A 72,089-nucleotide genomic window follows, 5' to 3' on the forward strand; every position below is an offset into this window, starting at 1 on the left:
ATGTGGTTGCTGGGAATTGAACTCAGGACCTTTGGTAGAGCAGGCAGTGCTCTTAACCTCTGAGCCATCTCTCCAGCCCCAAGCCTGACCACTTGAATTCCAGCCAGGGACCCACATGGCAGAGGGAGAGAACTGACTTCTGCAAGTTCTCTATGACCTCCACGTGCATGCTGTCATGTGCACATACCCACACCATGCACATGCATACTGTCATGTGCACATACCCACACCATACACATACATACTCAACTTTTTATTCTACCATTACAGAATATCCAGTATTCTGATTTTTAAATGTATAATGAAAAAATAGCCAAAAGAATTCATACTATATTAATAAAAACATTTGCCCTTATGAAATGGGAGGAGAGGATTCAAGTACTCACTTTGTCTATTTTGATATTTGTTAGGCATTTTCAGAAGACATTTTGAATGTAGTTTTTTTGTTTGTTTTTGTTTTTTTGTTTTTCGAGACAGGGTTTCTCTGTGGCTTTGGAGCCTATCCTGGAACTAGCTAACAATAAAAAGGAGGTTAACTGAACAGCTTGAACTGGCATTAAATCAGTTAATGCAGTTGGATAAGGCAGTTTGTGCTATCTAGTCCAGTGCTTGAGAAGCTGAGGCTGGGGGATCAGCATAAGTTTAAGGCCAACCTAGGGTACATAGTGAGTACCAGCCTGGGCTACAGAGTAAATGCATGTCTGGAAACAATCACTGATAACGTCTTTAAAAGGATCACTGATTTTGTCTTCAGGTATTCTATCTGTGCCCTGTGCTTCAGGACTGCAATTCCAGAAATAAAAACAAGAAGACAGGATCCTATAAATGTGGGCCTTGAAGTTCTTCTGGTGGGATGCTCTCTGGATGAACAGAAGCAAAGCAAACAGAAGAGAGATAGCACTGCTTTTGATCTTGGTGATGATAAAGGACGGTTGTGATAGTGAAGAATGAGATGAATGTGGTGATGGTGACAACGGGGCTCAGCTCATATTCTTGTGGGAAATCACATCACATGAGATGGATACTGCCTTCTCCATTTCACAGTGAAAGAAGGCAAGACACGTAACCAGCTGCAATGCCTATGAAGCACAACAGTATTATGGCAAAATATCCATAAAGGCACAAGAGTGGCTCTCACATTGGTGGTAGCTAACAGCACTCAACAGCAGCAAAATCACACCACATGTTAGAAACCTAGCCCAGCTTCCTGAAACTAATGAGGTCATGGATCATAGACGAGAATCTGTTGCTACCACTTTGTTAGACCAGCATAACTCCCAATTACATTTTAAATAGTATTCTTAAACTTGCAGGTAAGGGTAGCTACCACTCCTCATCAAAGAAGCTTCTATTAGCCAGACAGTGGTGGCTCACGCCTATAATCCCCACACTCAAAAGGCAGAGGTAGGTGGATCTCTAAGTTCGAGGCCCGTCTGGTCTAGAGAGGGAATTCCAGGATGGTCAGAGCTACACAGAGAAACCCTGTCTCAAAAAAAAAAAAACAAAAGAGGAGGAGGAAGCTTCTCTTTGCAGCAAATAGAGCCCACGGTGGAAAACACAGCTGGACACAATGTAGAGATCAGTGGATCCACCCAGCCCCAGTGGAAACCCATACAGCACAGCTCCTGCATCTACAGCTCGGGGAACATCACAGAAGAGGAAACAAAAAGATGGTAAGAACCAGCATGTCAGGAAGTCTGCTCTGAAACAGTCTCCCCTAGAAATGGCTGCATAAACAAGACCAGACAATGCCAGTTTCAACAGACATGCTAACACAGAACTGGGGATATCTCATGGGTCCCATCCCTAGAAAAAGAACTTCTGAGAGAAGGAGAATTAGCTTCTTCCCGGGATGAGCCTCTTTACTGGGTAGCCAACACAAAGTAGTCAGCCCTGAAGCCATATACCCACAAGCAATAAAAACAGACTCAGCAACTTGTATTTAATATATTTGTGCGTATATATGTGCATATATATATATATATACACATGTGCGAGTGTCTAACAATAATAAAAAAAGAGGCTATCAATTTAAGAGTGGGAGGTGTGGAAGGAGCTTGAGGGAAGGGACTTGCGAGGGGCTAGAGGATAAAAAGGGAAGGGGGAAGTGACATAATTCAATTTTAGTTAAAACTATTTTGTAAAAAGGGAGGTAGAAAACTGAGATGACATCATTCCAAGTCCACATGGCTCTGGTCTCAAGCCCGGGCATAAGGACGATATCCGGGAGCCTCTTTCCTGAAGGCTCTTCCTAAGATTCACAGGAGCCCTGAAATTACCTCCTCAGCTACGGAAAGGAAGTGACCAGGCAGAACAGAACAGTCTGGGCCAAGGATGGCTTCCAGTAGAAGGAAAGGACTTCAGAGGCCTGTGCCCAGTGATGGCTCATAGACAACCACGAGCCGAGAGAAGTCCTCAGCAGCCAGGTAAAATGTGCCCAGCGCTCCAGTAGTCACGGGAATGTCATCAGGGACGGAGGGAAGAGGGCAGGCTCTTCTCCAGGCAGGCCTAAGGTTACTAGGACTGTAATAGATTTGTGACCAAGAGTGCTCAGAGTGAAAATCCCCACAGTGTGCTCCACGCAAGGAGTGGAAATCAGTGGGGAGACCAAAAGGTAACGTTAGCAAAAAACTTTTAAGGTTGTTTGGGTCCAGTTTCAGATTCTGCTCCTTTTGGTTCCCTTTAACCCGCGCCCCAGACTTCACACTGGGAGCAGTCCCAGGCCTGCTCCTGGCTTCTTCCATTTGTTTACATTTCCCAGTAAATAAACTATCAGCCTCTCAAGGGATTCTGTCGCTTTAAGCTACCTGTCCCAGCACCAGGTTTGGTGGACCTAGGAAATACTGAACGGGTGGCACTTTCCTGCAGAAATCTCTGTGCTAGGCCTTGTACCCACAGCAGCGGTTCTGTAAACTCATGCCCACCCCTGTCAAAGAAACTCGCTCTCCCCTCTAAGAGACCACTTTTCCTAAAGAAAGTAACATTTTACACTTTGTAGGCATTCTGTTAGGACATTTGTTGTGTATGATGTTTTGCAGATACAAATATTGTGTAGTTCTGCTGTTGGGATCAAATTGTGTGCGTCACTTATAGCTAAATCCACAAAGTATTTTCCCTCAAGGGTTGAACTTGCAGCAACCATTGTGGGTAAATACGGACTGGGGTTGGGCGCTGTAAGACAGAGGACAAAGGCAAGCGATCATTTGATTAGCAGATGAAATATGAGGGCACTGACTATTGGGTGGACAGTGTCAGCCTCCTGGCCTCTGGCAAGGTCACACCAAGGATCCAGCCTTCTGAAGCCACCTCCTCAAACCAAAATCCTTAATTTCTCCTGACCTGCAAAGTCTCTGGTACTTTGTTCATGCCACGCCCACAAAGACTTTGCAGGAAGGGCAGTGGTGGTTCACGCCTTTAATTCCAGCACTCGGAGGCAGGTGGATCTCCGTGAGTTCAAGGCCAGCCTGGACTACAAGAGCTAGTTCCAGGATAGGCTCCAAAGCTACAGAGAAACCCTGTCTTGAAAACAAAACAAAACAAAACAAAAGACTTTGCAGGAACCTGAAGAGAGAGACCCCTGTGAACTGAAGAAATAAGAGTTAGGCCCAGATGGGTGTAGAGGTTCACAGGGATTACTTCTGAGCCCAGGAAGAGGCTAAAAGGATCTCACTCACTGGATATATAAAAAAAATAAGGCTTGTGTCTTCAGGCTTCCCCTGCATTTGAGGATCACTAGGGAAGGTGACAAGCAGAGAAGAAAACAAATATTGCAATCCCTTTTTTGTCATTTGACCCTCAAGCCAACAGCAGCGTATTTGGATTAATCCACCCATATTTCTTCATTCATCCATATAAATCTTCTGAACACCCCCTACAAAGTACTCAAATGTTGAAGATGTAAAAATAGTACAAAACAATTAGGGTAGTCACCAATCTGATTACAGAGGAAGGTCAGGTCAGGTATCTCTCCGTTATTGCTAGGAATCTTTGGGTTCCTGGGTGTTTTCCTGGCACCAGGTTTCTCCCTGACCTCATAATGGCCCCCTGTATCAAGATATCTCTTTTATTATTCTCGCCTTTGTTCCACCCCCAACTTGACCATCCTGATTCCTCGTGTTCTCATCCCCAGTCCCCTTTCCTCCACTCCCCAACCTCAGGTTACCCAGGACATCTCACCTGTCTTCTCTTCCCAGGGAGATCCATGCATCCCTCTTAGGATCCTTCCTGTTACCTTGCTTCTCTGGAGCTGTGAACTGTAGTCTGCTTATCTTTTGCTTTACATCTAATATCCACTTAGGAGTGAGTACACACTGTGTTTGTCTTTCTGGGTCTGATTGCCTCACTCAGGATAGTTTTTTTCTAGTTCCATCTATTTGTCCGCAAATTTCATGTCACACCCCCCCCATTGAGTAAAACTCAATTGTGTAGATATACCACATTTTCTTTATCCATTCTTCAGTTGAGGGGCATCTAGGTTGTTTCCAAGTTCTGGCTATTATGAATAATGCTTCTATGAACATAGTTGATCAAGCGTTCTTGTGGTATGATTTAGCATCCTTTGATGCCCAAGAGTAGTATCTCTGGGTCTTGAGGTAGATTGATGCCCAATTTTCTGAGAAAACTGCCATACTGCTTTCCAAAGTGACTGTACAAGTTTGCATTCGCAAGCCTTTAATTCCAGCACTTGCGAGGCGGAGACAGGCAGCTCTTTCAGAATTCGAGGTCAGCCTGGTCTAAAAGAGCTAGTTCCGGGACAGGCTCCAAAGCTACAGAGAAACCCTGTCTCAAAAAAAAAAAAAAAAAAAAGTAAGTTTGCATTCCCACCAGCAGTGGAGGAGTGTTCCTCTTACTCCACATCCTCTCCAACATAGGCTGTCATTAGCATTTTTGATCTTAGCCATTCTCACAGGTGTAAGATGGTATCTCAGAGTTCTTTTGATTTGCATTTCCCTGATAGCTAAGGATGTTGAACAACTCTTTAAGTGTATCTCAGTCATTCGAGATTCTTCTGTTGAGAATTCTTTGTTTAAATCTGTAGCCCATTTTTAAATGGGATTATTTGGTATTTTGGTGTCTAGTTTCTTGAGTTCGTTATATATTTTGGAGATCAGTCCGTTGTCAGATGTGGGGTGGGTGCAGATCTTTTCCCATGCTGTAGGCTGCTGTATTGTCTTATGGACTGTGTCCTTTGCATCAGTGCCTGTGTTGCTGGTGCCTTCATCCAAGAACTGATGGAAGCAGATTCAGAGATCCACAGTCAAGCACTGGGCCAAGCTCTGGGAGTCTAGTTGAAGAGAGGGAGGAGGGGTTATAAGGCCAAGGGGAGTCAAGATCATCACAGAGAAACCCACAGAAACAGCTACCTGAGCTTATAGGAGCTCTCAGACTCTGGATCAACAGCTAGGGAGTAGACATGGGGCCAGCATAGTCCCTCTGCATGTGTGTGACAGTTGTGTAGCTTGGTCTTCTGTAGGGCCCCTAGCCCTGGGACCAGGACCGTTCCCTGGCACATGAGCTGCCTCTTTGAAACCTATTCCCTAAGGTGGGATGCCTTGCCCAGCCTTGATGCAAGGGGGAGGAGCCTGGTCCTGCCTCAACTTGATATATATCATGCTTTGTTGACTCCCATGGGAGGCCTTACTCATTCTGAATGGAGACAGAGAAGTGAATGGGGTGGCGGGGGGGGGGGGGGGGGGGGGGGGGGGGGGGGGGGGGCGGGGGGGGGGGGGGGGGGGGNAAAAAATAGAAGAAAACAACGGAAGTCACTGACCTCAAGCACAAAAAGGTGGCCTCTTTCAGTGTAAAGCACAGAGTACTCTGGACGTCAAGGATATCCCGCTAACGCAGATGTGAAGAATTAGGAAAGACCTAGGGGTCAAAGTTAGGACTGATTGAAAATGAGACCCCAAGTTAGAAATTTAGTTCTCTGGGAAGATCTGCCCTAATGGAGAAGTCTGGGGTAAAAGTGACACAGTAGCTTAAGACCACAAGTTCACATGCTCCAGAGCTTCCTTCCTGCTAGCCAAATGGTTGCTCTAGCTCCAACCATCGCGTCTTCATTCCAGACATTAGGATGAAGGAAGCGTCAACACAGAAATAGGAAGAGTAGAGGTCAGCACGCCAGGTGCCCCCTTGCATGGTTTGTTTTGTTTTATGATTATGATTGTTCTGTTGGCACATGTGTGGATGTACTTCGTGTGTCCATAGTCCTGGAACTGGAGTTATGGTGGTTGTGAACCACCATGGAGGTGCTGGGACTCGAATCTAGGGCCTTTGCAAGAACAAGTGCTTTTAACTGCTGAGCCATTTCTCTAGCCCCAGAAGCCCTCCTTTTAAAAAGAATGTTCTCAAAAATCAGCTACACTCCTACATGGCATTTCACTAATCAGAACTTAACCCATAGAGTCCTGCCTATCTTTAAGGAAATCTGGAAACTCTATCTGTATGAATCGGTTCTCTCCCTTCATCACGTGGGTCCTGGAAATTGGATTCAGATCATCAGCCTTGGCAGCAAGCACGTTTACTAACTGAGCCATCTTGCTGGGTCCATTGGAAGTATACTTATTCTTCTAAACAACCGATGCCCATTTAACTTGAACTACAGGCTACCAAAGGAGGTCTATTACTACAGAAGCGGGCGGGAATTACAGATGAGGAAATTAAGAGACTTCCATATCTTCCCAGAGTTAGTGAAATCTTAGAAAACTCTGGAGACTGCATAGAAGTTGTTGCTCTTATCGCAGAAAGAGATACCAGAGGCCTTAAGATGCAGAAGACCAAAGCACATTTCTTTTTTTTTTTTTTTTTTTTTTTTTGTGAATGGCTGTTTTGCCTGCATGAGTGTCTGTGAAATAGTTTGTGTTCCTGGTGCCCAAGGAGCCAGAAAAGAGTGTCAGATACCCGGGAACTGGAGTCACAGACGACTGTGAGCTGTTGTGTGGGTTCTGGGAATCGAATCTGAGTCTTCAATAAGAGCAGTCGGCATTTTTAACCACTGAGCCATCTCTCCAGTTTGCCATAGCACATTCTAGAACTTCTTAGAATGAAAGTGGAGGGAGAGCGTTGGCTGCTTTTTTCATTGCTGTGGCAAAACACCTGACAGAAGCAGCTTCCATGAGGAGAGATTTATCTGGTAATAAATTCGGCGGGTACCACCCGTCGTGGCCCAGAAAGACTGGCAGACGGAATGGCTGGAACAGGGCGGTCTGTGGCTTTGGGAGCTGTTGCTGCATGGTTTGTTCATACCTTGGCAAATCAGAAAGCAGACAGTAGGACCCAAAGGAGGACTGAGCCGTAATCCTCAAGGCCCACTCTCAGTGGCCTATATCGTTATCCAGGCTTCATGTCCTCCACCTCCCCAAAACTGTACCACAAGCTGGGGACCAGAAACACATGAGCCTGCTGGGGACATTTCCCAGTCAAACTCTAACAAAGTGAGCTTTGAGGAGGTAAGAGAGGTAAGCTGGAGGCCAGGCTTCGTTACCCACAGAGACTTTCAAGAGCAATGGGAAACAGCCACTGCCATCTGATAACTCCTCAGAAGAGAACCTGTTCAGGGTCCCAGAGCTCCCGAAGCCAACCAGAGCCCAGACTCCTACCTCTTCTGCCTGTCCTAAAAGAGCTGGCAGCCCAGCTGGGAAAAAGCGATCAAGTATGAGCTATGCAAGCAGCCCAAGCTGGTGTAACATCCTGAGCGGTACTGACATTTTTCAGGTCCTTCCTTGCTCAAAGTGGGGCTGTCATGTGGGAGTGAGAAGTTCTGAGAAACTGAGGGAAACAGCTTTGGGGATTCAGAAAGCAACGGCTCTCTTTCTTCTCCGTTCTTCTCGTTCTTACACCAAGTCAAAGTGCTTTAAAGGGTGCCTGAAACTCAGAGGAAAACTGCACGCTGGATGTCTTCCTTCCCTGAGCCCAGCACTCAGGGGGCGGTGTCAGTACCTGGAGCTGAAACTGGTGTCCCCGGGAGAAGTGGGGCTGATATTCTCTACTTCTCGTCCAGCATGCAGCTTCTCCCCGCAACTCCTCAGGCAGTGGGGGCGGCAGGAGACCTTAGCAGGCAGACAAGTCTCAGGAAGCTATTCTGGGTAAGAGAACAGTCTGTGAAGGGGCGTGGAAGCATCAGGAACTTTAGAAGCTTAGAGAAGGTAAGTCCTCCAGTGTGAACGGAGGCTGGGATGGCAGCCGTCCGAGAAATGAGGCTAGAGGGATGTATTGGCTCCAGGTTAAGGAATGCCTCGTTTGTCACCGCGAGGAATATACAATGAGCTTGTCATGCTCTTCCAAAGAGGGCCGTGTTATATAACAGTGAAGAGAACCACGGTTGGAAATAGAAATGGGACACGATTCGCCGGAAGCTGGAGGAGCTAGAACTTAATTTGCAAACCTGGGCGCATCGCTAAGCTTCATATCTGCTGAGGCAGATGATGGCAAGGCGCTCTTTGCACCCGGCTTGCAGACCTGCCGGCTCCTGGGTCTTGCTTTCTCAGCTCCAGCACTGGCTGTGTGCTGCTCACCCTGAACCTCCGCTGGCTTCTGTCCCCAGACTTTCCCACTTCCTCTGTCCCATTCTCCAGTTCATGCGCAGTAAAGGAACACAACCTTGCCTCAAATTTATCAGTGCATTGTCCCGACACCCGACTCAATTGTGATTGTCCTTTCCTAACAAGGAGAATAACCTATTTTACAAATGTCCCACGGCCACATCAATGGAATTTTCAGTACTTCCTCAGAATGGAACTGGGTATGGGCGATTTGCACCAGATGTCTAAGCCCCTGCAGTTTGAACAAGCACCTCTGGCTACAAGAATCTGCAGGGCTGGCTTTGGGATCAGAGCCCTAGGCGGTCCTCCTACGTCTACTCTGACCAGATTCCCCTCTGCTCAGGGCCCAAGTTGATTGATTGCCCCATTTAACACCACTGCCCCAATCTTTAGAGAGGAAGGCGGTGTGTTTGCTCTTCTTCTGAGAAAGGGGCCCAATTCATTCTTGTCCAAGCAGGATAATAAATAACCTGTCCCTTTTGGCAGGGAGTTTATTAGAGACTGACAGGACATTTAACAATAACCGGGGGCCTGTGATTTATTAGGTAGGGAGATTTGTGGTGTCTCTAAAGCCGGGGATGTGGAATTTAATTGATAAAGAGGCTGTCACCCTCTATGAAGTGTGCCCAATTGAATATGCATTGGAAGGGATTCTCTCTGGGGCTGTCAGGAAGCCTTTCTACTGATCGCAGTCGCCTCCTAGGCATGGTGAGGTCTGCTGGAAATCGGAGTGAGAGATAAGTGGCTGGGAGGGGACCCTGGAGAGGGCCCAGAGGCTGGTGCACCCGTTGGTTGCTGGGCCTCTGGAAGAGTATGACACAGATGAGCAAAGGAAAAGGGATTTCACGATCCTAGGTGAAGACTCCGCTCAAGAGCCCTTTGCTTTTCTTCTGTGAGCTGCTCAAGAGAGCGAGAGGCCCTTAGCACCTACAGCCTAGAAAGAGGGAGAAATGAAAGGGTTACAAGTCATGAAAGATTCATTGTGGAATTCTAAACTTTCTGGACCAGAAACAGCTTTCTCCCCTTCTTTGCCTGGCCCTCCAGCCACTACCACCAGCACCAGCACACACACACACCACCCCCCACACACACACCCACACACCAGCATGACCACTACCACCATCACCAGCACACACACCCCCACACACCAGCATGACCACTCCCACCACGCCACTTACTTCACACTCCTGGGAGCCCTAGCAGCAGCTCCTGCTGTCACTCCTACAGAGCCACGGAAACCAGGAGGGATGGAGCCTCACCTTGCTCCTGCCATTGTCTTCCACCCTCAGAGGTCCCAGAATCCAGGCTGAGAGCCTGGACACCAATGCTTGCGCTGGGGTAAGGTGGGGTAGAGCACCCAGCCACCTACCCACCCTTCCACCTCCGCCTGCCCGCTGTCAGGGAGACGTTTCCATCAGAGAAGGCAGAGCTCTGTCCTTAGGCCGCCCTGAGCCTTTGCAAGGCAGCACCACTCACTCACGGTTTGCTCTCTCCCCACCCTCTGGGTTTCTGCTCAGCCTTAAACAAGGCCATGTAAGGCGCGGAGAGGGACTTTCTGCGGCCAGAGCCTGTTTGCCTCCTCTGATCCTCCCGCATCTATTCTTAGGTCCCAGGAGATTGGTCTGCCCCCTTGCTCCCTCCAGGGAAAGGGGGAAGGGGGGGGAGGCAATAGCCAGAAAGGAAATAATTGTCACTGTCTAATCTGAGCCTCGGTGGTGACACTGAGGGACCTCTGAGTGGGATAGATACAGCAACTGACTTGATCAAATCAATCCTCTCCTGCAACCTTGTTAAATTAAACTGACAGCTCCGAGAAGAGGAGGGAGGCGGCAGGATCATCGCCTCTGCTAGGGTGGGGAGGGCACTGGTAAGAGGATCAGACAGAGGCAGAGCATCAGCCGGTCCTTTCCCTTATTTGCTGACTATAGGGAGGTGATGGGATTTGTGGCTGTGCCCTGCTGAAGGATCTGTCTGAGCCCAGGATGTGGAAACTGATGCAGAGGCAGACTGCTGCCTCCCAGGAAGCCTGGCAAATTCCCCTGGCACTGAGGCCTCGCGCACATTTAGAACACATCTTGTGACATTTCTAAGGGCCTTCGTGTACTTTCCCTCCGTGACAGGCAAGCAGTAATAGGAGGGCTAGCTTCACGCTGCTGCTAAAGAAACTGAGGCAGTAAAGACTAGGGAGCTGACCTACAGTCAACCCAGGAACCCAGACTTCTTGCTTCCTAGTCCTGGCACACACCGTGGCCTCTAGCTTTGCACCATATGGCAGGATTTCCTAGGATTTAGTCCCTAGAGATTGGCCTTTTCTTCCACCCACTAGAATGTAAGCTGCGCAGCCTGCATACCGGGCCATCAGGAAAATGCCAATTCCCAAACGGCCTTGCGCAGACTACCTGTAAAACACATGGCTAGTTTCCAAAGATCAGGAGGCCATTCCAACATGCTCCTGTCCCTTGCCCACACGCCCAAGCCCTTCTGCATCATTTCCACTCACTCTAATTGTAATTAAGGGCAGGAGGCAAGGTGGGAAGATATTGTTAGCAGCCCCAGCAAACAGCGAGAGTAGGCGGACAACACGGATACCCTGCTGGCTTCCTCACCTGTCACCCAGTTCCTCACCTGCCAAAGCTCATTTTCCACTCGCCAGGAGGTGTGAGCTCCTTGGGTGTCTGAGCCACGCATACGCTCTCACGCATGCACAGGGACAGAGCACCACTGTGAGCAGAGCCATTCCTCACCCGCATGCCCTGGTTCTCACGTCAGGTACACACCAATGATGCTGTTGACACATGGCCCCTCTCAATCTCTTCTTCAGTAGGGAGCACAGGGGACGGGGATTCTGCCAAAGACGGAGAACACCAATCACTGGGCACAGCTGGGATCTTCTCACACCTTGTCTCCCAAGCACGCTCATTACACACCCCAGGCTGCAGGCTAGTTAACGAGCAGCCTGCAGGCAGAGCGGAGGTGGAGGATGTGCTTAGAGAAGAGGTCCTAGGTTGTTTTCTGTTGCTGTGATTAAAAAAAAAATCACAACCAAAAGCACCTCAGGAGGAAAGAATGTATTTATTTGACTCTCAGTTTGCATCCCTTCATAGAAGGAAGTCAGGGCAGAAACGCAAGGCAGGAACCTAGAGGCAGGAATGGAAGCAGAGGCCACAGAGGAACACGGCTTACTGGCTTGCTCTTCATGGCTTGCTCAGCCTTCTTGCTTATACAGCCCAGGACCACCTGCCCTGGGGTGCCATGGTCCACAGTGGCCTAGGCCTTCCCACATCAGCCATTAATCGAGTAAATGCCTCACAGATTTACCTGCAGGCCAGTCTCATGAGGACATTTTCTCAACTGAAGTTTCCTTCTTCCCAGATGACTTAAGCTTGTACAAGTCAAGTTAACAAAACAAACAAAAAACTAACCACCACAGAAGACAACAACTGGAAACATCATCAAGGGGAGTGCGTGCCATGGCAGGCCTACATTGACCTCATTCCCCACGTCACCACTCATGCCCTGGAAAAGGCTAACGGTACACAGACAGGGGATACTCGACAAATACCACTGGCCTTTTAAACTCCGCCTTAGTGTTATGATTGGCTACACTCAACCCCAGCAACTCCAGTATAGCTGAAAACATTGACTAGGGCACTTCTAAGGAAAGGATTTGGATTCCTTTAGAACAGTGGTTCTCAACCTTCTAATGCTGTGACCCTTTAATACAGGGCCTCTTATTGTGGTGACTCCCAATCATAAAAGTATTTTCATTGGTACTTCATAACTGTAAGTTTGCTACTGTTATGAATTGTAATATAAATATCTGATATGCGACCCCCCAAGGGGTCTTGACCCACAGGTTGTGAGTAGCTACTCTAGAGGGGAGACGGAAGGGAAGGAGGTCTTGTCTGGGGGGGGGTCAGTGGTTGCAGTCCATTGGGCATGATTCCTATGCTAATTCTTGGTAACCTCGGGCAGGTCACTAACACTCTATACCTTGCTTTCCTGGCTTGTAAAATAATAATACACTTAGGCAGGAAATTCAGACTGTTAAGAGTGTTTAAACCCGCATCAGTCACAGAGGACAAGCCTGAGACCCAAAGATGTTATCTTATTGGTTCAAGGCCACACAATGAGCAGACTGGCTGAGAGGGTAGATTCTGGAGTGAAGGTGGGTGGATCTAGCATCCCCTGAGGCAGGTGTCACTGTCTCACGTTTTCCCTCTCTCCTCTGAAGAAAGGAGAACTGAAGATCCACATCCCTAGTTTCAAAAAAATAAATAAATATGGGCCTGATACGAGGGAGGCTCCGTGCATGCCATGTCAGGACTCTTTCCATTGGCAGACTAGAGATTCAAGTTTTGGTTATCATCTTTTCCAGCCTTCCCATGGAGTCACAAGCCTTGATTTTCCTACAAGGTCCTCTGTGGCTCCAAAATTCTATGTTGTACATCGGAAATCTCAAATGCAAGTTGTTTTCAAAACTCTCCACGCAGAGACCCAAAAGACCATTTGGGGGAATTCATTACTCGCCCTCCATCGCCTCCTTCGTTTTCTACGGATGATGATTCACGGGGGAATGATCACAGCAAAGGAAGCCTGCCCGATGCTGGGGAGGAGGAGGCCGTCAAACTCCCCAGCGTTCAACTCCTGTGTCTGCTCAGTTCCAGTGCTTTGGTGTGCACAGCCATTTGTAAAGTGTGACGCTATTTCTTGGCTGCCTGCCTTTCCTATCTGGGAACCCGAGTCTCTTGGTACAGACCATGGCTGATGGTCGTCACTGGAGACTCAGAAGAGAGTTCTGCCTGTCAGCTGTCATCCTTGGCTCTGCTTCCTTTCAGGGTGTCCTGGTTGAAATCTCTACTCTGCTCCAAGTTGACAAGTGATTAGCGCTTGCTCAGTTCCTTGGCCCCTACAAAATACCAGAAGAGTCTGAGGAGCCAGCCTGGTAGAGGCCAAACCTGAGAACTGACCTCATTTTCTGCTTACCTCACAGCCTCAGGAGGAGCAGATAACCTCCCTTAATCACTTGCTAACAAGTCTCTCCCTGACAGGCTGGCAACCCCTGGTGCTTGCTTACAGCTGGTGGAAGGGGCCAAGTAGTAGGTAGGAAAATAGCTTTTACCCTGAGTTCCAGGACCTGGTAAGATTACAGAGAAGCCAGTGTTGTGCCTCTAGAGAGGTAGACATTGTAGAATGTCCTCAGGAGGGTCCAGAAAGCAAGCCGCTAGCCTTCTTGGTACAATAGACATCTACCAGCATTGGTTTGCACAAATACCATAAGTATTTCCCTTAACCAACATGCCTCATTTTCTCTAACATTCTTTAGGTTTTCTTTGTAGTTGGGATTCTGACAACAAAAAAGTTGACAAAATAGAAATATTTATTCCCTAAGGAGTGAAGAAACCATAGCTTAGGTGCTGTAAGCACCAAGCCTGCAGCTACCAGTAATTCCAGATCATGACAATCAGCCCGCAGATTAAACATGTGTTATTTACACTAACTTATTTTTTACATTCCCAATGAGCTAAGCATGGCTGTAATCTCAACAGTTTAGAGGCAGAGGCAGGAGGATTGTTGCCTGGGCTATGTAAGGAATCCTACCAGGGCAACAAAACAAGATTCTCTCTCAAATAATGATAACAACAACAACAACAACAACAATAAATCTCACTGAATTGTTGAGGTAAGAGAGCTGGGAAGCCATGTATACATGCTTATTCAAAATGCTACCTTTTCTTCCTCCAACACCTCCCTTCCATTCCTCTCCCATCAGAATTAGCACCTGCATGACTGATCACCCGATCTTAAAGTCAAGTAGCCGTGAGGAATCTAAAGTATGGATATGGTGATGTCTATCAGTATCAGGGGATCAGCCATGAAAGTTCCATGGACAAGGATCTACCAGGACTATCTCCTTGAGTGGGTCTCACCATTTTAGTGAAGTGCTACCTTAGGGCACACCCCTTATTTCCTCTGTGTAGCTGTAGAAGCAGGGTACGACGTTCTGTTTCCTCCTTAGGGCCTGTCACTGGAGAGAACGGATTACTGTCCTCTGCTTTCTGACTGGTATGCAGTGTGACTAGCTGCCCATGCTCCCACCCTCATGCCTTTCTACGTTCAAAATATGAAGATAAACGAACTCAGTCTTTCATTACACAAGTAAATAATGGCAAACAAGGAGAACAGCATTCAACTTACAGAGCTCTAGGACTGGAGAGATGGCTCAGCAGTTAAGAGTGATGGCTGTTCTTCATGTCAAACTTCTGAGCCCCTGTAACCTTAGCTTTGGGAGATCTGAAGACTCTAAATTCCTCAAGCACATACTCACACACAGACACACTCAAATAATAAACACAATAAACCAAATCTTTAAAGTTTTCTCATGGAGCTTTATGTCCAGTGCCTTTGAGTCTTCTACCAAGTCATAAAGCCCCTTTTATTCAAACTCAGAGTGACGTTTTATTCTAGATCCAAGAGGCTTCCCCACTGTAGAAGCTGCTTTACTCCCTTTGACCTTCCTGGCAACAAGAGGCCAGCCCTTCATCTCCAGTCAACAGAGGAAGATGCTATGCTAGCCAGGAGTTAACCTCTTCCAAGAAGAGTGAAGTCTCTGTCTAGCCTACCCCTCCCCAGTGTGTTCAAACAGACCCCGGGTAGTCGTTCTGGAGTGGTATCTGAACACATTCCAACAACACATGTTTATCTCTAAGGTCAGCCTTTCCTGTTGATGCTCCAGAGGCCTATAAGTGGGGGGTAGGGGACTAATGGTCTCTGCAGCCACAGGAGGTGAGGAATGAGGGCAACAGGAACACAGCTCCACCCTTTGGGAGGACGCTATTATGCTGAAGTTTCTAGAACATGTGTGGCCATGTATCTCCCAGCTCCTCTGTCGCGGGTGGAAACGAGAAGTTGGGAACCACCTCCTCCATAGCTAAGCCAGGACTTGACGGGTGGGAACCTTTCAGGTGGGGCCACAGGCTCTGAAGCCAGGAGGATGGCAGGATTTCCATTGTTTAGTACCGGATGAGCTCTGTTGGGGCACAGCTGGCTCTACCTCTCCCTTGAAGCTCTTCTATAGGTGCCAGGACCTTCAGGCTCTGGCAGTGAGAGCAAGAGGGCTACCCTCCCTCACTAATCTGAGAGCAAATCCCAAGTGACTGACACTTTTGGACCCAGTTCCAGGAGGTGCACCCCACCTTCAGGAAATCGACAGACCACTTATCCCCACTAGCAAATGCTCACATGCTTCCTGAGAATTCCATTTCAGCTCTAGATGTCTTTAAGAAGGATGCCGACAGCCGGTCTCAAAACCACCGATCCCTTTATATTTAAGAGAGCTACATTTTCTCTCTAGACTGAGTTTCAGGAGGTGGGAGGGTGTAGGCTGAACCATCTGATTCCTTCAGCAAAACTGAATCATGTCCCCCAGCCCCCGTCCTCAGGCCAGGGATATTTACCCATGTTTATATAACCATGGCAACAGGCTCTATTCTCTATCTCTCAGACCCTTAAAAAGGGAAGAAATAGAAAATCAGTTCATTTCCCTGCTATGGCTTCCTGCTCTGCCCCCAAGAAGAGCTAGTTTCTCAGAAACAAGGGAAGAAGAAGAGACGGAGAGAAAAAGAGAGAAGAGGAGAGAGGGGGCACGTCCATACTCTTGAATAACACGAACCTCAGTCTTGCAACGGCCCAACATCATGGAAGGGCTTCAGAGTTTGATTGTACTTGTGTTCCAAAGTCCCCAGGAGCCATGGAGCAACACACGCATCTCTGATTCATCTGGAAGTCCTCGTGTGGTATCTGTACAGAGTATGGTCATCAGTTATCTTCCTGCCATCTCCATCTGCAGAGTGGATGGAGTGTGTGCAGACCTTGCTAACATCGTCTGCACAATGGGTAATCACTCTTATGTATTGGCTACTTCACAGGTGGCCATAGAAGGGAGTTTTGTGGAGCTGGAGAGGTGACTCAGGGATTAAGAGTGTTTGCTGCTCTTCTAGAGATCCAAGGTTCTATTTCTAGCCCCGAGAGAGGGTGGATCACAGTCACCTGTAAACACCAACTTCAGGGTGGGGGATCTGTGCCTTCTGTTGATCTCTGGGGACACCGACACACATGCGGGACCCACATAAATAAAAACAAATCTTTAAAAAGGAAGAGAACTTCCCACAGGGCAGAGAACCCTGATTGCTCTTTGGGCTGACGAGGGAGGGGGACTTGATTGGGGGAGGGGGAGGGAAAGGGGAGGCGGCGGTGGGGAAGAGACAGAAATCTTTAATAAATAAATAAATAAATAAATTGAAAAAATAAAAAGGAAGAGAAGTTTGTAAGGAGTGTGGCATGTTAGACTCACGGAGGTTTAAATGATAAGCAGAAGAAATGGGTACCCAGTAAAAGAAAAGCAAGTGTTGTCAATACTGTAGCCCCAAGAGGACTAGGTCCTTGTCAAGAGACCAGACGGCTTCTCCTGGCATTTCAAGCACAGCCAGTATCCTAAATTCTGAGGGAGGTTCATGCCCAGGTTTCAGGGCTGGAGAAAACCACAGATCTGCAAATGTTTACGGAGCTCCTTACAACAGGCTGCTGTTCTGCAGGCTGGAGGTCTAAGCTGGAAAAAAAAAAAAAAAAAAAAAAAAAAAAGAGGCCATTGGAGTGGGGAACCCGCCTTCACTCCCAGGATGGTCGCGGTGGAGGAGAAAATGCACACCAGAACGTTCCTTTCTGACCCACGGGGGCAGACTCATGGACCCATCAAGACAGAGATGGGAATTCCATTTTAGGTTCCCCTGGCACGGGAAACTCTTGAACAGATTTTCAGCACCATTCTGTCTAATCTTCTGAGTGATCCATCACTCTGAAGATGAGTTCGAAGGGAGGCCGGGAGTGCTGCCACAGTCACTGGGTTCTGCACCTACCCCTCAACCTTCCGCAGATGTGACCTTGACTGACCCCTAAGGAACGCCAGCAGTGTCTGCCTTCTCCCTTGGCACCTTCCCTTGCGTCCTATTGGTTCTGTCCCATGCAGACCACCAAAAATCTTGCCAGGAGCAAACTTTCCCCTATTAATTATCTTGTAACAGCGCATAGCTAATTGCCCTAATTACTCTGGGCCTCTGCAACACCACTGTTGGCTTTTGCTCACCAAGAGCAACTCAAGTTGGGCAAGTGGCCCGGAGGCCTGCTTAGGGAGTCCCGAGTTGGGCTAGCCCGCAGAAGCATCTCGTCTGCTGTGCCCCAACTCCACCGCTTGGGTTCAGTAGGAGTTGGTGCATCTTGGGGGAGATTCCTGTCGACTACAATCTGAACATTTTTAAGTCCTCCCCTCCTCTAGTTCAAGAAGGTCAGCAGGTTCAAGCAGGCCCCATCACCACATATTTTTTATCTTTCCATTAACACTCACTTTCTGAAATGACGACCCTTGCATGTATTTGTTTCGTACTTTCTTCTCTCCCCACGATAAAAGTTCTGGAAGGCTGAGACTTTGTCTCTCTTATTCAGTATCTCCAGGTCTACCACTTTGCGGTGGGCACAGCAGACCCCCACATGAGCTGACACCTAGAGAAAGTCCCTTCCTTCCAACGGCGAAGAAAGTGGGGAGGGGATGGAGTGGCAAGGCGCTTCCACGGCTTTCTTGAGAAAGAAAAGGCTTCTGAGGGACTTCAGAGGGGCAGCAAAGGGGAACTGTTTCTTCTAGAAACCGAGTTCAATTAAGATTAAACACTGGGACCCTTCTCCCCGAACCAGATACAGAGTTCTCACCCCTAAAACTCCTTTCTTCCTTTCTAATAGATTAAGACTTCACTGGGGGGCGTTGACAGTCTGAGGTTCCACCTCCTGACAGAGCCCAGAACCCAACCTCCTTGGGTCCCCAGTAGTTGCTGCTGGCCACGGTAAGGCCGGCGACAGACCTACTCAGGTCGCCCAGCCCGCGCCCCTCAGGCAGCTCTTCTCATTGGTCGAAGACACCTCTTCTGATTTCTCATTGGCTGCTGCACTTTTCCTCCACCCCCAACCCGGACCGCGAGCGGCTGCGGCTGGGGACGTCGCTCTAAGTCCCCACGCTGGAGCGGAGGCTTCGCTCTGCGCGGCCAGAGACGAGGAGCGCACTGAGAACTCTACTTTCTCGTGAGCCCGAGCCCAGCAAATGGGCGAATGAGGAAGGGGAGCAGGGACATGGATTGCTATCTGCGTCGCCTCAAACAGGAGCTGGTAAGAACCGAGCAGGAGCTGGGGGACAGGGAGGGCTACTCCACCCAGACCTAGGTACCTGGCCTCGGCCCCAAGCTCCATGCACCAGAGAGGCGCGGAGAGGAGAGGAGAGGAGAGGAGATGCCAACTGGTAGGTAGACGCTATAAGGCCGTCGCTCAGAGGCAAGAAACTTTGGCAAAGATTTCTGATGAGATATGAACAAGTAACAGGGAGTGAGGGCAGCTAGCCAGGCTGAAATATGACAGAACAACCGAAGAAGAAAAGAGGGGCACACCCAGAGAGGACAGGCACACATATGGAGTAAGGCTCAAATGCCCAGAGTTGCAGGAGCGACAGGCATGCAGCGGGCCCTGGTGCTCGGGTGCTGGACTCTTGCAGCGCGCGGACAGATCCCTGTCCTGGGCAGGAGGTCAGGCTGGACTGCTCGCTCGCTCGTGGGGAGCTGGCACCGCCCGGGGCCCCCAGCTCTCCTGGGCTTGGCAGAGCTGGCGCGGCTGCGGGGGCAGGCTTGGCCGGCTGTCTGCCCGGGCTTGTCTGCCAGCAGGGAGGGGGGTGGCAGCTGTAATGACGGGGGAGGAGGGGCGCTGCCTGGCAGATCGCGAGCGGGAGTTGTGGAAGCCCGGCCAGATGTCAGGTCTGGGCTTGGGGAGTGTGCGGGGCCCCGGGGTGCTGAGAGTGAGTATGCTACCCAGGGGAGGGGGAGTGAATCACCAAAGAGGGAGAAAAATGACTGCTAAGGCTGTGTTGGGGAGGTCAGGTTGAGTATGATTTCATGCACGCGCGCCTTCTCTCACGCTCCCACCCTCACCTTTAGTGTTCCTTTACCACCGGGATTCAGGCATCGTATCTCATCTCCGGACTTCCCTTCTAGACTCTCTTTGCTCCCTCCTCTCACTCCAGCTCTCCAGGTCTCTTTCATTTTGTCTCTCACAGCTGTGGGCTCCCCTGTCTCGTTTTGCTACCCTCTTCTTCCTTCGTTTCAGAGCCAGGTCAGTAGTTATCCAACAGCAGACCTGAATCCAGAGAGCTCAGGCCTCTTAGGATCCTAGAAGATGCTTCCCATTTGTGTCTGTAGAGGCCCCACTCTGCTTGCCTGGCAGTGTGTTAGGGGCAGGCTTTGGTGGTAGAAGGGTGGAGGAAAGGGGCTGAAGTAGCAGGTGTTCCTATTGATGCTCCCTGACCAAGATGCCCTGGCACTAGTCAGTCCTGTCTGTCCCAGTCCATGAGTCTGTCTTCTCAGGTTGCTGTTGACTCCCTTAGTTCTCCCTCCAGAACCCTTTCTGTGATGACCCTCAGATGAGAAAGTCACTGCCTCCCCGGAAATATTTCTTTGGCGAGAGCCAAAGTGTCCAGTGATGCTCTTCGGAACCTGTACCGTGTACCTTATCCTTTTTCACATGCTGGTCACGCTAGTTCAGGATGGTGGCCCTGGCCCATAAATATCCTGTGTTCATGCTCCCACTTCATGTGGCCAGTACCAGAAAGAAAGACCAAGATCATTACAGACAATGGCTGAGGATCAAAGCCCGTGCTGAGAAAAGAATCTAATAGGATCCTCTTTGTGCCAGGAACCTGGGACCACGCCACCTACATGAGCATCTATAGAGAGGGTTTGTGGGTGTTCCTGGCATGGGAATGAATTTTCTAAATCTTCACTGATTTGCATTTTTTTTTACATCACTCTAGGTGGGAGGTGGTGAGGGGAGGAAGACAGTCTGTGGATGTCAAAAGAATTTAAAAAAGAAAGGAAGGAAGGAAGGAAGAAAGAGGAAGGAAGGAAGAAATCTGCATTGAGCTGAGCTCCCAGATTTTGATCTGCAAACCCTCCACCAAGGCCTTGAGCCCCTGTGCCTGGGAGAAGGAAAGAGAAAGGCTAAAGTCACCCTGCTCCCCATCGGTTTTCATTTGGCCTTTTGTCTGAGCATCTCCAGCCTTTGACTGTCTTGGAGAGGAAGCCAACTGCCTGGCCCTGGGCCCAGAATGACACTCAGATGGGGGAGTTCTTCATCCCCATGGTACTCTGCTCCCTCCTTAGTGCCAGCTTACCGAAGAAGAGTCCTAGCTTTTGAAGTCTCATTCCCTCCCAGACAGCTCCGTCAGGGTTTAAGTAGCAAGTCAGAATCTCTGTGCCAGGGTACTGAGCAATTGGAGCAAAGAGGAAAGCAAAGTGCTAGCCTGGGCCCACCCTGAGCTGTCTTCCCCCAGGGACTGTAGGGATTGAATTCCATGGCTGTGGGGATATGGAACTTTGGGCTCCTTTAAACCCTAGGGCTGTATTGGAGTAAGCATCACCTACAGGCAGTTTATATTGTGAGTGGGGGCTTTTGCCCTGTGGCTGTTTCACTCCAGGTGGGATCCCCTGTCCTATCCAAAAGGATTGTATATTTCCAGGTTCTGGCCCAGGAATGCCTCAAGTAATTCAGATTAAGATCTACATTTGCTTGTTTTGTTAAATTCCCTTCAGGAACATCCTGTAGACACTGGAGGGATACGGCTGTTGCAGAAGGCAACCTTAGCGGGTTGTGAAATTGTCTTTGTCCAGGGTGTTCTGTGTTCCCCATTTTTATCCAGTTCCTTCCTTGGCACCGAAAACACAGCCAAGGAAAGTTGTTCCTGAAATACGGCATAGCCAAAGCTTCAAATTTCCTGAAGCAAAAAAACTTGCATTGTAAAAATGCAGGAGGCAGAGAGTTCAGAGACCCTGGTGCAATTAAGTTGATAGCTAGAGTATTGGCCCTTTCTCCCTGCCTGGAAGGGGAGGAGGGTCGAGTTTCAGGAATGAAACGTGGCTGAAAAAGTAGCAACAGCTGACACACTTCTTAATGGGGGGGGGGGGAGCTACAATGTCCAGCACTTCCCTTTCCCTCCAGCTGCCAAAGCGGGCCTGCCTGAACATAGGCCTTGAGACCAGCTGTTCTTTACACACAGCTCTCTTGTGGGGTTCCAATGAGTGTGCAAACACAGACACACAAGGAGAGCAGACAGAGGACGCTCCCAGCACACTTTCTTGTGAGTTCAGATCAATTCTGAACAAACCAAATGCATAAAATTTGAGTGATCAGAGCTCCTGAAAGTCCAGCCAGACTGGGGAGGCTTCCTGGAGGATGGAGATGTGTTGGGAAGACACTATGAAAGGCTAGTCCTTGTTCAGCCCTGGGGAAGCAACCAAGGGGCTTCTCTTTCAGAGACTGGAGAAAGTCCATTCAGGGAGCTTGCATTCATTCCCAGAAGGCAGCTCCGTAGTCACTAGTGGCTCCAAGTTCTGGCTGTCCTAGCACAGGACTAAGGAATAGGGCCTAAAGACAAACTAAAGAGAAGGAAGGGCGTGGGAAAGTTACCATTGGAGCTCTCGAGTCTTGAGCAAAACAGCAAATTTCTTTAGAACAAAGAAAAGCTTCTGCAGAAACATCTCGTTCTCTGTGTGTAAAGCCCACCCCCTTTTTTCTCCCCAGGGGAAGACAGAAAGCTTCTGGGGCAACTGGTCGGGGATCAGCTGGGACACATGATTCAGGGTCAGGTCAACTTGAACCCAAAGCTTGGGCCTGCCTGGCTCTGGCACACTAGTTGCTTTTCCCATCATTAGAATGGGTTGTTAAAAATACCTCCTTCTCCCCCTCCCCCCAAATCCTACTTCATATAGCGACTGTGAAGATTAAGTGACAATATAAGGAAAATCTGGCCCTGGACTTGAGTGTGTCCTGCTCTTAGCCTTCCAAGGACAGGACGTGCCACCAGACCCAGTCTGGGATAAACTGGATGTCGGCCTCGTCTGAAGGGTCAGACAGGTTTGCTGAGTTCAAACTGGTTCAAGGCACCAACGAGACACCAGTACTGTGGATACAAATCAAAAGAGATCCAGATTTTGTCTTCAGGGAAGGCATAATTATAGTTTAATAGAAAAAGATAACATATATTGATGTTAAAATGCCAGGGTTGATGTCATGACTCAGTATAAAACACTTGCCTAGCACATGGGACATCCTATGTTCAATTTTCGGTACTGATATAGCGAAATGCATGACACTGTTCAACTGTTAAAGCAACCTAATACGTTGTAATTTTACTATTGTCTTCTCTTTCACTCTCATTATTCTCTCTCTCTCTCTCTCTTTCTGTGTGTGTGTGTGTGTGTGTGTGTGTGTGTGCATGTGCAAGTACATGCAGATTGTTTTTAGACAGGGTCTCACCACCTAAACTTACCTAGCCTGGCTGAATCGCAGGTGTGAGCTACTCTACCCAGATTTATTTTCATTTCTAAAACAAGAAAACAGAGACCCGAGAAGGTTAGGTCCTGGGCCAAGGTCATAGAGATGATAAGCAATGAGAGCTGGATTCAGACCTAGACAGACGACTACAGAGCCGCTGCTGCTGCCTGCTCAGTGGGATGTACAAGGATGTGTAGAAATGGGGATTATATGTTCTATAAGGGCATGGGTTTAGTGCTCTCAGTAAGGAGAAGCAACATGAGATGCAAACGTCCTATTGTGGAGAGACATATGTAGGGCCTTGAGCGAGTGATAGGGACACACACAGGGGTATGCAGCATTCCAGGACATAATGAAACATCAGCAGGTGACGCAGACGCCGAAGTCACGTGGATGTTTGAAGACCATAGACTGGACCATAGGCTATATGCAGGGAAATAGTGGTGACAAACTAAAATGGAGGCCTTGAGTGTCTTGTTAAGGACTGACGTTTTTCTCTGTGCACTGGGGAGGAGCATGGTCAGATATGTATGGTCAGGAGTATTTCCTGAGACCTAGGACGTCATATGAGAGGGGAGGGAGCAAATGAGGAAGGAACATGAATTAGAAGTGAACCAGGAAGGAGAGAAGCAGGGAACTTCTTCAGGTTCCTTAGGTGACTGCAGGTGAGAGGGGCTAAAGCTGGGAGAGAGAAGAGGGCTGACTGAGGCTGAGAGACCAGCCTTCCAGAGCAGGCAAAATTGGGCCTCTCCCCCATCTGCCTCTGGCCTGACCACGTGACCCCCGAGAAGTGGTTCACTTGGGAAAGTGGGCTCATCATTTCTCACCCTTCACTTCCTCGTCTCTTTACCCTCCTCCCTCCCGCAGCTCTTGGCAGAGTTTCCGTGTTACCTTCCTGTTGAAAGTTCTAGCCAAGAGTCAAGAAGGTCCCTATTCACTGAGCTGGAGAATGGGTGGCTTGGCAAAATGGGGCTTTTCCCATTTCCGGCCCAGAGCCTTCTTCTAGCTTCCCCAGGGGTTGAAAGGAACTGTGTAGGGATTCTGTGAGTAATGGGGTGGGGAAGAGAGGCAGGGCACACTGCCAAGTCCATGGGCAAAGCCGAGCCTGTGTCAAAGGATTCCGGCTGAGCTCCGAGAGGGCGTGAGATGGACGGAAGGAGGGCGCAGCTGCAGGATCAGTCAGGGGCCCAAGGCAGGACTTGGGAAGGGAGCCGAGGATGTTGGCATCTCCTTCGGCCTCCTCTCCACCCCCACCCCAAACGGCCCAGCCAGTGCTGATGGGAGGGTCTGTCCATAGACTGCAGACCCCAAACTCCTTCGTGCTCCGTGACTCAAGATGGTGGAACCTGTGGCCCAATGGCTTTCTTTTAGGAACCCTTAGTGAGAAGGAACAGGACTGGGGTTGGAGGAGGCTCTTCCTCCTCTTCTGATGGGAGCTCTTTCTCCCACCTCCTATTGGCTGGCCTGGCTACTCATAGCCCTCCGGGAAGCTAAGTAGTCCATGATGGCGAGGAGGTCCACAGGCCTAGAGGAAGGGGGCCGCCTTGGGCTCCCAGTTCTCCCACCAAACAGCCTTCAAACAGGAATCGTGGTGCCTACATACTTACAGCTCCCATCTGTTGATGGCTTGTGCTATACTTTTCATGTAAATTCCTTTATAAACACATAAGTTAGAATAAATAATAAATAGGGATGTAAATCATATGAAGATACAGTGAAGAGAGTGAAGGCCTGGAAAAGAATGCTTGAGTAACAGTGGCTCTAGAAAAGAGGATCTGGGGGGATTTCTAGCTTCCTGTTCTATCAAATGGGGTCTCTTCCCCCCCCCCCCCCCCGTCAGCCAGCCACCCAGAACAATAGTGGGGCTCAGTAATGAAAAAAAAAAAAACATACACTTCATTCAGAAGGGTTGACATTGTACAAGTTCACAACCTAAAGAAACGGGTGAATATGCCTAATGACAAGTGCCAAGTTTATCAGTTAGGACCCCATTAGGGTCCCCAAACTTTAGCATGGGACTCTTGACCACACCAGAAAGGCCAGAGTGGATGGCAGCTAGAAAGACTAAAATCTGATATGCAGAAAATGTATAAGATAAAAGTCTGAATCCGAGGCAAGGCTGGAGGTAAGTCAAGGACTGGGGATGACAAGAAGCCAAAGATGGGGTGAGGAGACCTTTCGAGCCTTTATCAAAACCATTTCACTGGGGTACGCTTCAGGACTTTGTGTTTGATGGTATATAGCTGGGGGTGAGGTTGGGTCATTTCTACTCAGGTGAGAACCGATTAGATCTTGAAAGTATGTCTCCAGTTGACCCCAAGATCAAGGAGGGCAAGACTTGATCCTTGCAGGAAGAATGGCTCTGAAATACTAAGATGCTCCAGCATGAAGACTGGTACTCAGAGTTATTTATCTCTGGCTGTCTAAGCTAACCCCACTCCTTTGCTTTCACTGCACACTGCTCCCCTTCCTCCCACTTTGGTCCTAAGACAAGAGAAGCCCTGGGATCCCAGATGGTCCCACGCTCTGAGTAAAGAGAGCAGTGCAATCTCTGGCTCTTCTTCATGGATGACATCATCCCCTTGGGGTTGGTGGGAAAGGCTGTCCTTTTGGCTCCCCTCACAGTTGTGGCTCGGAGGATGCTCCTGTTTCCACTGCCCCTGGTCCTCCCAGCTTCCCATAGCTTCCTTCTGTTCTCATTCCTCTCACAACTGCCTTCCCTTCGGTGTCAGCATGTCCTCTGCCTGAGACGGGGCTCCTGGAAGTCAGTGTGAGGGGTCAGGAGGAAGCCTGGATTTCCCCTTCCTCCCTTCCTCTGCCTGAGTAAGATTGGGTTGGAGAATAAGGAGCTGGACAAAAGAGGAGCTCTCCTACGTCAGACCATACATGATGCATGGAATCCTGCCACACGTGTGAAGATTCACCAAGGAAGAAATATTTTGAAAACACATTGGAAGTCTTAACAGCCAGCTTGCACTTGGTGCTTTCTTTCCGCCCTGTAGATAAAACCATTACCTCATCAAATCTGCACAGTGGTATTGAGGCAGGGACTCTTACTCCTATTTTAAAGAATGGAGCTGTAGAGCTGACAATGAACTTCAGTTGTTAGAGTTCCTGCCTGTGACAAAGCCCTGGATTTGATTCCCAGTACTGCATACAACTGGGCACGGAAGACAAACCTATAGTCCCAGCACTTGGGAGCCAGAGAATAGGATTTTCAAGATCACCTCCAGTGGATGAGAAATTAATTGAGCTGGGTGTGATAACTCATCCCTAGAATGTCAATACTTGGGAGCTGAGGGAGGAGAATTTTGAGTTTGAAGCAGGGATGGGTTGCAGAGCAAGACTACGTCTAAGAAAACAGAACAAATCAACAAACACAACAAGACCTCACAGAAAATTTAAAATATAGCTACTAACAGCAGACCTGGGATTTGAACCCTGTTCCTTTAGTTTCTAGACCCCAAGTTCTGAACTAATACAGAATATTTCAATAAGGACACAATTTCAGTTCTTGTCTTCTTTAAAAAAAAGAGCCTCTGTCTTACAGACAACCCTGAATTTATACATTCCCACCCACATTCAATCGCGCTGGAAACCTACAAAATGTCAGCATTATTTCTTATGGATTTTTCCACACTGGAAGACTGAATGGGGTCATTTCATTCCTCCCACTACCTCTGGCCTGACTGTATTCCTCCTTCTGGAAGAAAGCCTGCCAGCTTAGACTCCTTGTTGCTTGGTAAATCAAAACCTCGAGAAAGAAGTGGCCCTGGCTCTTTCTCTCCCTGCCTAGCAAGAGACTTCAGGTAGCAAACAGTTCAGAGGGATGATATGGGGAGGGGAGCCAGTAGTTTCCATCCACGGTTTATGAGTGTCATGAGAAGTAGCAGGTAGGTTCTGGGGTAAAGTGACGTGCAGATCTCAGGCTCTACTTTTACTCAATAGATACTCCATAAATATTTCACGGGCAACTGAGCATTTAAACCATGGAAGACATGGGCCCTGTACAGAAGTAGGACTTTGGGGATACATACCTCAAGGATCTGAGAGGAAGCCCTAACAGGAACATGGTGGGAACATCTATGGGATGTGGATTCAAATTCCTGGAGTTAAAATTTCCATCATGGGTCTTTTGTTTGTTTGTTTGGTTTTGGTTTTGTTTTATTTTTAAAGCAGGGTTTCTCTGTAGCTTTGGAGCCTGTCCTGGCACTAGCTCTTGTAGACCAGGCTGGCCTTGAACTCACAGAGAACCGCCTGCCTCTACCTCCCGAGTGCTGGGATTAAAGGCGTGCGCCACCATCCACCCGGCTCCACCACGGGTCTTGATTAGAGGTCACAATAGTTTGGAGACTCATAATTGAGTTTCGGCAATAGAAAGCCTCTGGGTGCGGTGATGGGGTGGAGATGGGCATCTAGAGGAGTGGCCAGGTACTCATGGGTTTGGTGGCCTGGAGGCAAGTGCGGGATTACCTTAGACGGGAACAGAGTGACTGAATAGATGTTCCAGGCAACGGGAGTAGATCAGAGAGTGGGGGCGAAGAGGCAGGCAATTGGAGGGTAAAGCAATTTGTCAGGAAGGGGCTGAGTGCGTTTGCGTCCCAGAATCTTCAGTTCCATTCAGAGCTATACCAATAGCTGAGCATCTCTGAAAGGAAGGGGTCAGGACAAGGGCCACCAAGGGCAGGGACAGCTCCTGCATGTGTCTCCTGCCACCACTGCGCCACTACTCCTGCCACTCAAATGGCACATATGTGCCCCAGCCAATCCCAGGGCTGTTGGGCTGTGCCGTTTCTTGCCCCGTCTCAGGAAAGTGCACAAAGCAAGGGCAATCTCTGCAGCCCAGCAAAGGCCTCCTGGCCCTCAGGGGCTGACAGTCCTCCACCGACCTTTATTGCTGCTGGTTCAAGGGAGCTTGGGCAGATCTCTCCCCACCAGGCTAGCGATGGCAGGAGGTTGACCCAGACGCCACAGAGGGATAGTTGACAGCCCACTCTCCAGTGCTTCTGTGTCCCCCACGATTTTAGTTCCCCGCCCCCCACCCCTTGGCCTTAGCTCTGGGCATTAAGACAAGCCTGGGAGGTAAGATGATCCCATGGGTCTCTGCGGGGAGGGGGTGGCTTAAAAACAGATGGTTCCCGAACAGAGGCTCGCTGTGAGTAACTTGATCAGGATGTGGGGAGGGAGCTGGCAGGCCCAAGGCAGCTTGGGCACAGGGGCTAGAAACTTTGTGAATGTTATCAGGGCGGTCTTTCCTCCCCAGGCTCCAAGTAGGGCCTTCACCCAAGTCAGTTAGCCCCCCAGCCCCTTCCAGATGGTACCTAGGACATGGAGCTGGGAGAACTGGCCCCAGAATCCCTGCTTCTGGCAAGGCTAGGACAGAGCCAGCAAGATGGAGAAGGCAGGACAAATGCTAGATCCAAGCAGGAGGGAACAGGTGCTTGGGGAGGGGGGCGGGGCAGGGCTGGCCAGGGGCTTCTGGCACAAAGGAGTTCGCTGGCATCTCTCTCCCAGCCAGTCATATGTGAAGAACAATCAGAAGAAGCCCTCAGGCTTACACTTTCTCTCTTATTTCTCTTACCCTTTCCTACTGCTCTATGGAGGACAGAGTAGCCTCAAGTCTGGCCTGGTTGCCCAGCCATCTGCAGGCAATAGTTGCTAACCTGAGTCCTGGCTCTAAGAGCTGCATGGCCTTTGGTCCCTTGCTTCCCTCCTGCCCCAGCTTACTCATTTGCTGAAGTGAGAAGAGCAGCCCTCCAGAGTTTATAGAAATTGAATGAGATGAGATACCTACTGTATGTAGCATGATTCCCAGTACATAGTAAATGTTCTTAGATGCTTATTGCCACCATTATCCACCAAGAAACAACAACATAGGACAAGAGTGGTTATAATTTTTAAAAGAATTATTATTTGATGTGCATGGGTATTTTGCCTGAATGTTTTGTCTATACCTTACATGTGTGTAGTGCCAGAGGAAGCCAGAAGAGGGCATCAGAGCCCCCTGGAACTGGAGTTTCTTATGGTTGTGAGCTGCCACATGGGTGTTGGGAATTGAACCTGGGTCCTCTGGAAGAGCAGTCAGTAAGTGCCCTTAAGCTCTGAGCCATCTCTCCTGCCTCACTACTACCACTTTGTATACCCCCAGACTAAACTCAGCTCCATCCTTTACTATCTAATCACTTATGGGACTTAGTTATCTTATCTGTCAGATGGAAGCAATAGTCACAATCTCAAAGAGCAGGTGGAAGGATTACATAATTTATTAATATAAGCTGATATATACATACATATATGCATCTTTATGTATATGTACACACACACACACCAGGCAACTTACCAACCAAACACATAAAATGACAGTCTACAAATTCTGTTTGTTTGTTTGTTTGATTGGTTGATTGATTGAGACAGAGTCTCACTCTATAGCTCAGTTTTGTCTGGAATTTACTATATATCCCAGGCTATCTTTAATCTCACAGTATTTCTGCTTCAACTCCTACATGCTGTAATTCAAAGCTAGTGCTGGGAATACAAGTATGAGCTACCATGGACGGATGTTTCTCTCTCTCTCTCTCTCTCTCTCTCTCTCTCTCTCTCTCTCTCTCTCTGTGTGTGTGTGTGTGTGTGTGTGTGTTCAGTGCAGTAATGAAGTCAATACTTCATTATCATGTATTAGGATTTGTGTTGGATAGGTTTTCCATCTGTAGGATAGTATAGGTTCTGAGCACTTTGACGCAGACCAAGCTGTGATGTTTGACGGCCTAAATGCATTGAATGCATTTTCAACTTAATGATAATTTCAGTGTAATGTGGATTTAGCAAGTGACAGAACATCGGAGCAGTTTTTAGGACAGTGCCTGTCTTGGTTAGTTCACTGCCCGGCTAATGCTGTTTCTCTTAACCAGCCGTAGCAGCGTTCAGATTCCTGCTCTCACGACACAGGTCTGCGCTATAGCAGGTTGAGGCTCAAGGCTGAGGGGTAACCCTCCCTGAAGCCCTAGCGTTCACTGGCCCTATGTTTTCTCTCCATGCAGATGTCCATGAAAGAGGTGGGGGATGGCTTACAGGATCAGATGAACTGCATGATGGGCGCGCTGCAAGAACTGAAGCTCCTCCAGGTGCAGACAGCATTGGAACAGCTGGAGATATCTGGAGGCGCGCCGGCCTTCAGCTGCTCCGAGAGCTCACAGAAACAGCCCGAGTGCCCTCGCTGGCAGGGTAGGGAAAGTCCTACCAGATCTGTGGCCTGTCCTTCCTCCAGCCAGCCTTCTTTTGACAGCAGCCCCAAGTTTCCACGCCAAAGGACTGTCTGTGAGGAGGATCTTGCGGTCCTTCCCAAGACACAGCTGCCTGAGCACGAAAGCGGTACCCAACGGGGGCTGGAGTGGGTGGAACCAGATGACTGGACCTCTACGTTGATGTCGCGGGGCAGAAATCGGCAACCTCTGGTATTAGGGGACAATGTTTTTGCAGAACTGGTGGGCAACTGGCTAGACTTACCAGAACTGGAAAAGGGCGGGGAGAAGAGTGAAACTGGGGACCCCAGTGAGCCAAAAGGAGAAAAAAGCCAGTCCCGGGAACTGGGTCGCAAGTTTGCCCTCACAGCTAACATTTTTAGGAAGTTCTTGCGCAGCGTGCGGCCGGACAGAGACAGGCTGCTCAAGGAGAAGCCAGGCTGGATGACACCTATGGTCTCTGAAGCACGAGCAGGGCGCTCGCAGAAAGTCAAGAAGAGGAGCCTTTCCAAGGGTTCCGGGCGGCTCCCATTCTCAAACACGGGAGAGTCCAGACACATTGAAACCCCTGCCACAAGCAGCCCCAAGGCCTTAGAACCCTCCCGTGGGGGCTTTGACATTAACACAGCTGTCTGGGTCTGAATTGGAGAGACGCTGGCTGAACCTAAAAGGCGGTCTCATAACTGGGCCCTGGGGGAAGAGGGAGGGCAGATGGCGTGGTCTTCAGGCCAGATGCAAGTTCCCATTCTCAGAAAGAAAGGAAAGCAGAGTTCTTAGTCAGGCCTCACCAGAACAGTGAGGAGAGGCTGTCACCGGGCAGGCTGAGTTAAGGTGTGTGTGTGTGTGTGTGTGTGTGTGTGTGTGTATGTGTGTATGTGGTATTCTTTTGAGGTTGGATGTGGCAGGAGTTGGGAGAGGCAGGGGAGGAGTCCAAGCCAAGCGTGCATTCCTCTATTGCCTTCCCAAGATCTCAGTTGAACAGTCTATGCGGAAAAAGTCCTTTGAGCCCTCTGGTTTCCCAGAGAAATTCCCAAGAAAAGACTTGTCTCGGAAGTCCCCAACCATTTTGACAATCTTCTTCCTTGACAAGGCACTGCTACTGGAGCACCAGAGAGAGGGAAAGCCCTACACACAGTCCTTCCTTCTTAGTACCAAGATTTCAACCCATAGCTGGGTGCTGGGGCAAAGGACATATGGTGTGTATGTGTGTGTGTGTGTGTGTGTGTGTGTGCGCGAGCGTGTGGTGAGGAAGCCTGAGATGCTCTTGCATCTCTAAAGTGCAGATGGGGAGCAGTGTGCCTTCACCCAGGTGCTGTCCCATGAATCCAAGTGGGCACGCCCACTTCCCAGATGAAGCAGCTGTCTCCGGAGGTGTCCAAGAACACACTCACGGCTGGTAGGGGGCCAAAAAGGTCAGCGCGACCTCAGGGTTCTCGCTGAACTCTGGAGTCACACACTGCCTGGCCCAGCAGGGAGTCCCCATCCTGATCCCTGTTGCCAGCCTTAATGCTCCTGCAGGGCAGTGAGTAGATGGTTGGGGGGAGCCCAGAAACAACACTCATGTTAAAAACAATTTCTAGTTCACATCTCACAGACACCCAGAGAATAGAACGAATCCTGACCTCATCTACCCTCATCACCCTGGAAATCAACGGGGCACCCTCAGGGTGGCGTTGACGCCAGGCACACTGTGTAGTGAGCCAGCAAGCAAGCCTGGGGGGCCACCTTGGTCCATAGAGGCGCCATGTTGGCCCTCCCCCCCTTGGCCAAGAGAGAACAAAGTAGGTCCCTGTTCAAGCCCAGCCACCCTGGAGGGCGGCTCAGCTCCTCCCTCCCTCCTTCCCTCCCGCAGACCCAGCTCAGCTTGATGGGGTGTGACAACTGCAATTAGAGGCAGGCCGCCTGCTGCCCCCAGAGCATTAGGAGCAAATTGGAGAAGAAAAATAACAAGAGAAGCTCTTCTGCCTGCAGCCGGGCCCCGAGGGACTTAGTGGAGGAAGGGGGAGCTCAGGCTAGAACTGGGTGTGGGGAGGTAATAGCAGCTATGGGGTAGGTCACCTGCAAGTTCCCACACAGTCAAATGACAGAGGGTCATTTTTTTTTTTTAATTGGGGAAAGGCTTTTTTATTTTTATATTTGATCTGTCACTTTTTGCCAGGCAATGCGCCCATCTCTTTCAGACCTAGAATGACCTGGGATTATTTTTTCCGATAAATCAATGGGTCAAAGAGTCATGGCACACAAGCTGCCCAGATCAGGCTGCTCGCAAAGGAAAGCAGCTCCCAGTTTGGATCCCTGGGCACCGGCCGATCTACCTTGGCCAGGAGTTTGTCAGCTGGGCTCACTCTTTCTGGCCAAGTATGTCCTTGTCCATCCTGCCTCCTCTGAATTTCTTTAACGGTGGCTGTCTTTAGTGGCTGCAGCAATGTGTGTAAAGAAGGAATGTGTAAAAAACTTACGCGATTCCTGTAGGGTGGAACACTTAAGAAATCATTCAAATCATGGACTATGACGGGATGGGAAGCCAAATCGCCTCTTCACCATTGACGTGCAACTCACTTATTCTGTGGACTAGTGGTAGTTATCATCATCTAAATCCACTAACACGACAGTCTCCTCTCCTGCCTGGGCACTGTGAGCCTGGCCAGAAAGGAGTCAAGGGACCCAAACAAAACAATTAGGAAGTCATTTTGGCTGCCAGGATAATCCACAGGTGCCGGGCACCTTTGCCGATTTTTCTCTTATTTCCTTTTTTGTCCAGGAAATGGTTGTTCATTTTACCTGAACAGAGGCTCAGCGAAGTTAACTCCTTCAAGGTCACCTGGTACAAAGCTGGGATGGAAACAGTTTGCAATTGACTTTCAATCTTGTGTTCCTGCTACCTGGTAAACTGTCCGTATCTGCTCCCCAGCCAGCTCAAGAATAACGACATTTGTCCTCTGAGATTACTCACATCTCTCTGTGATTGACAAGTGTCCTGTCCATTATCTATTGAGGAGTATCTATTGGAGGAATTTGCCTGGGTCTCAAAGGGGCTGATCCAATGACTATGTTACGCTTTGCTGATGAAAGCTTTTGGAAACCCAACCTCATGTAATTTTGACTTTTTGGTCCGCATTCTTGGCTCCTGCTGAGGCAGTGCCAGAGACTGCTCCACTGAAGTGGAGTCAAGGGTGACTAGTGATGCCTCGGGCCTTAATGATGCAGAGCACAGGGCAATGTGTATGTGAAGATGGTGAAAACGCAGGCAGAGAAACTAACAGCTTAATTCTGCCTCTTGGGCTCACTTTATGGTTAATTAGGACACACAGATGATCTGGAAGCTCACTTAATACCCTCCTCGGCATGGAGGCCTGCCCCACATCTGGCCTAATTTCTTGGCAGGTACCAAGGGCTTCTGATTGGGCTAGGCATATTCTCAGGGCTCCGCCTGCCTCTCTGTGGTCAGTCTGTAGATATTCTCCAGCCACAGCACTCACGGGAGATCCCTTCAACTGCTAGGCATGGCTGGTAGAACCTGCTGGATCTCTTTCCTTCCTCTTTGCAGGCCACAGAGCTGAAAACACTTTCTTCTCTCCTCCAGGCGCTTCTGCAGCCTGCCCTCAGGGTGATCTCTAACCCAAATTGATCTTGAGGAACAGACACTTGACTCACCCATTCCCTAGAGGCTCCATAGGAGAGGGTCCTGTCTTTCTCAAGTCACCCCAATGTTCTCTGCAGGATAAAATCAAGAGTGCAGCCTGTTTGGGGGAGCTGCGCCTGTCAGCAGCTTCGCTGGAGAAGCGTCCATTCACCTCAGGTGATCTCTCCAATCAGGGCAGTGAGGTGTTTCTGCCGGCACCACACGTTTCTCTGAATTCCTGATCTGGAGTCAAAGAGATAGGAACCCAGACCCAGGCCTATCATGGTGTGAGCCTGAGCATGATTCCTGGCCTACAGGAGGCTCCTCCGCTCTCATGTGAAGCAGGACCCCTGTCAGGTGCAAAGCACAAAGGACTGGGGTGGAGTCCACTGTTCCCAACACATAACTTCTACAGAAATGGCACTCGCCACCCATTCCCTGCCTAATCACAGACCCCAAGGGACAATGCTGAAAATAAACGTGCTTTCTCCGAGCCCTGGTGTTCTGCTAAAAAAGTACACCGTGACTCTCATTTTATCACGGGATTGTGGCAAGGATCAGAGGTGTGTGGATGTGGTTTTGTCCACTACAGATGTTGCGCACCTGGGCTGTTTTGCCAAATGTTACACTCATACTTTTTGTCAAGTGGGGAGGATAGCACCCTGGGCCAGGCTAGGAAGGTGCTTGGGATCCCCCACTACCTAAGAACCTGCCCTAGGGACATACCCAATGTCTTATATACCCAATCCTCCCCCTCTGGGACCTCAGTTGCAGGTCAGGGATGGAGAGAGGCAATTTCTGCTGACCAGCTGTTTCTCCTTAGTGGCCAGAGTTCCTTCTCTGCTAGGTCACACCACCCCTTTTCTCTAGGCACCCTGGGGGCCATCCCTAAGAGTCATCGTTTCCCCTGTGAAGCCTGAATTTGACATGACCTACTCCTCGCCCTTTCTGTGACCTTTTCCCTCCATCAGCCCCAGAACATCCCTTCCATCCACCTCCTCCAAGCCCAGTGCACACCCATGCAAGCCATCACCAAGGAATCATCTTTGTCCCTGAGACAAAGTCCTCATTCTTACATTCCAGTCCCCAGCTGGAGTCCTCTCTCCCTCAGTGCTCCCTGAAAGCCCCTCTGTTGGTCACAGGCCACAGGTCAGTGTGCCCATAGTTGGGGCAAGTCTCTCACAGGAGACCTTGGCAATTACTAGGTTTTTTTTCCTCTGCATCTCCTCAAGCAGGATCCCTGACTGAACATCACCCTGTCCAGGGACAGCAGGAATCAGTGTTCTACACCTCTGCTTAGTTTTAACTCTCTCTCCCTAATATTGCACCTTCTCCTCTCTAGCCTTCTGGCCAGACAGGGTGGTTTGGGCACCCATTTGGAAGCTTAATTATATGCAGCTGGTTCAAATGGGGGAAGCTGTCCTCATCGAAGTATGGTCCAGGGTTTGTAAGGACAGCAATGGGATGTAGGAACTGTTTGTGACTTCATCCCAGTCTGTCTGTCCCAAGTGTCAGAGGCCTAACCTTGCTCAAGTAGACTCCCACCTAGCTTGCTGGCCCTTATTCCTGGAACTTTTCATCCTCTTTACCCACCATGAAGATGAGTTACCTTTAGTGCTCCAAGCCTAGGTCTGACTGTGCCGTCCTGAGTCCAGTTCCTGCCCAGACTGCCTTTTACTTTTCTCGGCTTGAAAGCCACCACGGAACCCTCCCATAGGCCTTGTCTGTTGTCTTGGCGTAAACCCAGTACTTACTCAGCTTGGTGAGTAACTTCTGTGTGAGCTTTCCTTCTCCTCCAGGCCTCTAAGCACCTCCAAGGTAGTGACTACTCAGTATTTCTGCTCCCAGTACTGAGCCCGGGCTGCTGGGCATGATTTCCACACACACACACACCCCCAACACCAGTTTATCTTGCTTAGGGACAGCCAGTGGCCAAGCTTTTCTTAGCTTACCCCCTCCTATTCTATTCTTCACAGCTTCAAAGTTCATTCCGTAGGAAAGAGGGGAGTCGTGACCAATTACTGTCAGAGCAGGAAACTTCAGTGACCCCCCCCCCCAAGCTGTTGTGCAGTCCTGTCCCTGGTCCACTCTATTTTAATTCTGGCTGGCTGGGGAGTGTCATCCATCTTTGCTGTCGCTGGGCTGCTCAGGTCTTTCAGATGATCACAGCCACTTTCCTCTCAGCTGCCACTGAAGAAGCCACCTTTGTCCCAGCCCCCACATTTTCTCCCTTTCTTGCCTGGCCTCTTCTCCAGGCTTCTTGACCTGGGTCACCTCCATGGATATCCTTTTTACCAACATCTGGTCCCAGACCTTCCTACCTCAGGATGTTTTCCTAAATCGCTATGCTCTAATGGGGACACCAAGTCTGCTAGATCCTCCTCCTCTTATTGTAACTACCAAGGGAGGGAAGGGGTGGGCAGGGTAGGAGGGAAGGAAATTGAGGCTGGGTGGTCGGCGCCTTCTCTATTCCAGTTCCACTTCTGGCCGCACTCCAGGCATTGTCTCCCCATCAGGCGCAAAAGGTGTACAGGCTCTTGTGTGGAAGTTGTGGGAGAGGGCTGGACACCAGGAACTTAGGAAGGTGGTGTATGTTTGTGTGTGTGCTGGGGATGGACTCCCTGGCCTTGCTTATGCTAGATCCACACTACTACTGAGACACCTCCTCCCGAACCCTGAATCAAGCACTTGGAAAAAAAAAAAAGCAACAAAGTTTCTTCTAAATTAGGCAAGCACAGCAGAACCCCTGCCTATCATCAGTTTCCTGGGCATCTCCGACCACAGCCGTGGCCAACTCACACCCACCAGTGGACTAAGGACCTAGCTCATGCCGGGTGGTGGTGGCGCACGCCTGTAAGCCTGTAATCCCAGCACTCGGGAGGCAGAGGCAGGCGGATCTCTGTGAATTCGAGACCAGCCTGGTCTACAAGAGCTAGTTCCAGGACAGGCTCCAAAACCACAGAGAAAACTGAGGGAAATAACTGTTCAGACCCTCTGCCGAGGTTCACGCATCTGCCAAGGAAACTCAGACTCCAGAAAATGGTTAAGATTTTCATCAGTGGATCCAGGGGCCCAAAGACTCCAATGCTTCTGGTGTAGGCTTTAGAACACTGCTGGGAGCATAGGGATCAAGTAGTGTCTCCAAGCGTCTGTTAGCATCACACAGTTCACAAAGGACAGGAGACCTACTTTGCAAACCGGGAAGGCTAAATGCCTAGCACTCCCTTATTCCAGACTTTGCTTCAAATTACAGCCCACTGAGCTGGAGAGGAAAATCTCAGTCATGCTTAGGCAAGTTGGGCCAGGAGCTACATTAATAACTGTGGCCCATAGACTTCACACCCACAGGGAAGGGCCTGACAATGAGGAAGCTGGCACTTACATGACAGGACTAAAAACTGACACAGCACAACCCTAGAGGGTCAGACGGGCTGCTGCCTCATCTGTGGTATAAAGACAGAGAGGGAACCGAGGAAGGCATGGCAGAGCTAGTAGTTACCAAGTGTGAGAAGAACCAACCATGTCAGATAACACGGAAGTAAGAGCAAAAGCTTTCCATGATCCTTTCTAATATCCTTGTGGGCCAGTGTCAGGAACTGATGGTTCATAAAGAACTGATAAATGTAATTTGTATGGGAGTTTTGTCTGCATGTATGTTTGTTCACCATGGAACCAGAAAGGGGGTTGGTACCCTGGAACTAAAGTTATACAGCTGTGAGCTACCATTTGGTTTCTGGGACCTCTTCAGGAACAGGTGCTCTTAACTGCTGAGCCATCTCTCCAGCCCCCAACAGTATTCTTGATGACACACTATTGAGTCTATGCTGTGCCTTTTACTAAAATCCTTCCCAGACTACTGATTTCCATATTCAACTCAGCCAATCCTATTATCTACAGTTCTCCTCCCACCACACAGACCTCTTCATCAGTCTTCCAACACGGCCAGGATATGCCAGAGTAAGGCACTCGTCCTTACCCTTTCCCCGTGAAGACCTTCTTTCTCCCAGGCAGTTGGCATGGGCTCGCATTTTCAGTGTTTCCTCACATAACCAACACAGGGACAAATAAACCTTTCACCCATTCATTCCTGTTGTCCTTTATACCATATAATTTTTTCTTTTTTCTTTTGTTTTTACAGCATCCATCATAATAAGCACACAGGGGTTTTAACAGTTTTATTTATTTACATGAGGTATGTGCACCATATGTGTACATGCACAAGTGCCCCTGCATATGTCTGTGAAAGCCAGAGGTCAATGTTGAGTCTGCTCTCTCACTCTTCACTTTAAAGTGGGGTCTCTATGCTTGGCAGGAGCTCATTTTTGGCTGGACTTGATGGCCAGTCAGTTCCTGGAACCATCTTTTTTCACTTGCCAGTGTTGGGACCACAAGAATTAGTAAGCCCCGCCTTTTAGATGGGTGTATGAGTACTAGGGATCTGAACTCAAGCTCTTATGTTTACACAGAAAACACTTGGGGTACCTACTCACTCATCTCCCCAACACAATCTTTTGCCATTTTCTAACGATTAAAAGTCTACAAGGGAAGGAATGTGGGTATGTTTGATTCATTGTTGTATCCCATGCATTCAGAGCAGTACTGGTGTAGAGTACAAACAACAGGAACTGTTAGGCCCACAAAGTTCATGCATTGTTCTGCTTTGTAGGCCCTTCAACTTTAGTGTAAGAACTTGAACATGGATAGGATTAAAGAAAATCACTGAAAACAACAGTTCAAAGTAAGAAGCACACAACAGTTTAAGGTGGGAAGGTTTATTAAAGTTTTACTTTCTGGGAACAGCCAATCACTTGCGTAAGCAATTAGCAGTTGGGCCTAGAACTATCCTTGTCTGCTTCTTAACAAGCCCAAAGCACTTGCAATTTCTAAGTTTCTTTCAAAGGCTGTTAATGCCTGGAAAACAGAATCCATGTTGCCTTCCCCACAAAAGAAGTAGGCTTCCAGTTCAAAGCCTCTAGCTGTTCTTAAAGGAACATTTAAACATGAGAGAGTTAAAAGGACTGCACAGTCAATGAATCCACGATGAAACTGCAGGAAGAGAAACCCAAGATGAACCTAACAGCTGCCCTGTATTTGCAAGAGTATTTGTGTTTATATTCTAAGCAGCTAATAGCTCAATCAAGACCTCTCAATGCTCACATTCTTTGGCTTCTCACAAGACAGGCTTTTTGCAGACCCTAAAAGAACATGCAGACCAACCTGTCCTTTGATGTTTGGTGTGGACTCAGTGGGTCTACATTACTATATATTTAGCACCTTAATTAAGCACAAGACTCAAATAAAAGTATATTTTGAAAACTATTTTTTGTCCTCCAATTATGAGACGATTCCTTCATATGCTGGTTTCAACACATAATTTGTAAGATCATATTTTGTTTTCTAGCATCTTGTGAGTAATGGTCAGGGAGAAAAACATAACACTCATTAATTCTCTTTCTGCTCCTTAGTTCCTACACCAAAACTCAAACATAAGACTGGCAAATATTTGGTGACCTGTGAGGGCACACAGGGAAGCTATTTTAAAGTGGTCAGACCTAAGACATGCAGACTATTTTATTACCATTTGAATGAGGAGAAAAATGACGCCAAATCACTTGTTTCAATGAAGTGAATATCAAAATAACAGCGTTTTCTCTATGTAATTAATATTACCAAGTACATTACAATGTCAAAGAAGGGAAGTGTCCTATTGAGGAGTAAAACATGGCCTCTGATGACAACAGAGTTCAGGGCTGTGGAGGGACAGCAGTTACATACCAATAGCTACTGTTTCTCCAAACATTAAAAAAAAAAACTTAAGTGGCCACTCTTCACTAAATTAATGGTATCCCTACCCCTTCCCCCCACATTTTGTGTACCTTTCTCTCTTGAGGGAGAGCTTCCATGCCTCTTTGTAAGGAATTTCTTTGTAGGAAATACTTTTGATACAATGCTGGTAGAAAGAAGCATCGTCTGATACTGAAGCTCCCCCTAGTGGAGGGTAAGATGATATTCTAATATTTACTGTTAATTCTAAAACTATATTGAAGGAATTAAGCCCTTAAAGTTGCTTGTGGTCTAGTTGGGGGAAAAGAAAACAACCAGTTATAGCATCAAGCTTCCTTTAAATGAATGAATGTTTTCCACACCCCTAAAGCTATTATATCTGAAACAGCCACAAACACTACTATGGAATTCATTCATGGATGTGCGTCATGATATTCAAATTAATACCTAGAGACTCTTGATTTCTTGGCTACAAAAATGTATCTTGTCTTTGGGCACCCCTTCCAGAACCAAGGAGTTCACAAAAAACACACTATAAAAAGACAACTCTTTCTCTTAACAGGGCACCTTTCTGACTTGCTCAGCAAGTACAGATTTCCCTTAGATAACACTGCATTCCTGACTCCATTGGTGCTGCTTTGAGTACCTGATTGCCGAAAAAGGGCATTTTTCTTGAATTTACCTTAACCCAAGTGGCAACCATCAGAGGTGACAAAGGAAGCTAGCTGATTAAAAAAAATCAGTTCATGCTACTGCTAAGACTTCAATTTAATATAACAAATACCTACAGAATCCATTTGACATAGGACAGACATTTTGCTGGTTTGTGAGGTCTATCTGTCCACGATTTTAAGTCCAAAAAAATGTGTGACAAGTATTTCAAAACATAATGACTTCAAAGGTCCTTAAAATATGGTATGCCTCTCTAATTGGGCACACAGTGACATGTATCTGTAGTCCTAGTTACTTGAGATGCTAAGGCAGGAGGATCACCTGAACTTGGAAGCCAGCATGGGTAGCACAGTAAGACACCATTTAAAAAACAAACACAAAGAGACAATCAAGCAAAGAGTCCAGTTTTTCTCACCGGGACAAACTGGCCCTATCCTTCCACTTGCATTTTAGTTTAAGGTTTTACCCCTCAGTCACAGACATGCATAACTGCATCAAGAGAAGGGAAGTGTTAAGTAGCTAAGTTTATTAGAATATCAAAAGAATACAATTTCCAATTGTTCAAACAGTATTTTTTGACATTTCTTCAGGTTGGTCAGAGCTTACATTTGAAAGCTGACTTAGTTTACTGAAGGGCTGGACACATACCTGGCAATCTCAGCAAGGCATGAAAACCTCTTCACAACTAGCTGCAATGAGACCGTATCTAGATCCCTGAGCAAAGATTGACTTTCTAGGACTGGTCTCCTTGATTTTCGGGGACAAGGCACAGGGTTTCCTAAGCTTGCAATCTGCTTTCTTCTCCAGTATACACCTGGCCAACAAGCCATTTGCTTTCCCTTTCTCCATGGAGAACACACAACAGTTATCACCCTGGGTCCACGTCCTACATAAGCCCCACCTTTATAAAATGAAAGTGAGAATGAAAAGAAAAGCACCTAATACAGCTGGCTAAAACTGATGTAGCTCTCCTCATATCACTCCTGCTAGCTGATCATATAGTCAAGTCACGCATCCCTTTTTGTGTTCTGAGTTGTAACCATTTCCTTCATATTCTTCGATCTATTAGAAAGCAAGTTTGAAAATGTTCACATAACACTTCATTGGTGAACTCATTCACACCAACAAATTAACAATGGCAAGGGTTCCCTGGATGAAATTACAAGCTGTGCAGGATTTGCAATAGTCAAAGTCAAACCCTGATACAGTATTAAACTTATCTTTTTACATATAAAAATAATACAGAGTGGGATATTTTATTCAATAAGATACAATCTTTAAGGTCCAGAGAGAATTTACAAAACTATTCTATGTCACCTGGTGTATTTTACTGTATAGTAGAATAAATATATCTAGAGCAGAGAGTGCGAGGTCTGTTCCTAGAGAAATCACCGATTAGTGTAGTTTAAAGCCAAGGGTTCTGCTGAATCCAGGCAGAAAGGAGCTACTGCTGCATTTTAAACAATGTGGTCACTCTAAAATAAAGGACAAATCTATAAACAATAACGAAAAGACACAAACCAAATGAAAATGTACTAAAATTTAATCATCCATAAAAGCTGTAATTTAATCTGACAGTAAAACACAAGAAGCAATATTAGAGTTGGTTTAGTATATTATATATTTTAGCTTTGAAAGCCATAGAAATCAGTTATCCCAGTTTTTTCCTATAAAAGACCCATTTTTCCAAAGCATTATGCACAAACAATTTTAATTAGAATATGACAGATGATATTTCATAATTTTTAAATATAAAATGAAGTCAATGACTCAAAAAAGTTATCTGCTGCAATGAGTTTGAGGGGATATTTCATAATCTATATCATTATGGATATAAAGTATGATGGTTCAACTTTTTAGTGCTTGATAGGGAGGAGTCATGATATATATTTGAAGACATATAAAACATTCATTTTCTCACAGATTTTTGCTATATTCATTCAAATTCCTGGCTGGTTGTGTAAAACAATGTCATCTCAAAGTGGGCAATTCAGCTCAGAGTCCAATCTCCAGTGTCCACAAAGGTCAAGCAAGAAAGCATGACTTGTCTTACAAGAAAATAGTCTTCCATCTGTTGTACCTTTTGTTTGGGTTTCTAATGAAGCTTTACATGAATTAAAAGTGGGTTTCTGTTATTAATTAAGTCTATCAGGATACTTTCAGCTGAACGTGTGTATGCCAAGGTGATTGTAATTCATGGAAAGTTGATACCAAAATCATTAGTCACCACTACATAAAACCAAAATTAATAAAAAATCAGAGTAGTGGAGCTGATTCCCAATGAATACGTCTAAAAATGTTCCTACACCTAAGACTCAGTGAATATTGTGGGGGAAAAAAGCAAAAAGTTGTAATTGTCAGAAAATCCAGGATTTTGATTTAAGATTTTGTATCCAATGATGTCAGAAACCAAAGCATAAAATCTAAACAACAACTGCCCCAATATGAGCTGAATAATGATAACACCAATCATCACGCCAATATGGATTGGAGGTCTTATGCCTATATAAAGAACTAAAAAAAGCTTGGAACAGGAGAAGTAGTCTTTCCCAGTGAAGAACACAACTGATTGTTCAGTGCAAAACAGTCATTATTCTAAATAGTTACATAATGTTAATATTATATGGACTAAACAGGATATATTTAAGAATATGCATGTGTTTGTATTTACAATTATGTATGTGTAGAAAATAACAATTAATGAAGAAAGAAGCCATATATTTGAAGGAAGGTTATAGGTTGAGAGTTCTGGGGGATTGAGGGAGGAAATACAGGAGAGAAATGTGATTTCAATTTAACTCAAAAATAAATTAAAATAAATCCAGACAAACCTTTATTTGCAACATAAGGAATTTTTTTGACATATGGTGATAGCTATACTCATCTGTAGGGCTGCAACGACATGTACCTAGCACCTTAACGCAGTGTAGATCAGTCTTCTACAGCTTCTTCCAAGAGTTTTAGAACTCCGGAAGTCTGTGTATTTTTCCTGGTCAGGTCCCTTAGCCCACACCTGCTTTTCAAACTGTCGAACATTCAAAGCCTGTGAAACCTTGGTCAGCTCTGATCTCTCTGGATCTCATATGAATGTTCACATAAATAACTTGACTTTAATACCATTCACTACCTATTTCCAATTGCTTCCTACTAGCAATAACAAATCTTTAAATATTACACTGAAAAAAAAATAAGTATAGTAGTTAGACCACGTAGCCATGTTTTCTTCTCAAATACTATATTCTTTTGTTTGCATCATACATAAATCTTACTATTATATTTATTTTGGGCACATACATACCATAGTGCTCATGTTGAGGTCAGAAGATGTTTCAAAGCAGGTTTCATAGCCTTCTTCGACTATGTAAGTTGCGGGAATCAAGCTCACCTTATTTGGACTGACAGCAAATGCCTTCACAAACTCAACTTATCTTGCTTGCCCCCCTGAATAAAATTTATGCTTCATTTCAATATCACTTGCATGTACATTTAAATTAACTCCCATAAATTGAGTAATTATGCAAGCTTCATATAAGCAACATCTAAACTAATAAAGACTATTTAATGTAATATATTTTTATATTTATCCACTAATACTTTATTTCTTATAGCATAAAAGCATAGTTTAATTCACATAAGTTTCCTTTATAATTATTTGAAACCTTATATTGAACTTAAATTTTCATATGTCATTTCATAAGAAGTCAATGTAAAATATTTGTATTTTAGAAAAACTATAAAAAAGGTTTAAATAATTTGCAAATAGTTTCCCACAAAGCACAGGTATTTTATTATTTTATTTATGTTTTTTGGGTGTAGGAGGGTCTTCTTTCTATGCGTTTCTTTCATTAGTCAAATAAAGAAACTGCCTTGGCCTTTTGATAGGGCAGAACTTAGATAGACAGGGAAGATAGAACTGGGTTCTGGGAGGAAGAAGGCAGTGTGGCAGAGCCATGGCTCTCCTCCCTGAGACAAGACTAGACAACACTGGTTAGACTCATGCTGGTAAGCCACAGTCAAGTGTCAATAAACACTAATGGAGATGGGTTAAACTAATATGTGAGAGTTAGCCAATAAAGGACTGGAGATAATGGGCTAGGCAGTGTTTAATGAATACAGTTTCTCTGTGGTTATTTCGGGGGTTACGCTACCTGGGTGCCCGGAACACAGCCCACTCCTCCATACAGTTTTGCTGACATTATAATGTTTTGCTGAAACATAAGGTTGCCGATTATAGGATCTCCAGTAACAAGATGTGGCTCATGATATTTCCAAATTGCTCAACAAATTAGATGTAAAATAAACATTAAGTTAATAGAACTGATATATTAGATGGTTAGCAAGTAGAATTTAATTCTATGAAATGCCCTTGTAGATCCTTAGACTAATATTCCAATATGGGGCAGGGAGGAATCCACAGCCTTAATCTATGTCTTCTCCTCTTCCCCTGAAGTAAGAGGAAGACATGCTGATAGAAATTTTAATCCTTCAACTCTTGTTTGTTATTTACCACATTAAGTTAATCTAGATCTAATGAAAATAATTTTCCAAAACTTCAACTGTATTTGTAAAACAATAATGAGTCTTGTTCTGAGGGAAAAAAAAAATAATTCAGTATTCCCAAGTGATGTTTTAAAATATATTGCCATAAACTGAAAAAAAAAATCATTTTAAAAAAGACAGTTTTCTTTCCCTCAGGCTGTTATTGAATGAATTCTAAAGTCTATGATAGATATTGATCCTATATTTTCAAATAAGTTTCCCAGATTTTCAAGACAAGATCTGGGTCTCCAGAAAATATAATTCAGTTTCTGAGATAGATATTGTGATTCAAGGTCAACGTCCTGTATCGTTTGTGGATCTCAGGCCAGCAGCTTCTGCTATTTTATACTGAAATTCCCATGGAAAACAGGAGCAGCCAAAGTAAAACAGTCTCTCTGGAGAAAATATAACATTTTATTCCCTGAAAAGTGTTTGAATGAACAGAAATGAAAAGATACTTTTAATAATGAAATAATTGATTTTTAGAATAACTGTAGAAATACTTAAGATGTCTTGGTTGTTTGTGTTTCTTTTTGTAATTTAATATAAATATATTGTTGTTGATTTTCTTTTCTTCTTTATATTTTAAGACATTTGAAAAATGATTAATACATGCTGAAATATTTGCTTATGCTTAAAACAAGGGCATTTGCTTTTTATATGTCCTTAGAAAATCATATTATATTCTATCAAACAAAAAGGAAATATTTGTAAGAAAATTATTAATTCTAAACATCTTCTAAATGTAGTTCTAAATATATGTTCATTAGTTTAACTTTCCATTTTAGTTAAATGTTTATTCAGTGAGGCAACAAGAACTTTATTTGTGACAATTCACATACAAAATAGGTTCTATGCATTTATTAATCATGGTTATTTTCCATTTCATATTTAGTATTTATAATAATGTTTATGTTTCTAACTACATTTAAGTCATAAATTTAATGTAGAATTAAGATAAATTATTGAAAAACCTGAAATTTCATGCCATTTTTTTATTTTTCATTCATTCATTTTCTCAAATATAAAATCCTAATAGAGTATGAGAGATTAAATAAAACTTTAAGGATATGTCTTGCACTACTGATTTGCTATTTTAATATGCATGAATAGATAATCCACATTATCTGAAACTATCAATGTAAAGCAGAACGGTCTTCTAATACTCAGGGTGAACTTTGAGATTTCAATTTAGCCCATTCAAAATGGTCAAGACCCATACAACTATATGTTTTTCTTTGGGTTCACCTTCAAACATATAGTCATCCTCCTGGATATTTACCTTCATCAGGTGATGAAAGGAAGCAGAAACAGAGACCCACATTGGAGCACCGGACTGCAACCCCAAGGTTCAAATTAGGAGCAGAAGGAGAGAGAGCACGAGCAAGGAGCTCAGGACTGCGAGGGGTGCACCCACACACTGAGACAATGGGGGATGTCCTATCGGGAACTCACCAAGGCCAGCTGGCCTGGGTTTGAAAAAGCATGGGATAAAGCCAGACTCGCTGAACATAGTGGACAATGAGGACTGCGGAGAAGTCAAGAACTATGGCACTGGGTTTTGATCCTACTGCACGTACTGGCTTTGTGGGAGCCTAGGCTGTTTGGGTGTTCACCTTACTAGACCTGGATGGAGGTGGGTGGTCCTTGGACTTCCCACAGGGCAGGGAACCCTGACTGCTCTTTGGGCTGATGAGAGAGGGGGAGTTGACTGGGGGAGGGGGAGGGAAATGGAAGGAGGTGGTAGGGAAGAGACAGAAATCTTTAACAAATGAATAAATAAATAAAAAAGACCCATACAACTAATGACAACTCATGCTTGTAAGGATGGAGGTAAGTAGAACATTCATCTATTGCTAGTGGACATGCAATTTTGTACAGTCACTGTTGAATTTATTGTGGTGATCCCTCAGAAACCTGAAAATAGATCTACTATGTCCAGCTGTACCTCTTGTTAGGGATATACATAAAGGTCTGTACAGCCTACTACAAATATTCTTGCTCATTTGTCTTTACTACTGTTCTGTTAATAATAGACAAATCTGGAAACATTTTACTTGTCTATCAACAAATGAATCAATGGTAAAAATGTGGTATATTAAACAAGGAAAAATCCCTCAACTGCTTAAAAAATGAAATTCATAGGAAAATTGTGCTAAAAAAATCATCCTGAATGAGGTAACCTAGACCCCTAAGGGGAAATTTGTTATGTACTTGCTTACATGTAAATGTTAGCTTTTAAGACTTGGATAGCAAAATCCATATAAGGACAGATGTTAAGTAAACAATAAAACTAGGTGTCAGGAAAGGATTTTTTCCAAGGAAGGAAATAGAACATATATTTATGGACAGGCGGAGATGGAAAGTGAAATCCTAATTAGAATATATTGCTGATAAATTCATGTTTAGTTAAAAAGTCAATTGGAGTGAGTTTTACGAATGAAGAGACATATTTACCCTGTCCTCTCTTTCCTAAAAAAATTCACCTTGTTTTTTCTATCTAAATTATACTTTAGAATTAGTTTAAAATGTCACTTTTCTTCTGAGCATTCTGACTATTAAACTATATGTTTCTTTACATAATCATATATATATATATATATATATATATATATCACATTTCTAAGAGTTTTCTTCTTACTCACCTGACAGTTACATCATGATATAACCTTTCTATCTTAGTTTGTATATACAATTTAGAGATAGCAAAAAAAAGATAAAGTACTTATATGTTACTATTTGCTCTGAGGAATACATGAATTAATGCATTGTTAGGAATGCTGATGGAGGAAGGTCATTGGTTAAGTAATAAAGAAACTGCTTGGCCTCATAGGTTAAAACATAGGTGGAAGGAGTAAACAGAACAGAATGCTGGGAGGAAGAGGAAGTGAGCTCAGAGGCCATGCTCCCCTCTCCCAGGCAGACATGATAGCTCTGCTCTCTGAGGCAGATGCGATGAAGCTCTGACTCAGGATGGACGTAGTCTAGAATCTTCCCAGTAAGTGCACCTTGGGGTGCTACACACATTATTAGAAATGGGCTAGTCCAGGTGTGAGAGTTAGCAGAGAAAAGGCTAGATATAATGGGCCAAGCAGTGTTTAAAATAATACAGTTTGTGTGTTGTTATCTCTGGTGTAAAGCTAGCCGTGCGGGAACTGGGAGGGACTAAAAGCAGGCCCACAGCTCCTACTACAGAGTGCTTAATAAAATTGGGGACATGTTTAATAAATGTTAAATAATATATTAATCCTTTTTTTAATTTTTATTTGTCTTAGTTATGGTTTCTAATCCTGTGGAAAGACACCAAGACCATAGCAACTCTTTAAAAGGGAAACATTTAATTGGGGTTGTCTTCCAGGTTCAGAGGCTTATATCTCAAACCATGTCCCCACAGTGACTCATTTTCTCCAACAAAGCAACACCTACTACAAACCCACACCACCTAACAGTGCCTTTCCTCATAGGTTAAATAACCACACACATTAGTCTATGAGGGTCATTCTTTTGCCTTAAAAAATCACATAGATTTGAATATAACCTCAGTTGTCATTAAGACATCACATTTATACATTTATAGTTTTCGTTGGTGGTGGTGATGGTGTTTTGATCTTTGTTTTCTTGTTTCTTTGAGACAGGGTTTCTTTATCTATCCTCGGCTGATCTGGAACTCACTCTGTAGAGCAGGTTGGCTTTGAACTCAGAGATCCACTTTTCTGCAGCTATCAAGTGCTGGTATTAAAGGCAAATGTCACCACTGCTCAGCAGTTTTAAGTATTTTAATTTATTTTCTGAAACATACTGATATGATAGATATGTTTTGCTACCCCACCTTTACTAATATGCCATGTTTTATCATTTTCTACTTTAATTTCTTCTAAATTAAGATAGAAATGTAAATAATAAAGGAATCTTTCAAGAGTTAACATATACACAAATCATCTGTGAGTTGGTTATCTGTATGAAGTGATTAAAATAGTTGACAATCTTCAAGATTAATTTTTTAATTAATTGCTGAGCTTAAGTTTTTCTATCATTATATTATATTTACTGTCATTTCCCAAGAAATATTTCATCTTAGTAACCAATATAAAACAGAAAATACAAAACAAAACACAAAACAAATTTAATATGATCAAGTCTACATCCAAATCCAAACCAAGAGAAATTTGCTTTTTTTAGCCCATGTGAACCTAAAACATCACATGACGTTTTCATCTTCACCTTAAAGGAATGAAAGTTCAAGTAACAGATTTTTTTTCTTGTCTCTAATAGCTACATTTGTCTAATTGAAAAGTTTTTTGTTAAGGTAAATATTTTGTTTGTCACTTCACACAGACTTTTATAAATTACAGTAATGTCATGTGTAGACATTAAAATTGTTATATCTTACATTAAATGCTTATTTTTATGTAAGTATCAAAAATTATCTTGATTGCATACTCATTTAGATATAGAAGACATCACTGTGTGTTATTTTTCTCACAAGGACTTTTAGAGAGGATTTTCACTGACTGTATAGCAGTTATGGTATAACAAGCTTCACTGCACCAGGAAATCTTCCCAATCACTTATGATATATGTATAGTTTACTTGTAATGGGCAAAAACTTCAAGTCGTTCTCATTTGATATATTTTGACACACATATACACGTACAATTATGGAATCTTTGATTCTCTCTTCAGTCTTGAAACTGATTGTGATTTGTTTTATATGCTCAGCCTTAAATTGCAACTTGATCTGCATGCTGTGTTTTCTAACAAGCTAGGTATCAGAAGAATGATGAAGACTGTTATAGAATACTATTTTATGATGTGTTACATTTGTTTATGCTTTGGGACATTTGCTTAATGATGCAATGACGTGTTGCATTTGTTTAACTCCATAAAGCAGTGTTACTTTACCTGTCTAAAGCACCTGATTGTTAAAATAAAGAGCTGAATGGACAATAGCAAGGCAGAAGAAAGGGCAGGTTGGGAAGGCAGGGAGATATAATAAATATTAGATATATAGGAGTGAGAAAAAGATGAGGATTGGAGGAGACAACCACCCAGCTACACAGCAAGCAGAGTAAGAAGTAAAGAAAAGTACATAGGATAAAGATAAAAGCCTATAGGCAAAATGTAAATGGGATAATGTAGATTAAAAGTGGGCTAGAAATAAGTCATGCTAAGGTTCGACATTCATAAGAAAGATTTATTTGTGATTTATTTGGGTGCTGGGTGGGGGCCCCCAAAGGAGCCAAGGTGTGAAAGAAAACAACAACAGAAAACTGTTCTGTGAATTTTCTATATTTACTCAATCTTCTTGATATTTTGATGTGCATTGGAAACAACCTGAACCAATATTTGAAGTAAAAAAATATTAAAATATCTTTGACTATTAAAAATATACAGAAAGTTGGATTATGTAGATTTCCTTTAATAACCATGGGACATGACTCTAAGTTACCATGAAATTTAAGCAATCATTTTAAAGATCTCACAGATACTTTAGGGTATTTACAGTAATAACTGAACATTCTTCAAATACAGTGGTTAGTTTTTTTTTTAACAAAATCTTTAATGAGGCACAAAAAATATTTAGATTCTATGAAGTCCTGTGTGTGTGTGTGCACGCGTGTGCATGTGCATGAGTGTGAAAAGCAATAAATAACCCTACCCAACTCTGACAGTTACAAAACATATCAATGATCAGCTTAGAAAAATATATGGAATGGTTCAATAGTGACACTTATTTTGAGGGTAAGCAACAGTCGTATCACTGGGCTTAATCACTGATCAGTTGGTGATAGGATCATATGATCACAGATCCCAGTAGAGAGCCTGTGACTGTTGCACCCCTAAATCTGTAAATATATCTAACTGTATTCAAAATATATATCCTTATACCCATAGTATTGCCCACACATGTCACCACATAACCTTCTTTATGAAGCAAAGAGAAACCTTTACAAAAATCTACAACTGACCAAATGTAGAGAACAGCTAACAGTAGGGAGCTTAATATTACTACACCAAAAGGTTTGTGGGGATTTTATAAAAGAAAGTGTAGAAATATTGTAAGAGCCAAAGGACTTAACTTCTAGGAGATAGAAAAACTACACCCATAAAATCTCAACCTTACTGTGATCTAACCAACACCAGCACAATTTCAACACAAGTTGAGAGCCTGATATTGATGGGGGAAATTTAAGATGACCTCACCCCTTGGCAAATAGATAATGGGAATTAATTGCTAATGAGAATTAAAAATTCAGTCTTCTTAAGGGGCAAGTCATGTGATATTTTCCAGACCAAGTATTAGCCTTAAATTCGTGTACATATCAATTTAATGCATAGATGTAAAAGCTAGACCAACACTAAAAACTCAGCAGAGTATCTTATCTCTCCTTCTCTCCATCTGTCTCTGTCTCTGTGTCTCTCTGTCTCTCTTTCTCTGTGTGTGTCTGTATGTGTGTGTGTACCTAATAAGGTGATAAAAATGTATCAGATATACCAGAGCAAGAGTTCCTGCTAGTTTTGAAACACCTGAGGTGGTTGCTAAGTGTTCAACATGGATCCTCTGCCAAAGCAATGTGCTCTTAAAAGCCTAGACATCTCTCCAACTCCTACTAATTCCCCTTTAAAAGTACTTTAAGGAACAGTCAATTTTGTATAGTATCTAGTCACTAGTATTTTGTTTTAGCAATGGGAATTGATTCATAAAGAGCTTATTACAGTCTTCTTCAAAACTGGAATTTGTCTGCAGTTTCTTAAATAATGTAAGTCAACTGTCGTATGACCCAGCTACTGCTATCAATGTGATCATATCCAAAAGACTTTACATCCTATTCCAAAGAAACTTGTAAATCCATGTTTTATAACTTTGCGACAAAACTTAGAAAATGATATCAACTGACATGCATATCAACTGATGAATGAATAAGAAAAATGTGGTAAATACACACATTGGAATATTACACGGGCGTAAAAATGACATCATGAAATATTTGGCTAGATAGATGAAACTGAGAAAAGGAATACTAAATGAAGTTATGTAAGAATAGTAAGATAAATATAGCATATCCTTTCCCATGTGTGAATTCTATTTTCCAAACTTTTGTTTTGTATGTTAACTTAGAATACATGTGAAAACCAGGTAAATAGAAATTGACCATAGAGGGCAAACACAATAAGAGAGATGAGATGATAAAATGAAAGTCCATAAGGGTAATAATAGGATCAAAATGGTTCAAACATGGATGGATGAAAGTAGACATGGATTGTGAAGGCATAGACGAAGGTTTAAACAGAATGAAGAATATATTAAAAGCTGTCTGGAATCTGATCTTGCAATACAGGTAAAATATAATTAGAGGTGGTATCTGATCACAGGTGATATAAATGACTGAAAGAGGTTAAATGTTTACGTAGGTATGTGACAAAGAAGCTAAGAGTGTATAAAGGAGTCTTTTAGAAATTTGCTAGCTAGTAAGATGTTAAAATAGATTTTAAAATGGTATTTGACAACAGGTACTATTTAGGGTGGACTGTACTATTCCCTGAAGACATAAATTATTAAACATAAAGATCAACAACCAAATATGGGACACCTCCTTTAAAATTATAGATCAGGGATTCTCCAGAGGCTCTCAAAACAACCCAGTATCTTGCCATTCCTCTTTGTTGCTCACCTAAAGAAGATAGTAAGGTTCTATTTTTTAAGATGAACACTATGATTGCAGGAAATTGTCAAATCAATGAAAAACACACTATACAACTCTTATCACCGGTGGCTGCTTTTCATACTGCTGAAAGATACTATGCTGGTTCCTTGGGGTTAAAATGACATTAATACTCTCTTGTTTTTTTTTTTTTTTTTTTTTTTTTTTTTTTTTTTTTTTTTTTTTTTTTTTTTTTTTTTTTTTTTTTTAGCACAGGACTCTGCATGTTATAATACTTATCTACTAAGAAAGATTTATCTAATATTCCAATTGATGTGGTGCTTTCTAGGCCTCATTCCTACAGGAAGAACTGTTGGCAGCTGATGGCCTCTGATAAGGAGAGTCACCTTTCTTTGGAGAGGAGGCCATGTCCTGTTGGATGGTTAACATCCAATAGGCATATATCAGCACTAATTGGACTCAGGGAATTGATATTATCATTAGTTATAATAACAAAAGAGGACATGATGGAATCAGTAAGACAAGCTGGGTGGATTCTAGGGCAAAAGGGTATGATGTATTCAATATGTGAATGAAATATTAATATTTGAATAAAAATGGTATAAAAACAAAAAAATCATGATTTTAGTTTTAGCATTTTTCATACATGCAAATTTACATATGTTCTTTGTTAATGGACTTCTATTTCATTGGATTTATCTACTATAAAAACCAAAGAAATTTCTTCTTGTAAATATATACTTTAGAGAGGTATCATCTTTATTTAATCAGAAAACTTATTAAAAATTAAAATATGCACCATTTGAGCATCTGCTTTCATAAAAATATTCTAGAGTATTCCCCTAAAAATCCTGCAGATTTTGAAACAGAGATATAAATCTGACAAATTTCCTAGAACATGAGGATAGTTTGGCCTGCCTTAGGCTATGATAATATATTCCTGCCAAGTTTACAAAAGAGAAGGTTGTGTGAAATATCTTGCTAATGGGGAAGAGTTTCCTAGGTAGTTTTTATTTGAGATATTCTTTGAGAATCCCAGTCAAACATTCTTACCTTGTTGGAAGAGTTCTCATATTTCTTTAATGATATTTTTATTTCCTGTACACTTTTTCTGCATTTAGTTTATTTGAAATGTTATCCTCATCTAGATAGTTGGCATTTTGTCTGAGCCAAACTTTAGTGAAACTCATGGAAGGATTTGAAATTTTTCCCTGGCATAAGGATGCTCAGCAGTAAAGCAGATTCTCAGTAGAGCAGATTCAATTTGGTTATCAAGCCAATGATTTATATTATAATTATTACTGGACATTACTGTTCATGTAAACCTGAAAGCTTTTACAAATATAAAGTATATTGGCAGTGCCATAGTTTCTTAATGATAGGAAATCTGATAGTTTTGTAAATAAAATTTTGTAAAAATATATCATTTTGTAAATAGAAATATTTCCTTAAAAGAATGAAATTCTCCTTGAGAAGACTCTAGCTGAGAATTTTAGAACAGATAACCCTCCTTTCATCACTAATGGACATTGGTGTTAAAATAATATTTTTATATCCGCAACCACAATATTCTTATATATATATTATATTTTAAGTATAAACTTATAAATTGTAAAAATATCAGACAAAAATTGGAAACAAATTTCAAAATTCAGCTTCTGTAATCAACATATTCAAGAATTTATAAGAGTGCTTACAAAATTTTAACTACCTGAAGACATTGTCCACATGGGGAATTATAATGAAATATTGTACACTGAGTTGTGTATGTGCAGCAGAAACGTAATCCTCACAGTCCTGAAGGTTGGAAAGATCAATATCAAGGAAAATCAAGCATCTCATAGCAACCCACCTTCTGCTTCATCAATAGTGTTGTCAAGCTGTAGTTTTTCATATGGAATACATACAGTGAAGTTCAGTCTTCTTTATAAATAGGATTAATCCTCTCCACAATGGTTTGTATTTACTTCTAATCATATTCTTAATGTGCACCTACATCTTAATATTACTTATATAGCAGCATACACATTTAAGAGATATAGAACTTCACATCATAGAACATGTAAAGCATTGTGGAAAACTAAAATGATAGAATGGGCACTTTCAATTTTGGAGATGAATCAGAATGATATATTCAAATTAATGGATAGAGAAGTTGGGTGAATGAGAAAGAACATATGAGACATTACAAACTCATAAGTCAATTTTTAATTCCATGACAGTAGAAAAAAATGGAACAAATGTCCATGGTGAGTCAATCACAGTGAGCTAGCTCTCCTCTCTTAGAGTTTCTTCACTAAACTGCCCTTTGAGATGCTGAAACTGGAACCAAAAGCCTTTTGCCTTCCAGTCAAGGACTTTGCTAGTGGGTTAAAAATATAGGTAGAGTTGTTTCTTTGACCTTGGCGCAGGATTCTTTTGACAGATTTAATTCATATGTAACCCAGAATTTCTTGACTTCACAACCTACTAAATCAGGACTTTATTTATTTTTATTTATTTTATTTTATTTATTTTTTAATTGAAAATTTAAAAAAAAATCTGCCTCCTCCCAGCCTCCCATTTCCCTCTTCCTCCCCCCCGCCCCTTTCCCCCTCCCCCCACTTTTCTCCTCCTCCTTCTCCAGTCCAAAGAGCAGTCAGGGTTCCCTGCCCTGTGGAAAATCCAAGGTCCCCCCCCCCTCCATCCAGGTCTAGGAAGGTGAAGATCCAAACTGGTTAGGCTCCCACAAAGCCAGAATATGAAGTAGGATCAAAACCCAGTGGCATTGTCCTTGGCTTCTCATCAGCCCTTAGTTCCTTGGGCAGCTGAGGATAGGGAACCTGAAATGACCCTATCCTATAGCCATTCTGATGAATATCTTGCATATCACCATAGAACCTTCATCTGGCGATGGATGGAGATAGAGACAGAGACCCACACTGGAGCACCGGACTGAGCTCCCAAGGTCCCAATGAGGAGCAGAAGGAGGGAGAACATGAGCAAGGAAGTCAGGACCACAAGGGGTGCATCCACCCACTGAGACAGTGGAGCTGATCTGTTGGGAGCTCACCAAGGCCAGCTGGTCTGTGACTGAAAAAACAAGGGATAAAATCAGACTCCCTAAATCAGGACTTTAAAAAGGTATATGCATGCATATATCAGAAATATATATACATATACATATATATCACAAGTTATATGTATATAATTTGTTAATTCTTCATTTTTGGTAGGCATATATTTGATAATTATATGCAAAATACAAAAAGCAGAATGTGTCTTTTTTTTTTACTCTTTCCAAGGTCCTTTAAATAATGGAAGCTTTTAAGAGACATAAAATATTCAAGATTTTCTAGGATTGTTCACACAAATCTGAAAACACCAAATTCCAAGCAATCCAGAATGTTACGTTGTGAGTTTTATTGACCCAACTCCTGCTACTTCTGACACTACAGAAATTACTTTTTAAAAAATGAACATTTAAAGGCATGTGGGCAGTATTTAGAGATTCATGTACCTGAAGACTTTCCCTTTTTATTCTATAAAACTTAAATTGAAATATAGTAATGTCTTGAATTAAAAAGACCCATGACAAGTAATAATCATACTGTACTACTCTCAGATCAATAACTGAGATCATAAATGATAAGTATTACACTTTAATTACAAATATTCTAAATTATAGTTTAAATATCAGACATTGGACTATTTATTAAAATATTAGCATTTAATAAAGGAAAGTATGACAAAGTGATATCTTCTCTTTTATTAAATGTTTTGATTTTGATATCATTAGTTTACTATTGCTTTGATTTTGATATCATTAGTTTACTTTGACTGACAAAATGGTCTTGACTTCAAGAAGTTAAAAAACTTCCTTAATGAAATTATTCTCTAAAAGCGAAGGCAGCAAGGTGAATCTATTTGTGTAACTGATGTATCTGTCAGATTCTGAACTGATGAATTTCATACTTTCTAATATAGATTACCTTTCAAGCTTTAAATTTTAAAAAAATATGTTAGAATGACAAATGTATAGTCTCCAACAAAGAAAGAAATTAAATTAATGAGAGATATATTCCCAAGGCTGTGAATGATGAACAGGTATATAGATTAAAAAAAAAAAAAAAGGAGTGTTCAAGGACAATAATCAAGGCACAAGAAATTGCTTAATGCAGTCTAAAAAATAGGAGAGCTGACATTTTTATATTCAAGAATGACAAGGTTCAATCATTTAACATGCAAAGGTATGTGAATTGTAAATGTATTTAGATATGATATATGTATATTTAAAGCTATTTTTATGTATGAAATTAAATTGAGAAAATAAATCATATATATGGGGGAGATTTATTCTCTGGGTTCCATGACTCTCGAGAACCCTGGCTAATACAATAATAGACAAGAAAAAGAAAAAGAAAACAAAAATTCTCCAACAAAATAATATGAAAATAAAAATCTATGAATAAACATTAGTTCATTTTGTGTTGTCCATCCACTGCTAGACATGGGGCCTACCCTTAGGTGTGGTTTATATGCCCAATAAGATCCATTGAAGAAAACTGTTTCCTTGGCAAGCAGTTCTCAGTTGGAGAAGGCTTCTTGGTTAGGGATTTTAGCTCCTGTCCATTCTTCCTCTTTGCCCTGGAATGCCATCATTGCCTGGAATCTCTTTGAGTTCCTATGTGCATTAGGAATAGCTGTCTGGAAGATACTAATTTCTGGTCTATGAAGACCCGCTATATTGATTTTCAGAGTGGCTGTACAAGTTTTCACCCCACCAGCAAAAAATGAGTGTTTGCCTTACTTATATCATTGCAAGTATGAGCTGTCATTTGTTATATTGATCTTGGCCATTCTGACTGCTACACAATGATTATTGTTTCTCTGGAGACTAAAGATGTTGAACATTTCTTTGATTTTAGCCATTTGCATTTTATCTCTTTCGAACACTAACCTGGCTAGATTTATGTCAACTTGACACAAGCTAGAGCCACCTGAAAGGAGGAAAGCTCAGTTAAGACAATTCCTCCATTAGATCTGGCTTTAAGGCATTTCCTAGTAAGTGATTGATGGGGATATCTCAGTCTGTGTTGGTCTCTGTTGTTCTTGGGCACTTCAAGTAAGCCATCTGAGCTAAGCAATGAGGTTAAATTAGCATCAAGGCAAGCAAGACTGGCCACTACCTGTATATCATTTCCACCTCCAGGATCATACTCTCTTTGAGTTCCTTCCCTGACTTACTTCAAAGATGGATTATGGTACAGATGTGTAAGCTAAATAAACCCTTTTTCTCCCTAACTTATTTTTGTTCAAGGTGTTTCAACACAGCAATAGAAACCCTAATAAAGACAGAAGTTGGTACCAGGACAGTGGGGTATTAATGTGACACACATGACCATGTTGATTGGGGGTGTGTGTATGTGTTAAACAAATACTTAAGAACATTGGCCTAGAAAATCCATTGAGTATTGAGAGCTCACTGAGTACTTCTGTAGAAACTTGGCAGATAAGAATGTTGAGAGAAGTACAGACAATGGAGGCCTGGTTGGTGACATTTTAGAGGAGAGCAAACAAAGCCTTTACCAGACCATTGATTTAATAATCAAGGAGTCATAAATGGGAGATGTGCAGAAGAACATACTTACAACAATCATAGCAACCACAATGTTCTCTACAGGAGAGACACTTAAGACCTAATTACGGTTTATGCCATTTTACAACACATGATGTGTATAAATTGCCAGCTTTCATTTTCAATAATTAATATTTATTGGGTAGAATAACTCAGGATAATTAAAATGATAGATGTAAGCATTACTGTGAGGTAACTGAAGCTTAAAATTTCTGAAAGAAATGGTAATATAATTCAACAGTTCTTAGTAATATCCATTTTCTAGGATGAGAAGGCCAATAAACTATATAAGAATTTAGAGAAGTAACAATGTAAATACCTGGGACAATTGACACCAATAGTGACATTCAATGAACATAGACTATGACAATGCAGCGTAATGTGTCTACAATCTATAGAAACTTCATTTTATATGCAATTGCTGCCCAATAAAAGCATGCTACAGAATATATTTGTATATTAACTTTCTAGTTGATAAAATTGAGGAGGAAAGAAAAAGTGTACAAATATTATATGTATGCCAATATATTCAGGTATCGTTTACACATGGATTTCAAATAAAATTTTAAGTAAAATCATTTTACACTTCTAAAACAGTACCATGCATTCCTCCACTGGGCACTGTTCAGCTCAAAGGAAGTTTTCTAATCAATATTTTGTGAATCTATAAATATGTATATATGTAAATATATATTTATTTAAATATTTATAAGGCAATTTGACAAATATGATCACTTAGTGAAATAACAACAGTAAGTTTTACCCTAGGTATTATATATGGACTTTTTCCCAGGATTACAGTACAAAACATGAAATTCCCCACTGTGTGCCAGGCCTTAGATCCAATAAGCTATAACCATACCTACCCCAAAACATATGTGCCACTATTGTACCAGTGAGCCAGACAGATTATTTTTGAAGCAAACAGGGCCTAGTAATGAGTAAAATCACTGTTATGGATATGGCTTTTTTTCTTCTCTATTGGCTTTTATAGTGTCTTCAGGCATTATGAAAATTACCAGGCATGGAAGAAATTTCCAGTTCAGTTGTAGATTAATGGCTCTCTATTTGTCAGTGAAAGTGTCTGATTTTTCAGCAATCTATCTTGCCATAGTGTTATGATGAGTTAGAAAAGACATTTCAATATCCTCAGCTATTCTGGGGCCTCCCTAGCCAGTAATGCATAGTGGGGAAACACTAAGTCATGTATTGCAATTTTCATTTAATAATTCACATGTTCTTTTTAGTCACATTATCCACCCAGGGAGAGTTAATCATTTGAACTCTTTTTTAAATTTGCATTTCAAAATTAACTTGCTAAGTAGTAAATTTCCATAGCATCCTTTAAAAAAGGAAATAGCTGTTTTAGTTAATCATCATTCCACCACAACTTCCTCCTCCCTATTCCTCTTACTTCTTTAACCTTCCCTTAATCCAGTATTTCTCAAACTGTGATTTGCAACCTTTTTGAGTGTCACATATCAGATATCCTAAATATATGATATGTATATTATAATCCAAAACAGCACAGAATTACAGTTATAATTGCCAAGGGGATATACAGCAAGTGACAACTAGAGATCAACAGGTTGACACACTAGATTAATGATTCCCTGATGGGGACTACCAACTGGAAAAGTCTGTGGGGTCACAGACTGTTGAAACCGATTGTTCCTGTCTGTAATATATCCAATGAGTCTCTTTATTTTATCCCTGAGAACAGTTGTGGATGTATTCACACTGCTTGTGTGTCTATCTCATGAAAATATTCCATCAATTGGGCACATATATAGCTGTGAATAATCAGGAAGATGATTCCTGTTTAACTGTATAGTTCTTATGAATAGAACTAATACCCTTGTATTTCACATTACTCAGACTTTTTTTAATTTTTTTTAATTTTTTTATTGAAAAAAGAAAAAAAAGTTTCCACCTCCTCCCAGACTCCCATTTCCCTCCCCCTCCCCCACACCTCTCCTCCTCCTTCTCCAGTCCAAAGAGCAGTCAGGGTTCCCTGCCCTGTGGAAAGTCCAAGGTCCTCCCCACTCTGTCCATGTCTAGGAAGGTGAACATCAAAACTGGCTAGGCTCCCACCAAGCCGGAATATGAAGTAGGATCAAAACCCCGTGCCATTGTCCTTGGATTCTCATCAGCCCTCATTGTTCTCCATGATCAGAGAGTCCGGTTTTATCCCATGCTTTTTCAGTCACAGTCCACTGTCTCAGTGGGTGGGTGCACCCCTCGTGGTCCTGACTTCCTTGCTCGTGTTCTCCCTCCATCTGCTCCTCATTGGGACCTTGGGAGCTCAGTCCAGTGCTCCAGTGTGGGTCTCTGTCTCTATCACCATCCATCACCAGATGAAGGTTCTATGGTGATATGCAAGATATTTGTCAGTATTGCTATAGGATAGGGTCATTTCAGTTTCCCTATCCTCCGCTTCCCAAGGGACTAACTGGGGACATCGCCTTGGGCTCCTGGGAGCCACTCTAGGTTCAAGTCTCTTGCCAAACCTAAGGTGGCTCCTTTAACTAAGATATGTGCTTCCCTGCTCCCCTATCCAACCTTCCTTTATCCCAATCATCCTGTTTCCCCAAGTTCCCCCAAACCTCCCCTTCTAACTTTTCTCTCCCCATCTCCCCTTAGCCCCTTCCCACCCCACCCCCAAAATCCCAATTTTTGCCCGGCAATCTTGTCTACTTCCCATAACCAGGAGGATAGCTATATGTTTTTTTTTTGGGGGGGGCACCTTCTTATTTAGCATCTTTAGGATATCAAATTATAGACTCACTGACCTTTATTTATCTCTAGAAACCAATTATGAGTGAGTACATCCCATGTTCATCTTTTTGGGTCTGGGTTACCTAGCTCAGGATAGTGTTTTCTATTTCCATCATTTGCATGCAAAATTCGAGAAGTCATTGTTTTTTTAACGCTGAGTAGTAATCTAATGTGTATATATTCCACACTTTCTTCATCCATTCTTCCATTGAAGGACATCTAGGTTGTTTCCAGGTTCTGGCTATTACAAATAATGCTGCTATGAACATAGTTGAACAAATGCCCTTTTCATACGATCGGGCATCTCTTGGGTATATTCCCAAGAGTGGCATTGCTGGGTCCACTTTCTCTTCTATCAGGTTCAGTGTGTTCAGATTGATATTGAGGTCTTTGATCCAATTGAACTTGAGTTTTGTTCATGGTGATAGATATGGGTCGATTTTCATTCTTCTACAGGTTGACATCCAGTTGTGCCAGCACCATTTGTTGAAGATGCTTTCTTTCTTCCATTGTATACTTTCAGCTCCTTTGTCGAAAATGAGGTGTTCACAGGTTTGTGGGTTAAAATCCGGGTCTTCTTTTTGATTCCATTGGTCAACTTATCTGTTTTTATGCCAATACCACACTGTTTTCATTACTGTAGCTCTGTAATAGAGTTTGAAGTCAGGGATGGTAATGCCTCCTGAAGATCCTTTATTATATAAGATTGTTTTGGCTATCCTGGGTTTTTTTATTTTTCCATATAAAGTTGATTATTGTCCTCTCAAGATCTGTGAAGAATTTTGGTGGGAACTTGATGGGGATTGCATTGATTCTATAAATTGCCTTTGGTAGAATTGCCATTTTTACTATGTTGATCCTCCCAATCCAAGAGCATGGGAGATTCTTCCATTTTCTGGTATCCTCTACAATTTCTTTCTTCAATGCTTTAAAGTTTTGTCAAATAGATCTTTCACTTCCTTGGTTAGAGTTACCCCAAGATATTTTATGCTGTTTGTGGCTATTGTGAAAGCTGAAGCTTCTCTGATTTCCCTCTCTGCTTCCATATCCTTTGTGTATAAGAGGGCGACTGATTTTTTGGAGTTGATCTTGTATCCTGCCACATTACTAAAGGTGCTTATCAGCTGTAAAAGTTCTTTGGTGGAGTTTTGAGGGTCACTTATGTACACTATCATATCATCTGCAAATAACGAAAGTTTAACTTCTTCCTTTCCAAGTCAAATCCCCTTGATCCCCTTATGTTGTCTTATTGCTATTGCTAGAACTTCAAGCACTATGTTGAAGAGGTATGGCGAGAGTGGGTTTCTGAGTTTAGTGTTCCTGAGTTTAGTGGGATGGCTTTGAGTTTCTCTCCGTTTAATTTGATGTTAGCTGTCGGCTTGCTGTATATAGCTTTTATTATATTTAGGTATGACCCTTGTATCCCTAGTCTCTCCAAGACTTTTATCATAAAGGGATGTTGAATTTTGTCAAATACTTTTTCAGCATCTAATGAAATGATCATATGGTTTTTTTCTTTCAGCTTATTTATATGATGGATTACATTGATAGATTTTCGTATGTTGAACCAGCCCTGCATCTCTGGGATGAAGCCTACTTGATCATAATGGATAATTTTTCTAATGTGTTCTTGGATTCGGTTTGCCAGTATTTTGTTGAGGATTTTTGCGTCGATGTTCATGAGTGAGATTGGCCTGTAATTCTCTTTCTTGGTTGAGTCTTTGTGTGGTTTTGGTATCAGAGTGACTGTAGCTTCATAAAAGGAATTTGGCAATGACTCTTCTGCTTCTATATTGTGAAATACATTAAGGAGTATAGGTATTAGGTCTTCTTGGAAGTTCTGGTAGAATTTCGCATTGAAACCATCAGGTCCTGGGCTTTTTTTGGTAGGGAGGTTTTTGATAACAGCTTCTAGTTCTTCGCGACTAACAGGTCTATTTAGGTTGTTCACCTGGTCCTGGTTTAACTTTGGTATATGGTATTTATCTAAAAACGTGTCCATTTCTTTTACATTTTCCAGTTTTGTGCCATACAGGCCTTTGTAGTAAGATCTAATGATTCTTTGAATTTCCTCTGTGTCTGTGGTTATGTCCCCCTTTTCATTTCTGATCTTATTAATTTGCATATTCACTCTCTGGCGTTTTATTAGTTTGGATAGAGGTTTATCAATCTTGTTGATTTTCTCCAGGAACCAGCTTTTTGTTTCATTGATTCTTTGGATTGTTTTCTGTGTTTCTATTTTGTTGATTTCAGCCCTCAGTTTGATTATTTCCAGTCTTCTACTCCTCCTAGGTGAGTCTGCTTCTTTTTTTTCTAGAGCTTTCAGGTGGGCTGTTAAGTCTCCAATGTGTGCCTTCTCTGTTTTCTTTAAGTGGGCACTTAGTGCTATGAACTTTCCTCTTAGGACTGCTTTCATAGTGTCCCATAAGTTTGAATATGTTGTTTCTTTATTTTCATTGAATTCAAGGAAGACTTTAATTTCTTTCTTTATTTCTTCCTTGATCCAGGTGTGGTTCAGTAGTTGACTGTTCAATTTCCACGAGTTTGTAGGCTTTCTGGGGGTAGCATTGTTGTTGAATTCTAACTTTAATCCATGATGATCTGATAAGACACAGGAGGTTACGGATATTTTTTTGTAACTGGGGAAGTTTGCTTTGTTACCGAGTATGTGGTCAATTTTTGAGAAGGTTCCATGCGCTGCAGAGAAGAAGGTATATTCTTTCCTATTTGGGTGAAATGTTCTATAGATGTCTGTTAAGTCCATTTGATTCATTACCTCCATTAATTCTCTTATTTCTCTGTTAGGTTTCTGTCTGATTGACCTGTCCATTGGTGAGAGAGGGGTGTTGAAGTCTCCTACTATTAGTGTGTGCGGTTTGATGGCAGCCTTGAGTTTTAGTAATGTTTCTTTTACGTACGTGGGTGCTTTTATATTAGGGGCATAGATATTCAAGATTGAGACTTCATCCTGATGAATTGTTCCTGTTATGAGTATAAAATGACCCTCTCCATCTTTTCTGATTGATTTAAGTTTGAAGTCAACTTTGTTAGAAATTAGTATGGCCACACCCGCTTGTTTCTTAGGTCCATTTGCTTGATAAACCTTTTCCCATCCCTTTACTCTGAGTAGGTGCCTGTCTTTGTGGTTGAGGTGTGTTTCTTGTAAACAGCAGAATGTTGGATCCTGTTTTCGTATCCAATCTCTTAGCCTGTGCCTTTTTATAGGTGAGTTGAGTCCATTGACATTAAGTGATATTAATGACCAGTGGTTGTTAACTCCGGTCACTTTTTTAGTCGTAGAGTTTGTGTGTTTCCCTCCTTAGAGTTGTGCTGGTGAAGGGTCTCTAGATGTCTGAGTTATTGTGGTCATTGTTGGACTCCTTGGTTAGAGATTTTCCTTCTATTACTTTCTGTAAGGCTGGATTTGTGGTTACGTATTGTTTAAATTTGTTTTTATCCTGGAAAATTTTGTTTTCTCCATTTATAGTGAACGAAAGCTTGGCTGGGTATAGTAGTCTGGGCTTGCATCCATGATCTCTTAGTTTCTGAAGAACATCTATCCAGGACCTTCTGGCTTTCATGGTTTCCATAGAGAAGTCAGGTGTAAGTCTGATAGGTTTACCTTTGTAAGTAACTTGGCCTTTTTCCTTTGCGGCTCTTAATATTCTTTCTTTATTCTGTATGCTTTGTGTTTTGATTATTATATGGCGAGGAGATTTTTTTTTTTGGTCCAGTCTATTCGGTGTTCTGTATGCTTCTTGAACCTTCAAAGGAATATCTTTCTTTAGGTTGGGAAAATTTTCTTCTATAATTTTATTAAATATATTTTCTGTACCGTCAAGCTGTACTTCTTCTCCTTCTTCTACCCCAATTATTCTTAGGTTTGGTCTTTTTATTGTGTCCCAGATTTCCTGAATGTTTTGTGATGAGAATTTGTTGGTTTTGCTGTTTTCTTTGATCAGTGTGTTTATTTTCTCTATGGTATCTTCAGTGTCTGATATTCTTTCTTCTATCTCTTGTATTCTGTTGGTAGTACTTGTCTCTGTAGTTCCTGTTCGTTTACCCCGATTTTCCATCTCCAACCATCCCTCGGTTTGTGTTTTCTTCATTAATTCCATTTCATTCTTCAGGTCTTGAACTGCTTCCCTTACCTGTTTGATTGCTTTTTCTTGTTTCTCTTGGTTTTCTTGGGTATCTTTGAGCGATTTATTCATTTCCTCTACCTTTTTGTTTGTAATCTCTAATTGTTTATGACAGTTTTTCACCTCCTGTTCAAGGTCTCCTATTATTTCATATAATTCACTTTTGAGTCGATTTCTTCTAATTCTTCTGGAGTATGGTGTACAATTCTTATTTCGGGATCCCTTGATTCTGGTGAAGTCATGTTGCCTTTCAGGTTGTTGGAGGAAGTCTTGCATTGGTGCATCCTCCTTCAAATGGTGCCAGGAGAGGTCAGGTGTCTTGGTCCAGTTTTTGCTGTGACTGAGTTTCTGGGTATATCTCTTCAGTGTAGAAGCAGGGACCGTCCCATTGAGCTGGAACTCCTCAGCACCCAAACATGGACGACCGTCCAGATGGAACTCCTCAGCACCACTCTGGGTGGGTTGTGGATGCAAGCCCGATGTCTCTCCTGGTGCCTGGATCGGATATCCTTGCTGCTTGGGTGGCTTGTAAACAAAGGGCTTACCTTGATTGCTGCAGGCAGGCAATTGGGACAAAGGAGCTACCACCCTCCTACCACCCTCCTGTTTCCCCTCCCGATTCGGATTCGGTCCCAGTGCCCGAAAAGGCTGAGCTGGGAGATGTTATATGGTCAAAGAGGGGAGGGAGTCAGACAGAGGGGGGGGGGAGGTTCTGCATGCAAGCTGGGTGGGATAGGAATAGAGAGGAGTTATTGGGCAGTATAGCCCATGAGGATGACCAGGAAGTGTAGGAGGGATAAGGAATGTCTGAGTTCCCTGTCCTGGGCTGCTGCCGTGGTCAGAAACTCACTCACCCCAATGATGTCTCTCCTGGTGCTCGGATCGGATCTCCTTGTTGCTTGGGTGGCTCGTAAACAAAGGTACATTACTCAGTCTTACATGGGATTGTCAGCCACAAGGACAGCCTTTTATACACACAGCTAATTTTAGACTCCAGAAGAAAATCAAAGCAGGCTGGTTGCCCATGGTTACGAATATCTGGTTGTCCCTAGAGACAAATACATGAGGTGATTTTCTCAGGTGTTTTGCTGATTCAAGATCAGAGGTTGAAGATACTATACCATACACAACTCCCTGCAGCAACAGATTTTCTGCATATTTTCCATAGTACTCAAAGTCCACTTAATTAATTGTCATTGTGAAGTCTCAATTCCAATGCCATTTTCTGTCATGGAATCTCAAGTACTTAGGCTACATGCATGACCGAGTGTTACTCACTGGCCGGACAATGTGATCTCTCTAGCCTAAGAAATACTATGTGACTTATTTTGTGTTATGACAATGGGTCAGACCCTGAAAATATAACTTCTAACTGTCCAAAATTTGGCTGTGAGGGCAAGAACAGTAGTGTAGAGAGATATGGCTATGTGAGAGCTATGCAGAGAGTGAGTATGCATGTGTGTGTTGAGTGACTGATACAGCTGAATGTGCAGAAAGAACAGGCTTGAGAGATGAAGAAGTTGGAGAGAAGCATGAGCTAGTGAATTAATGAGATTGAGTGAGTGGCAGACTCTGTGAGTGATGTACTAGTGTGTGAAAGAATGTAATAGAGTAGGGAGAAGAATGAGTGTGGGAGAGAGATATATGTATGTAAAGAGCAATACGTAATAGTATGTAAAGTGATGCTATTGAATGTAGAAATATGTAACTATATAAGAGAGAAATGCATGTATATAAAGAGAGAGATTTAGCTTTATGTAAAGAGATGTAACTGTAGAGAGATTGTCAAAAAGGAAAGATTATTTAAATTGATATAAAAGAAGAGGTTAGCTTCAGGAACGTGCTTGTTTGTTCCTTTTTTTCTTATGTTACCAACAGAAAGCATCTGTTTCCTTATTTCTACCTCACATAGAAATAAAGGACAGACATGGAGAACAAAGGAAGAAATACAATGATTGATGGAGCCTTTTTGTTTCTTTTTTATTTTATGTATCAATTTACCTCCTCTGCTTTTAGTGGTTAATTTTAACAAAAGTAAAACAATGTTGTAATTATTTTCTTTTAGACTAGTCTATGCAAAATTGTGCCATTTACAATATACAGTCTTGTTCAAACTGTGAATCTGAAGGTAAGAATAAAATGTAATGGTGTTCAAGATAACCAGACTATGTAAAATAAATCAAAGTGGCCTAGATGTGGATATCAGTACTGTGGATTGCTTAAAAAAGAGTAGTACAAGCCGGGTGGTGGTGGCGCACGCCTTTAATCCCAGCACTCGGGAGGCAGAGGAAGGCGGATCTCTGTGAGTTTGAGGCCAGCCTGGTCTACAAAGGGAGTTCCAGGACAGGCTCCAAAGCTACAGAGAAACCCTGTCTCGAAAAACAAAAAAGAAAAAAAAAAAGAGTAGTACAGCATCTCAAAGGGCACATACATATACACAGATAGAATTACATGTAATTCTGAGGCTAAACGTATCTATCTTTTTTGCCTTTATATCTTTTGATTATTAATTTTTTACATACAATACATTTCACCATACTTTTCCCTCTCAACTACTTCCAGAATCTCCCCACTCCTCTATCTTATGCAACTTTATGTCTTTTTATCTCTCTCTCCTTAAAAACGTAAAGAAACACACATTTATAAAAACATAAAACAAGAAATCAAATAAGTAAGCTATAAACTGTAGTGGTTTGAGTCAATGCTGAAAGGTGTTCCAAGACTCAAAGAGTATGCAAGAACAAATAACCCTATATTACCATTATATTACCAACATGCAGGGTCATTCAAATGTACAAAATGGTGAAGATCCTGAGAGAAGCATGCAGGCTCCTTTTCAGCACATCTAGGGGAATTTCAGGAACAGTTAAGCCATCTCAAACATGACTGATTAGCCAAGCAGCAGTTACACTTGTATACTTTCAATTAACTAAGGTTCAGTTTTACCATTTCTGAATATACTTAACATGTTTTGGGCAAGTCTGGACATGACTTAGAAGTGGGTGCTGTAGTATTTGACTTTGAGACATTGTGGTGATGACTCAGGGCTTGTACGTGCTCTTTCTTTTATGCCTGAATAAGGGCATTGTTGATAAATAGCTCATTGATGGGAGAAACACCTGTTTTGCCCCTCTCAGAGAACTGAAATCTAAATTCATTTGTAAATGTAGGAAAATTTAATACCTTCAAAAACTGTAAGATAAAAATGCATGGCCCAAATGAGACAAATGTCTACAAAAATCACACAGAGTTTTTTTTTGTTGTTGTTGTTGATCAACTACTCTTGGTGTTGGGCTTACCCTGAAGTGTGCTTAATATATAGAGAGACACTCCATTGGAGAAAACTGATTTTTTTTTCCTTTTCCAGTAGATATCAATTGGAGATAGTGTCTTGCTATTAAGTTTGGATCCACTTCTCTCTCTCAATGCTGGGACCTTGTCTGGATTGAATCTGTGTGGGTCTTGTAAGTGTTACCAAAATTCATGTGAGTTCACATGTACATCGATATTGTTGCATATGGAAGATGCTGCTTAAGCCACTATATTCATTTTTTTTAGCTTTAACCCCCAAATCCACTCCTCATACTCTATATCTCTTCAGATATGGGCAGACATCCCATGGATATCAGCCAGTCATGGTATATGAGTTGTAGTGAGACTAGTTACCTCTTCTTCTATTAAATCTAAGTGAGGCAATCTGTTGGAAAGAATATGCCCCAATGGCAGACAACAGAGTAATAATAGCCCCTGTTCTCACTATTAGTGGTCTCACAAGAAGACTACCTGTAACACATACATATGTGCAGAGGCCAAGGTTATTGGTTCATTCTCTGTGATCCCCTATCAGCCCAGGTTAGTTGGTTCTGTGAGTTTTCTTGTGGTGCCCTTGAAGTCACTACATTAACTGAAGGCCTTAAGGAAAAGAAAATCCAGTCAACAATCTAAAAGTGAACACAGACTCATAATGTTTGCACCAATTGAGGAAATTCTTCCATCAGATTGCTCTATAGGCAAGTCTGTGAAGTATTTGCTGAATTAATGATAGTCCTAACTCACTATGGGTAGTACTAGCAAAGGGCAGGCAGTCCTAGGTTGTGTAAGAAAGCAGGGTAAGCAAATCATGAGAAGGGAACAAGCCAATAAGCAGTATTTATGTCTTCTCCCTCAGTTCCTGCCTCAATGTTCTTGCTGTGACTTTCCTTAGTGATTGCCTGTTAGCTATTAATGTAAGATGAAATAAATCTTTTCATCCCAAAGTTGCTTTTGATCATGGTTTTTATCATAGCAACTGAAGCTTAACTGGTACAGTAGTATACAGAAATAGACACACTGTGTGAATAAAGGTATTGAAAATCAAACATAATGACAGCAAAGGAGTTTTCATCTTAATTACCTCAAGAAATAAAACAGAAATGAATATCACATAGAATACATATCTCATGTATAAAATGATTAGTCTAGTTTCTAATCTTTCTGAGTCAAAGAGGTCAGTATTGATACCCAAATATATATTTTACAGATAATATATAGGATGGTGATGTAAAGTGAATGATGTCATAGAATGAATTAAACAAATACTAAAGCAATACAACCGAGCAACCTTACAATATATGGACTTACATGTAATTAAACGAATTACAAATGTCCCTTGTTAAAACTTTTGAGAATATTTCATTGCAAAACTAACTCAGACCATCTCTGTGGCACAATAAGTTAGTGCTTTTGGCTGTTAACTGAAAGATTATTGCTTGTTTGTTTTCCTTGCCTGAAGTAAACAACAAAAACAAAAACATTTTGGGGCAAGAGAGATGGCTCAGAAGTGAAAAACTACCTGAGTTTGGTCATCAAAGTAGGGTAAAAACTAAATTATCAAGCTCTGGCTAGTGATTACTGAGAAATACTATTGTCTTAGATTTGTTAGTACAGGAATAAAATAGTCAGATAAAAGTGAAAAAATCAATTATCTACATGTTTATATGTATGAACTAATCAATTAAAAGTTGGTTTTTGTCTTTTTAATATACAGTTTATTACACTGCATAAGTCATGACACAAAAATAGTACTCTATCTGAAATGAAATTCTTTTTTATTACACTAAATGTAAATATTTTATTGTTTGGGTGATTTGTGTAATTACTTACACAACAAATTGATCTATTCAGGCTGAAAATAAAGCCTTAGACTAGAAGGCCTTGAGAAAAGAAACTTTCTTTCTCACAGTTTAGAGGCAGAAATCACAGCATGGTGAGGCCCTAAAACAATACAGATTCAATGAAAGCCTCATCAAAGTTCCAGTACAATTTTTCACAGACCTTAAAAGGAAAGTTTTCAGTTTTGGGTGAAAAAAAAAAAAAAAAAAACAGAAGTTATGATAGCTAAAACAATCCTGAACAGGAAAATAACTGCTGGAGGTAACACCGTTCAAAAATTTCAAGTTGTACAACAGAGCAACCATAATAAAAACAGCATGATATTGACCCAAAACAAACATGTGGATAAACTGAAATCAAATTGAAGACCTAGACATAAATCCACAAATTTATTCACTCCAGGTTTCTTATAAATGAGAAATACACACTGACAAAAAGAACAGCATCTTAACGAATGGTGCTGGTCAAACTGGATCTCTGCATGCAGAGAAATGCAAATAGATTCATACTTATCACCCTGCAGAAAACTCAACTTGAACTGTTTGTTATTTTCTCCCTCACATAATATATCCTAATTATGGTTTCCCCTCTGTCTACTCCTTCCAGTTTCTCCCTTCCTTCCTAACCATCTGGATCCACCTCCTCTCTGTCTTTCTTTAGAAAACAAATGGGCTTCTAAGAATAATAATAAATGTAATTTCATATAATGTAATATGATAAAATTAAAGCTAATACTTAAAACTATGAAAAAGCCAACAAATAGAAGGAAAAGAACCACCAAGAAGTCACAAGAAAGAGTTGTAGACTCAGAGATCCATTTGCTTGCCACTGAGGAATCCCAGAAAAATCTCTAAACTAGAAGCCATAACATATACACAAAAGTCCTGTGGGATTATAGAAAAACAATATATATGAAATATAAAAAAACAAAAATAAAAATGCAATAATGCAAAATAAAATATAGTTCTGACATGACATTATGAAAGAAGGAACTTCCAAAGATGCCCTTGAGTTCATTTTCTTTTTCTTTTTCTTTTTTTTTTTTTTTTTTTTGTTTTTAGAGACAGGGTTTCTCTGTGGTTTTGGAGCCTGTCCTGGAACTAGCTCTTGTAGACCAGGCTGGTCTCGAACTCACAGAGATCCGCCTGCCTCTGCCTCCCGAGTGCTGGGATTAAAGGCGTGCGCCACCACCGCCCGGCCTATTCTTTTTTCTTTTTCTTTTCTTTTTTTATTTTATTTATTTATTTATTTATTTATTTATTTATTTATTTATTTATTTTTTTAGTTCATTTTCTGTTCGCCATCTACTGATGGGAATACTGCTGTCTTAGTGTTTTATTGTGAAGAGACACCACGGACATTGCAGTTCTTATTAAAAGAAAAAGGAAGAAGGAGAAGGAAAAGAAGAGGAATGAAAGAATTAATTGGAAATTGCTTGCAGTTTCAGTGCTCATGGCTAGAAGCATGGTGACACCCAGGCAGAGTAGGTAAGAGATGTATATCTAGATCCAAAGGCAGTCATTGTTCTATGACTAACAAGTGTTTCATATGTTTTGATAACATTATGTTTGCTAACATTTGATAACTTTGGGATTTTTATTCACATTCACAATCAGTTTCTAGATAGATATTCATATCCAGGAAAGTGTATTTCTTTTTTTTTTTAATTTTTTAGTTATTTATTAAAGATTTCTGATTCTTCCCCGCCACTGCCTCCCATTTCCCTCCCCCTCCCCCAACCAAGTCCCCCTCCCTCGTTAGCCCAAAGAATAATCAACTTTCCCTGCCCTGTGGGAAGTCCAAGGACCACCCACCTCCATCCAAGACTAGTAAGGTGAGCATCCAAACTGCCTAGGCTCCCACATAGCCAGTTCGTGCAGTAGGATCAAAAACCCATTGCCATTGTTCTTGAGTTCTCAGTAGTCCT

At 43.0% G+C, this 72,089-nt stretch overlaps 1 protein-coding gene and 1 long non-coding RNA gene across 3 annotated transcripts in view; both read left to right on the plus strand.

Moving 5' to 3' along the window:
* LOC126510834 (uncharacterized) overlaps nt 1-1,927 on the plus strand; it is a 5,108-nt gene extending 3,181 nt beyond the window's left edge. For both annotated transcript variants that reach the window (XR_007594512.1, XR_007594514.1), the window contains one exon: nt 755-1,927. This is a non-coding gene — a long non-coding RNA (uncharacterized lncRNA). The remainder of the gene's footprint in view (nt 1-754) is intronic.
* Nucleotides 1,928-18,429: 16,502 nt separating this feature from the next.
* On the plus strand, nt 18,430-34,308 carry Inka2 (inka box actin regulator 2). The gene is made up of 2 exons (XM_050157586.1): nt 18,430-18,749; nt 29,993-34,308. The coding sequence occupies exons 1-2, from the start codon at nt 18,693-18,695 to the stop codon at nt 30,833-30,835; spliced, it is 900 nt and encodes a 299-aa protein (XP_050013543.1). The 5' UTR covers nt 18,430-18,692; the 3' UTR covers nt 30,836-34,308.
* The last annotated feature ends 37,781 nt before the right edge of the window (nt 34,309-72,089 follow it).

Source organism: Alexandromys fortis, unplaced genomic scaffold (genome assembly GCF_014885135.2).
Source record: "Alexandromys fortis isolate MF-2015 unplaced genomic scaffold, M_Fortis_MF-2015_v1.1 scaffold_78, whole genome shotgun sequence".
NCBI lineage: Eukaryota > Metazoa > Chordata > Mammalia > Rodentia > Cricetidae > Alexandromys > Alexandromys fortis.

Bases quoted from the DNA above. Each gene is read 5' to 3' on its own strand.
- Inka2 (XM_050157586.1), top strand. From the start codon at position 18,693: ATGAGGAAGGGGAGCAGGGACATGGATTGCTATCTGCGTCGCCTCAAA. The intron at 18,750-29,992 runs GTAAGAACCGAG...CTCTCCATGCAG, and splicing joins GTCGCCTCAAACAGGAGCTG to ATGTCCATGAAAGAGGTGGG.